Raw genomic sequence first — 71,280 nt, 5'->3', positions numbered from 1 at the left:
TCTCCTTGAAAACAACTGGCTTAGACCACGCAGCTTCTCCCTGCCCAAGTGACTTCACAGAGTTGGCTGGATGCCTGCACAAAATTGCGATTCTTGTAGAATCTGTGCAAGGCGATTTGAGGTTGAATTATCAACAATCTCTTCACCACAAGAAACATTTGGAAGCTGGGCATAATGGCATACACCAGCAACTTGGGAGGCTGAGACTGGAGGATCGCAAGTTCAAGACCAGCCTCGGCAAAATAGCAAGGCCCTAAGCAATCTAATGAGACTCTGTCTCAAAATAAAGAGGGCTGAGAATGTGGCTCAGTGGCAAACAGCCCCTTGGTTAAACCTCCCCAGTACCAAAAGAAAAGGGGGGATATATTTGCATCTGGCTTCTTAATATATACTTTTATTTCATTGTTCATTGATTTTTAAAATTTATTTGAGACAGGATCTCACGATGTTGCCCAGGCTGGCTCCAAACTCCTGGACTCAAAAAAAATCCTCCTGTTTCATTCTCCCTAGTAGCTGGGACTCCAGGCACATGCCATCACCGCCAGCTATCTATATAAATATCTGTTAAATACAAACCAGGATAACTGGGTTGCTGGATGGCAGAACTCCCTGGGCACATTCAAGAAAAGGCTTTATCTTTTTCCCATCACTGTTCTTCAACTCTGTGCAGCCAGCCCTCCTCCCCAGGCCCTGAATGACAGCTGGGGCAGTCGCTTTACATTTCAGTCCCTCTGTGCTGTCACAACGGTGGTAGTATTTCAAGCATGGGAGCACAGCCTTGTTGAAATCAAAATTCAGACTCACGTGAGTGTCTTCCCTCGCCGGCTCAGACCTACCCTGTGGACAGAGGGAGGATGGGTCCACCTGTCCCACTCCCTCCCCACACTCCTCCAAGTTCAGGGTAAGGGAAGAGATTGGTGGAAGGAGACACAACTCAGAGGACAGGCCAAGGGTAATCTTTGCATATATCAGTTCTGTCTTGGCCTCTAGCGTACGTTTTGAAGAGGCCTCCTCCCCACGAGTGTTTCTGCACCCCACGAGCAGTTCCTGGCTGAGAAGGAGGTGCTCATCAGCTAAGTCGTCTTTTGTGACACCCTTTCAGGCCCCCTATGATTTGTTCTCCCCATAGACTTTCCCTAGGGCACCCCTTCCCAGGGCAGGCAGGTCTCTTGGGTGGGGCTTCTTTCAAGTAGCTTAAGCCTGACTTCTGTGGGGTTCATCTGGCTCCTAAGAAACTCTTTGCATTGACCAAGAATGGCAGGGTGGCTTCCAGAACACTGACCCCTGGAGAGAGAGGAAAAGTCAAGGTGTATTTCCTACTCGCATGCCACTCGACACAGAACTTCCAACACGAGATGCGCAGGGGTGTTTCCCTGCATACAGAACAGTTGGTTCCCCAGCTGACCCCAGCTGCTTGTCCTCCAGTGCCATCCTGACCCTTTCCATCTGGAGATGGATCAGATCTCACAAGTTGTGGGTTCCATTCTCAAGACTGCCCCCTTCAGGTGGCAACGTAAATCTGTGCTTTTGACCAACTGCCTACATGTTGGGGCTCCCCCAACACCCCTTTTGGATTCAATTAATTTCCAAGAACAGCTCACAGAATGCTGTACTTCAATTCACTGGTTTACTAATTAAGGACACAGATGAACAGCCAGGTGGAGAGGTGCTTAGAGTGAGGTCTGGAAGGGTCTCACTTGAAGGAGTTTTTGTCCCCTTAATGTTGGGGCATGCCCCCCTACCCAGGATGCAGATGTGCTTACCTACCCTGAACCTTTCTGGACCCTATAGTTCAAGGATTTTTATTGAGGCTTAATGGATTACTAAGTCTCTTCCTGCCCCTCTCCCCTTTCAAGAGAATGGAAGAAGGACTCAAAGGTCCAAGCTTAGCTGGGCTGGTGGCACATGACTGTAATCCCAGTGACTTGGGAGGCTGAGGCAGAAGGATTGCAAGTTCAAAGCCAGCTCAGCAACAGCAAAGTGCTAGGCAACTCAGTGAGATCCTAGCTCTAAATAAAATACAAAATAGGCCTGGAGATGTGACTCAGTGGCCAAGTGTCCCTAAGTTCAATCCCCAGTACCCTCCTAAAAAATGTATGGCTTTGTCTTTCTGATGACTATCTGGGATCCACCCAGGAGTCCACCAAGAATCTCCTCATTCAGTCTTGGTGATCTTTCTTCAAAAGGTGTTTCTAGAACCCCATCAGTTGAAATGACAAGAGTTTTAGGAACTCTGTGCCAGGGTCTTGGGGTAGAGATCATTATGTGTATTTTTTTATGATTTCACACCCTCCTGCCTCCCCTAATATCAGAATCTTCTCCAAGTCAGTGTCCCACCTTGAGAGTTCTCCACAGAGGAAGAGTTTTAGTCTTTTCATAGCTGTGACCAAAAGACTTAACAAGAACAACTAGAGGAGGAAGTTTATTTTGGCTCAAGGTTTCAGAGGTCTCAGTCCATGGATGGCAGACTCTACATAGCTCTGAGCCTGAGGTGAGGTGGAACATCATGGCGGAAGGGTGTGGTGGAGGAAACCAGCTCAGGACATGCCACCAGGAAGCAGAGAGAACTCTGCTCACTGGGGACTAAAATATGCACCTGAAGGCACACTGCCAGTGACCTACTCCTTCCAGCCAACAGTTCACTTCACCTGCTAACAGTTACTACCCAGGGAATCCATATCAGTGGATTAATCCACTAATTAGTTCAAGACTCTTGTGAGTCAATCACTTCACTTCTGAGCATTCTTGCATTCTCACACATGAGCTTTTGGGGGGACACCTCGCATCCAAACCACAACAGGAAGCAAAGCTCATCTCTACTCATCTTTAATCCCAAACTCAGGACCCTTGCCACATCAACCCCCCCAGTTTATTATTGACCAGTCCCTCTGGTGCCCGGTGGGCAAGCACTCAGCTAGGAGAGAGATGCCAGTGTCTCCCTCTAACAGTGCTTTGATTAGGCTGTGAGGGCTCTGCTTTCATGACTGGTTCAGTGTCTTATAGGGGAAATTTACTCCTTTGTCCCTTCTGCCATGTGAGTACTTTTTTTTTTTTTTTGAGACAGAATCTCATTAAGTTGTCCAGACTGGCCTTGCCCCCTATGTCACCTTACATGGCCAGGTATCTGCCATGTCAGGAGGATGCTGGAAGGCACAGCAATAAGACACCATCTTGAAAGCAGAACGTAACCCTCTCCAGGCACCAGACCTGTTGGTGCCCTTGATCCTGCGCTTCCCAGGATCCACACACTGGTGTATGTGTGTGTGTGTTGGTGGTGGGGGGGTCTATTGTTTATAAATAACCAGTATTGGGTATTTTGTTATAGCAGCATGAATGGACTAAGACGACGTAGGTACCCCAAACTCTACAAGCCGTTCCCTTGAAGCCCCTTTGACGGGCATGATGTGAGTCCCTGTCTTGTTCCCCAGGAAGAAAGGGATGAGCAGACAAATGCTATGAATTAACTTCAGTAAACTCTTTAAATTTCCAATCTTCAGTTTGCGCAGCTTGAGGGAAAAAGAAAGTAGAAAATTACAGAAAAAGTTAGCATTCTCTTAAATGACCCACACCTCCAAGCCAAATCTCTTCCCTGGAAATGTATTATGTGTTAATCCAATACTTTTAAATACATGTACACATGTATGTGTATTTAACATATTTGCATATGTAAATACATGTACATACACACATGTAAATGATACAGTGTATATAATTGTAAACAGGCATGTGTATACAGTCATGCATGGCTTAATGACAGTGATACATTCTGACAAATACCTTGTTGGTGACTTTGTTATTGTGTGACTATCACAAAGTAGGCTTACACAAACTAAGATGGCTACAGTGGCACTAGGCCATATAAACTTATGGGACCACTCTAGTATGTACTGTCCTCCATGAATCCTACATTGTTAGGCAGTGCATGAAAATACATATTATTTTAGTGGTTTTGATATTTACATAAAGGATGTTTTCTATGTACATTATTCTGGATCTTGGCTTTCCCACTCAATGTGTTGGGCATCTTTTAGGTCCAGGTATGTCTTCCTTCCTGCCCTGGCATCTGGAGCAGGGGCAAATCTACAAGCCTCAGGGATAAATCCTTTGTGGACCAATTCTTGCTGTCTAGGAGATGGGAGCCAGTATATAAGTATTGCACACCTTCAGGTCTCAGGAACACAGTTCTAGGCAACTTCTACATGATCTCTCTGAAGGTCTCCAATTAAATGATTTGCCTCTGCTATAACTGGCTTTCTCTGCTTCCCTGACTCCTAACTTCTGATCCCCGGAATCACTTCCCAAAATAAACAAGCTGAATACAACCCCTTATCCCGGGTTTTTGGTGGATTCTAAGCTAAAGCACTAAACCTAAGACATTGTTAACAATAATCTACATTGATCAATACCAATATACTTGAGTGGTCCTCCAAGTGATTTGGAACTCAGTCCTTAAGACTGTTTCTGGGGGTCTACAAGGTCAAAACTATTCCCAAAAGCACACAAAGAGGCTATCTGCCTTTTTTATTCTCATTCACTTACAAGTATACAATGCAATTTTTTAACCATCTATTTATTTATTTATTTATTTATATGTGGTGCTGAGGATCAAACCCAGTGCCTCACATGTGCTAGGCAAGCGCTCTACCACTGAGCCACAACCTCAGCCCTACAATGCAGGTTTTTTTTTTTTCTGTTGGTTTGCAATGTTGAGGATTGAACACCCAGGGTTTTACACATGATAGGTGATCACTAAACTACATAGCCAGCTGTTTACTTTATTTTATTTTATTTATTTTAGACAGAGTTTTGTCAGGATGGTCTTGAACTTGGTGATCTTTCTTCAGATTCAGTGGGATTACTAGTATGGGCCACCATACCCAGCCTATCTCTTAATCTGAATGGAAGCCTTAGAGTTCACCTATTAATTGTTAGCATACAACTTGATAGATGTAGAACTTCTTTCCCCATACAAGATATCTCTATATTCCTAAATGCCTAATACCAGTCACCATGCTTGAAGGCATGCAGTAAATTTGAAGCAAGAAAACACTGCATAGAATCTGGGCATGGTAGCACATGCCTGTAATCCCACCAACTCAGTAGGCTGAGGCAGGAGGATTGCACATTTGAGGCCTCAGCAACTTAGTGAGGACCTAAGCAAGTTAGAAAGAGCCTGTCTCAAAATAAAAAATTTAAAAAGGGCTGGGAATTATTCTCAGTGGTAAAGCACCCACGGGTTCAATCTCCAGTATCAAAAAAAGAAAAGAAAATGTGCCTAGACTCTGGGTGAGCAATTGCTCCACCTGCCAAGGACTGTAAAGGTACCAGTCTTTGGCAACGTTGGTAACAACCCTAGTGGAGAACTGAGTGCCTTCTGCTTAGCCAGGGGAGTCCCTGGTGGCAGCAGGTCTCCTCCATCCAGAAGTGGCTTGAGGCCTGGCACACACCTATAATCCCAGCAGCTCAGGAGGCTGAGGTAGGAGGATAGCAAGTTCAAAGCCAGCCTCAAAAAAAAAAAAAAAAACAAGGCTAAGCAACTCAGTGAGACCCTGTCTCTAAATAAAATGCAAAAGAGGGCTGGGATGTGGCTCAGTGGTCGAGTGTCCCTGTGTTCAGTCCCCAGTAACACCCTCCACCCACCAAAAATAAAGTGGCTTCAGAGATGCACTCCGAACAGTAGCAACATCAGGGCCCTTATCCCAGCATCCTGGAGCTTAAAAAATAAAAATAAGAAAAAGGAAGAGCACACCAAGCACACGAGGAAACCATCACCTGCAGGGTCCACCTCTTGGAGACTGCTGTGGTTTCAATGTGGTTTATCCCCAGGGGTTCCTGGGTGGGAGGTTTGGGCCTCAGTATAGTGATGGTGAGAGGCGATGGGCCCAGTCAAGCTGACACCTAAAATCAACCATCACAGCACGTGTGTCTGTCTGTGTGGGGAAAATGGGAGGCAGCAGCTTCACCTAGGAGAGAGGGCTTCTTCTAGGAGAGAGGGCTGTGGAATTCCCTGAGAAGAACGGAAGTTACCGGAAAGGAGGGTGAAGGTGATATGGAGCAGCAGAAGATGAGACTGGCCCAAGCAGGTTCTTGACTCAGGAGGCCGGACTTCCAGGAAGTAAAGGTATCCTGCTCGAGCTGCGCCTGGGCATCCCTGGTGTGGAACCGGACCCTCTTTTTTGGATGGCAGCTAAAGAAAAGCCAGCACACAGGAAGCCCTGGGGACAAACCACAACACACTAATGTGTGTGCAAAAGCTTTGATTTTTCCCTCCTTTCCTTCCTTAAAAAAAAAAAAAAAAAATTATTATTTATGTATTTTTTTATTTTGGTACTGGGCATTGAACTCAGGGGCACTCAGCTCCTGAACCACATCCCCAGCCCTATTTTGTATTTTATTTAGAGACAGGGTCTCCCTGAGTTGCTTAGCGCCTTGCTTTTGCTGAGGCTGTCTTTGAACTCGCGATCCTCCTGCCTGAGCCTCCCCAGCCACTGGGATTGCAGGAATGCACCACCATGCCTGGCTACAATTATTCTTTTTTAAATAACTTTTTTTTTTTTGGTCTGTGGTGCTGAGGATTGAACCCAGTGCCTCACATGGGTGAGGAGAGTGCTCTACCACTGAGCCCCAGCCCAGCCCCTCCCTTCCTTTCTTTCCTTTCTCTCTCTCTTGCCTGACTAATGTTATGTTTTGATGGACGTCGAATAAAAATATAAGGAAGAAATGATTTTATAGAAAGTTCCCCTTCCTCCATTCAACTTCCATCTCTACTAATAAGCTGTTTGGCTCTCAATGTTGAACAAAACAAAACAAAAAAGCCTCGCATTTCTTGTTCAGAGAATTGCAATGTTTTTATTCTTTGTAAAACCAAGGACAATTTGTAACAATTTCTGCATAAAACTCTTTCATGCAGGGTAACCTATGTTTGGGTAGAGGTAGAGCACTTTACTTTATTGTATTTTTTTTTTTTTTTGCAGTGCTCGGGATTGAACCCAGGGCCCACACTGAGCTATATCCCCAGCAGGGAATATGGCACATTAAATAGAGTTTTCCCTTCAAGTCAAGCATCTAGTTATTTCATTAAAGTCCTTGATTGTATGGATTTTATTTCCGTGACCCTGGATGAAGGCCAAGAAACTTGTATTTACACAAGAAAGTGAAGTAAGTCTGATGCTACCGCCCTCCCCCACCACCAAGGTTCCCAGTATGCTCTTCCAGCTTAGAACGGAGAAATGGAGCACAGTCCCACTCACATGTTTGTCTGAACTTGGGAAGCTCCATTTGGGACTGACCCTGACCTTTTAGAAGAAGAGAAAACGTTTTTAAACATTAGCAGGTGCCTAATACAGTGCTTGCTGCCATGAAGTTGCAAGGGGAGGAGAAAGCACCATTTCTATTGGTGCATTTCACAATCAGGTGTAGGGAGGGCTGGGGGTGGGCATTAAGGTTGTTCCCCTTGAGTGCCCCTGGGGGTGAGGGGATAGACCTGTAACATCCGAATTTCCTTTCTCCACCCCCAATACTGGAGATGAAATCGTGGGGTATTCCACCACTGAGCTATGACACCAGCCCTTTTTGAATTTTTTATTTATTTTGAGATAGAGTCTTGCTAAATGGCCTAGGCTGCCCTTGAACTTGCCATCCTCCTGTCTCAGCCTCCCGAGAGCCACTGGGATTACTGGTGTGCCCCATCAGGTTAGCATCTTTATACAACACCATGAATTCTTCATAAAGCATCTGGGGGGACAGGAAAGAGGTGGTACCCACCCATCCTACCCATACTCTCTTCCTCAGAAAATTCATTCTCCCTATCGCCAGGTCTGCGTCCTAGGTAACCATCCCACCTTTCTGCCCACTGTGGTCCAAGGAGCTCCATCTGGTTGGGTGGGTGTGCTGAAGGCTGAACATGGGATGTCGACTGCAGAGGCCGTGGCTGGGTAGAAGGACTTGCAGGCAAAAGCACCTGTAGCCCACACAGCCCTCTCCAGCCTGGGGCACTCCTGTCACCCCCGCCCCCTGACAGGGTCTGGATCCCCACCCCCACTCCTTCCAGCATTGCTGGCCAGTGGGGACTCACTGTAACCATCTTCCTCCCACTCCCAGGGAACACTCAGGCACTTTTTCCTCCTGTTCAGGAAACAAAAGCTCTTGTTACTGCGGCAGGTAATTTCCGGTTCTTTTCAGGGCACAGTTTCTCTTTGCTCTTGATCCTGACGTCCTTTTTTTGCCTGGCTCAGGCAGATTACTCAGAGAGCTGGGCACGGACAATAGCCCAGGGAACAATTCCACTCCTTCCGGACAGGGATCCATTTTCCAATTATTTCTTTATCCCATTTACTTAATGACCAAATCTACCATCATCCCGTATTTTCCAGTCATGAGCAGACCTGTGATGAGAGAAAATGGTTCATGCCGCTGGGCCCACTCCTGCCAGTCCGGAGGAGCCCAAGGAAGCTTCCAGATCTCCCTCTCCCTGCACCTGTACACCAGCCATTGCCTCCAGGGTCAGCTTCCCACTTCCCCTCAGCCCACTCCTGGGCCCTCCCTTCAGAAGCAAACCCCAGTGGAATGGGCCCCAGCCTCACAAAGCTCTTCCTGCCCTCCCCTCCCCACAGTGACAGCAACTGCAGGCTACTGGCACTCCCAGTGGCCAGGCAAAAAGCACGGTGCCATGCAATTTTTCAAGTGTTGCATCCTTGTGTCACAGGCACAGAGGAGTCCATTACTCCACGGTTACACAGAGGCCGCAAGTAAATGAGCTGCAGCCTGAACCCAGCACAACTCTAATCCTTACACCGAGGGTTTGTGCTCTTACACCAGGGACCCGGATGACTCTTCCCTCGGGTCTGCAGAGGCCTGATAGGTAACCAAAAGCAGGATAAAGCCGGACATCTCTGCCTTCATTCTGCATCTGTCCCCTTTGCCTTCGACTTTGGTTCAGTTCTCTTTCAACTCTGCACGTAGGCATGTTAATCATTTAAGGAGTGTTCATCTAGAGCAGGCCATCCACCTGCCTCCGGGCTGAGCCTGCAAGAGCAGCTGAGATATTTTCAGCTTTGCAGGAACCTTCAATTGCCAGCTTTTACAATGTCCTCTTCCAGACTCCTGGAGTGGCACCTGGAAGTCTCCAGATGAAGCAGGATAGAGAAGTTTAAAACAAGGGCTGGGGTTGTGGCTCAGTGGTAGAGCACTTACTTGCCTAGCATGTGGGAGGCACTGGGTTCGATTCTCAGCACTACATATAAATAAATAAAATAAAAAGGTCCGTCAACAACTAATAAAAATTTTATTATTATTATTTTTTTAATATTTATTTTTTACTTTTCAGCGGGCACAACATCTTTGTTTGTATGTGGTGCTGAGGATCGAACCCGGGCCACACGCATGCCAAAAGAGCACGCTACCGCTTGAGCCACATCCCCAGCCCCTAATAAAAATTAAAAAAAAAAATTTAAAAAGAAGTTTAAAAAAAGGTAGAAAGAAGACATAAAGGGAAGGCAAGGAAATATGCACACACATACACGTATGTGTCTCTCTCTATATACACATATATATATGTGTGTGTGTGTATATATGTGTGTGTGTGTATGTAAAATATATATATAGTACTGGGAATTGAACCCAAGGGCACTTTAACTCTAAGCTACATTCTCAGCACTTTTTAAAATATTTTCACTTTTTATTTGGCCACAAGGTCTCACTATGTTGCCGAGGCTGACCTCAAACTTGCTATCCTCCTGCTTCATCCTCTGGAGTCTCTGAGATTATAGACATGCACTACCATACCTGGTGGAAATATAATTTTAGTCCAAAATTCCACAAAAATATCCCAGGTTCATCTCTCCTTAAGCCGGTCTGTCTACCAGGCCTGTCACTCCCAAATCTCTGGGAAATCTGTAAACCATAAAGTCACTCACTGATGAATGTTAATTAGCTCACCAATAAATAGATCAAGCAAAGAGAAATAGGCTATTTTGAAAAACCAATAATTTAGAGGAACTTTCCACCATTATCTACCAATCAGATATCTACCATCAACCTCTAGGCTGAGCCTGCAAGAGCCGCTGAGATATTTTCAGCTTTGCAGGACAATTGCCAGCTTTTACAATGTCCTGTTCCAGACTCCTGAGTGGAACTTAGGCTGATGACCAGACTACAATAAACCATCTTATAATCACCAAACTGATGTCGTCCCTACGTACCTTCCCATACCCAATCCTCACCAATTTTCCTTTCAAAGAAGAGCCAGGAACCCCCAAAACATTGAGACGACCCACCTTCTCCCTTGAATGTGTACCCCTGGCTTTCCTAAATAAATCTCTGGGCCTCTACCGACATGTGCTGAAATTACTTTCTGCCACATACGTCAAGGACCCCACTTATCTTGAGTCAAGAGTCTTCTCTCTCTGGGAACTCCTCAGGACCTTCTTCGGGGGTGAATCTTCTCCAGTGACACAGCCATGGCCCTTCACCTTCCAAGAACAGCACAGCCTTCCAGGCCGATCCCCACACCATGACACTGTCCCCCTAAGCAGGAGCAATCATCTCATGGGAACTGAGTTGTCCCCTTCCGTAAGCCCAGGCCTGATGATAAGCATGCTGTGAAGCACAAGGAGACTGTCCCCTCCAGTGAAAAAAAAAAAAAAAACTTCCCTGGAGCCACCTGCAGGACCGGAACCGAGGTAACAATCAGCCAGACCACAGTCTGACCGAGACTGTTTGACCAGGTGTTCCCCTCACCCTCTACCCCAGTCCTTCCTCTGCATCACCCTAAAGCTCTGTCAGTCTCTGAAGACAGGGCTGAGAGGTTACTCCCACTCCTCTTCTCAAAGTAGCATATTGATTCAACTTCCTTTCCTGTTCTTTGCCATTACTTTTTCCAGTTGGCTTTGGGGTGAGTGGCTGGACCTGATTTTTTGGAACCCTCAGAGTCAGGCCTGTACCCTGGGATTCCAGTAACATTCCCAACTGGTGCCCTAGCTAGCCTCTCAAAGCCACCGGGGCCTCCCCACCAGGCTCCTTGTGGCCCAGGCTTCCTTGACCTCCAAGCAACATCGACTCCCCTAATGGAGACCACATCAGCCAAAGGAATTTAGGCAGATCATCCCTAATGAGCCCTCCCTCCCTGTCTCACAACCGCTGACTCCTGGCTCTCCTGCTCTGTCTCTGTTCCCCTACCTCCGAGTTGAATTTAGGCTGTCCTCTCCCTCCACATTATCCAGTTGACACCTGAGGTTTCTTGTTTTTCCCCCTATACCTGCCAAGTCTGTGTGTCCATCCAGCCCTCCCCAAACTTCTCCTCAGCTTCAGAGATGGGTTTGCAAGATGTGTTTCACCCATTCTCCATACGCTCCGTCCACCAGAAGCAGCATCATGGACCACTGTTCCCCATCCTCCTGCCCACTCAGGCTGCAGGCTCCAAGGTCAACCTTGGCTTCTCCTACCCTGCCAGATTTCCCACTGAGGGACTCAACTACCCACACTTTTCTCTGTGGATTCTCATCCTCACTGAAGCTTAGGAATTCCCTTGCAGGGCATTGGGAATTCATGATGGCCACCCTCCTTGAGAGCCTGATGGACACCAGTCTTGGAGTCCTTCACCTGAGCCCCTGTGCATGGCTATCCAGGCAAGTGGGTACATGCAGGGTGAGCTCTGGTCTCAGCTCTGAAGCCACCTCCACCAGGAAACCACTCTTCCTAGCTGGCACATTCTTCTCTGGACTACCTTAATACTCTGTTGTTCTGGGCCAGCTGATGAGCACCTAGTAAAAATTCATAGTCCCTGCCCTCAAGAAGTTTCTAGAACTATTGGAGGATGCAAATAAATAGTCAGATGTGGAGAAAATGCCCAAAGTGTATCTTAGGTGGGATTTTCATGCAGGGGACAGACATTTGCAAGGAAAAACACCAAAGCAAGATGGGGAAGAGGATAAAGCTAGACAGAAATGTAGCCACAACTAAGACCTCAGCCAACCCCATGAGGTGCTCTGACACTGGATGGCCCTTTAGTGTTGTCCCAAATTGAGGCAAGTGGAATGGCCCCAACCCACTGCCAGAGGTGGGCTGCTCTCAGAGGTGGTATAAACTGCCACAAGTCATCTGCCTTCAGAGAGGGATGCGGCCATCTCTTTATCCGTAGCTAATACCAGAGGCAGCTGGGAAATGTCCAGAAGGAGGTCTGGGTGGCACGCTACAGCATCCACTACAGGGCACATGCAAGGACGCCCAAAGGAGGGACTGGTCAAGTTTCTTGCCTGAATGCTTCCCCAGGGTAAGGCCTGCCCCGAACCTGACAGATGCAGGTTTCTCATCTAGCTTGACAAATGGGGGCTTGCAGCCAGTTTAATTTGTTTTTAAGTATATAAAATAAAGTGACATTCTTTCATTCCCCCAGCAAGAGCTAACCCACTTTCTCCAGTGCTTCTAGAAAGAAGAAGGCATTTTCCTGATATGGGCCCTTTGTACGAATCTCCTTCCTCCCTTGAGACTTTAATCTCAGGGGAAACATACTGGGATTTTCAGCACATCTGCAGCCCAGGTGAGGCCTAACAAGGGCCCAGAACCCAGTGAGTCTGCCACAAATGATATCTATTGCAATCAATCTCCCTTTACGTCAGCTCATAAGACACGGGAGTGTTGTTCATTTTTTAAATTTCTGCATCCCCTGCCTCTCCCTCACTTCACATGTCTCCAGGCCCACATGAGCAGGTGTTCATTAATGATGCATGAAAGATGGATGGACGGATGGACAGGTGGATGGATGGACACACAGGACAGTAAGCCAGTGAAGGGATGCTTGCCTCAGAGTGATCTATTTGGGCCACTGCCATTTCCTGTTGGCTGAGCAATGAGCATGCCACAGGACCAATCAGCTCCAAATGCAAGGAGTACATGGTCAGGGGAAATCTCCTGCCACCCCTCAACAGCCACCACCCCGGGGGCTAACGGAGGCCCCTGAGACTAGCTCTGCCATCAGGAAGGAAAAGGCCTGGCACAATACTTTGTATTCAGAAAATTAACATTTATAACACAGGCAGAGAACTATGAAAAGATCTCTGCAGCCGAGCACAGGGCAATGTCATGCCGATGGGCTTCAATAAGCACCGGCGCACTTCCTCCTGCTCCCACCACCCCTATACCATAGGTGGCCAAGAGGCCTAGGAGGGGCAGGATAAATACACAGGAGGGGCCCAATTTCAGGAATAGGCCTTGGGTGAGTGTGGGGGAGGGGTGGGCCCTGTCTCCTTGAGGGGGGGATAGGGAGGCCCTCCCTGCCTTGTTCTCCTTGGCCTGGGCAGCTGGGCAGCTGGGCAGCTGGGCAGCAGGCCCACATTCAGAGAGTCAGATATTCCAGCCAGGGTTTGGGGTCTACAGTGACACCTAACAGAAAGGCAGGTCAGAAGTCCTGCTGGCTGAAGTAGTGTCACAGACCCTAGCTGCAGAGGCAGCAGGGCACATGGTGGCACCTGATGTCCAGGTCGATGGCCACAGTGCCCTTGCCAGACAGTCCCTGCCCTGTAACCTCATCTGTCTTTCTGACTACCTCGAGCACCTGCATGTTCCCCTAGGTCTCCCTAGATTTTGGGAGGGGCCTGTGAGAGTCCAGGCAGGTCCCCTGTAGGCAGAGCCCTGATGATCATTGAAGGGGCACAGGGAGGGGCACATGATGCTGGCAGAGGCCACCCCCTGTGGCATCTGGGAATTTAAGGCTGCTTTCGGCCCAGTTCCCATCATCTGAAGCTTCCTGGACAGACTTTGCCACACAGCTCTCGGGAACACTTGGGTTCCTGAAATGCACCTCTGCTGTGGCATTTGTCCTCTGGTAGTGGTTACGCGTCTGCCCTCTTGATTTGCTTGTGGGTGTTTGGAGGGCATGCCATATTTCCTCTCTGCATGCCTCTTTCTCCCCATCTTTACAGAGGAGGTTGGGTTGGTTATCTGGAAGGCTGCTTGCACTGTGGCTCTAGGGGCTGGCCCACGCTTTCAGCCTGTCAGTCATGGAGCAGGTAGGGCGAGGCTGTAACAGGGGTTATATAGGTGGAGAAACTGAGGCCCCAGAGAAAAAAAAATCAATCACCCAAGGTCAAAGAGAGAGAACAAGAGGTTAAGGGCAGGAGTGTTCATGTTACTGTAGCTCCAGATTCTACCACAAAAATTGATGTCTATTGTCTAAATGGAACCCATACTTTTTGCATTTCAGCATTTATTTGCAGATCAATATCCATTAATAATTGGAGGAGATGGTCAAAGACTTTAACAAAGGTCCCCAGAGGTCTTCTGAGATGTGTCCAAAATAATGAGGACTCACTCACCAGTGGTGCCCTAAGTCAGCAGAGGTGTTTTGGAAGCCCGCCTCGCCCACTCCCACCCCATCACATCCAGCCACACTCACCGTCCCTCCTAGGACCTAAGCGTTCATCACACAGGGGCCAACTTTGGAGGCTGCTTACCTTCTCTCCCTTTTCCCTGTCATAAAATGTTGAACAAATTAATACATGTATTACAAGAGGGAATCCATTTACCTCTCATTGCTCCACTAAAAGCCCTGGAGGCAGTTTGGCATGAATCTAGGTTTATTCATAGCTGACTCTGAGCCACGTGCAGCCCACACCTATAATCCCAGCAACTCAGGAAGTTGAGGCAGGAGGATCACAAGTTCAAAGCCAGTCTCAGCCACTTAGTGAGAACCTGTCTCAAAAGATTAAAAGGGCTGGGGATGTGGCTCAGAGGTGAAGCACCTCTTTGTTTAATTCCTGGTACCAAAAAAAAAAAAAAGAAAATACTGATTTTGAGGAAGGTAGTAGAAATTTTTCTGTCACAAAGCTTATCTTTGAGTCTTTTTTTTAATATTTTATTTTTTTTAGTTTTCGGCGGACACATCATCTTTGTTTGTATGTGGTGCTGAGGATCAAACCTGAGCCGCACGCATGCCAGGCGAGCGTGCTACCGCTTGAGCCACATCCCCAGCCTATCTTTGAGTCTTTAAGGGACTCAAGGGCACAGAAAGTTTTTATAAGAAAAGAGGAAGCAAGCCCGGTGCAGTGGTGCATGCCTGCAATTCCAGCTACTTCGGAGGCTGAGTCAGGAGAATCCAAGCTTGAGGCCAGCCTGGGAAACCTTAGTAAGACCCTCTCAGGCCAGGAGTGCAGCTCTTCAGCCTCTACCTTCAGGATGAGGAAACACAGATGCAGAAAAACAGTTTTCAGGATGTTGCCTTTAATTTCAAAGAGACTGTTTCAAATGGATCTCAATTTTCCCAGGGGCACTTTGCCACTGACCCACATCCTTTTAACTGTTTATTGTGAGTCAGGTTCTCACTAAGTTGCTGAGGATCTTGCTAAATTGCTGAGGCTGGCCTCCAACTTGTGATCCTTCTGCTTTAGCCTCCCAAGGTCTCTGGTTGAGCCACCACACCTGGCTCAATTTTCATATCTTGAAGTGAGAAGATTGGACTAGAATTAACTAGAGGATTCTTGGAATTCCTTTCAAGTCAGGCAAGTAGCATTCACCTCTAGTCCCACCTGCTAGGGAGGCTGAGGCAAGAGGGTCACTTGATCCTAAAAATTCAAGACCAACCTGGGCAACATAGCAAGACCCAACAAAAAAGAAAAAGAAAGAAAGAAAGACATTCCTCCCAGCTCTGGCATCATCATGTACTGCTAAGTGGTTGTGAAACTGGATTTGGTGAGAGTCTCTGGCCTCACCAATTGTTCGGCACCTTCAGGCTTTTTCCTCAGTCTGATGGTGAAAGATGTGCCCAAGGGCAGGGGTTGCGGTATCTGAGAGTCAATCTGGATGATGTGGTCCTTATGGGACTGTCCCTGGCTGTATTAGATGCCTTGCCCCATCTCACACCCCCTCAACCACCCTCTGAACATAGCCAAGCTGCCTGCAGGCTTTATTTTATTATTTTTATTTTTGGTACTAGAAATTGAGCCCAGGGGTGCTCTATCACTGAGACACATGGCCAACTCTTTTTATTTTTTATTTTAAGTCAAGGCCTCTCTAAGTTGCCCAGGCTGGCCTTGAACTTGTGATCCTCCTGCCTCAGCTTCCCAAGTCTCTGGGATCAGAGGCCTGGGCTGTGCTCAGCTCCTACGGACTTTTCACAGAGCCCGTGCTTTCTGCATGCTTTCACTCCCTATGAGGCCCCAGAATTTTTCTGGTTTTGTGAGGCGTCCCTGGCAGCACGCAGGACAGTCAAGGGTCCCTGTAGCAGCCCTTAATCCAGGTGTGTGGCTGCAGGGTGAGGGGCAAATGCCTACACCCTCCCCAGAAGCTTCTAATGGAGCAGAGATCAGCTCAACAATGCACCTTTGACTTGACTCCTTCTTCATCTCGCTCCCCAACCTTCATTCTTCACGTATGCGCATGCGCACACCTGCCTCTAACTCAATGCGCTGGGGCTGGGGCTGGGGCTGTGGGCTTAGTGGGACTCCCGTGAAGGCATCACTGAGAATTTGGGCTCAGACCAGAGAAGAAAGCTGGATGTACGGCACCAGCTGTGGGCCCCAGCCAAAGGGCCTTGGGGGGGGGGGGGCGCACTGAGTGGGATCCTAGGCTGAAATATGCAAACAAGAGATTCCTCTCAGACAACTTGAAAGGTGTTCCGAGACACCACTGCGGCTCCCAGAACTCACACTCCGTGTTCTACACTCCTAGCGTGGACACTGCCTTTCCCAGTTCCTCCCTCTCAGAGGACAGGGAAGGAACTCAGGACCACAGCTCTAGGAAAGGCTGGCACCTTGGTGCAGAAATGACATGTGGGGCTGGAAGTAACTCCTAGCAGAACATCTCACATCATGGTTTCTAGAAAGAAGCGACCGGATGCCCCGAGTTTAAGGGACTCCTGTGTCATCACATCCTTCTACCTGGCTTTGAGCACCAGCCTCTCATTCTTTACCAGGTAGCCTGAAATTCAAAATCCCTGTCATTTTGAGATGCAGGACAATTCATGTTCCATGTGTCTGGCTCTCTGCCCCAGGTATGGGCTGAGGGCCTGGAGGGGAGTCTGCCTTTTTCAGCTAAATGACTCCTTAGAGGCCTTGTCCCAAAGGAGCAGTTCTACAGTCTCTCTCTAAAGGATCCTGCCATCTGCCTTCCTCCCAGACCCAGGAGCTCAACTTGCCTTTTAGAAAGAAGACTACGTCTGTCCTCATTTCAGAAACATCTACCTGGACCAGTGTAGAGGAGACCGACTGGCCGTTCAGTGGTGAAGAGCACTCTTCTCTGGGAAGAGCAGGACAGTTGGGACAAAAGCTAGGGTTGCTGACCATCATGTAAGTGGCAGCTTGGGCAGGTCTTTGCCCAGATCAGGTGCTGGATTGTGTTAGTTCTGGTGCTGACATCTGAGGGGCTGGAGAAGGCCCAGCAAGGAGGGGCATGGCAGTTGGTATGGTACCCCCTCCTCTGAATCAGGGCTCCACACCTGTGCAGCTCCCACTGAGTCCCCAGAGTACCCAAGGCAAGCCTGCCCGTCCCTCTTCTTCACCCAGACCCTGGCCAGCTCCAGGCAGCCCTGCCGCACACACAGCACTCCAGCCTCTAGTGGCTCATCCCTCTAACTGGGCAGGGTATTTTATTTTAAATTGTGAATTCTTTCTTTTCTTTTTTTTTTTCACGTATTTCTAAGTTACTCTGGGCAGGATATTTTAAAGATTGGAAAGGAAAATGGAAAATGTTAAGGGAGAAGGAAGTCAAGTTCAGGTTGGGACAATTCGAGCATGACCTGGCTAGAAGGTTATTGGCTCCACATTCCCAGTATTTAGATAAGGAGTTTGGAGTAGTGTGGCTAAGTCAAAGTGTAAGGATGGCCTTAGGCCTGAGCCTAAGCAACTCCATTTTAAAAACTCCAGTTTGAAACCTGCAGTTTCACCAAACACACCCACAGAACCCATAGAGCCCATGTGGCCTCAAACAAGTCACTTCCCCTCACCCTGATAAACAGAGTGAAGCCCCTGGCAGGCTGTCCTCGCCTGATAAGAGGGAAAAGCTAGAAGATCAGGGTGGAGACCCCAGAACAGGTGTTTCTGACCCCAGGGTAAATGATGTCACTGAGAAATCCAGTGGTAGCTGATAAGGATTGAAAGGGGGGGTCAAAAGCCCCTTAATTTAGTATAAATAATAGAGCAAACGAACAGGGATTCAGCCAGCCGAAACGATGCACTCTAGCTGGAGAGCCTGATGAGGACCTGACACCCCATCACTTGTCATCGTTTCCTGAGCCTCTGCATGATCCTCACCACTCTCCAACTCTACTGCCTCGTCTGCACCTTGGTGAGAGCCATGACTTCTCCCTATGACCCTCTCCTCAACTGGTTGTCCACTCCACGCCAGGAAAAGCCTGCCTTGGTTCCAGACCTGGTCACTGCGGTCTGAGTGAGTGTGCATCTGCTGGACATATAGCCTAAGGCTTGAGACTTTTGATCTGACATTTGAACTTAGTATGCAGAGGAAATGTCTGTCATTAGCCTGTCATGATTAAGTGTGTTTTTCAGTGCTTAGAATTAATCTAGAATTATTTGCTGTGAATTGATTTTGTCTATTGCAGTGCCTCGCATTAAGGATTGTCATTTTCTTGATTAAGAACCTATAGAGTGAAATTGTATTGAGTAATTTGAGTGAATAAAGCATTGAAAGGGGCAGAAGCACGTGGACATTCTTTATTTCTCCCCTCGACTGCATACGTCACAATTTTGCCCCCTCACGACACAAAGACACCAAGCCCTTTAGGGAATCCTGGATCCCTTCAGGATGCAAAGTGGATACCTCTGACCCTAAGCGATCATTGTGTTAGCTTTTCATGCCAGAAGACCTGGCACATAGAAGAGGAAGTTTATTTTGGCCCACAATTCCTAGGTTTCAGTCCATGGTCCATGGTCAGCTGACTGTGTTGTTCTGGGCCCTAGGTGAGGCAACATATCAGGGTGGAAGGGTTTGGGGGAAGAAAGCTGTTCAGCTCCTGGCCTCCAGGAAGCAGAGAAAGAGAGAGCAAGAGGCATCGGGACAAAATATAAACCCCAAAGGCACAACCCCAGTGACTTACTTCCTCCAGCCATGCCTACCCACCTACAGTTACCACCCAGTAAGTCAATTCAAATTATTAATCCATCAGATGGATTAATCCACTGATTAGGTTACAGCTCCCATAATGTAATCATTTCAGCTCTGAACATTTTTGCAATAACATGAGCTCTGAGGGATTGTTGCATATCCAAACCATAATACACGCCCTAGGGATGCATGTTCAAAGAGAGTGTACAATTGGGGCTGGGGCTGTAGCTCAGTGGCAGAGCACATGCCTAGCATGTGCAAGGCACCAGGTTCGATCCTTAGCACCATGTATAAATAAACAAACAAAATAAAGGTGTTCTGTCCATCTACAACAAGAAAGAAAGAAAGAAAGAAAGAAAGAGAAAGTGTGTAATTAGCCCAGTGGCTAAGGAGGTTGAAGTGTGAGGATCATGAGTTCAAAGCTAGGCTCAGCAAAATCAACTCACAAAGCAACTCGGTGAAACCCTGTCTCTAAATAAAATACAAAATAGGCTGGGGACGTGGCTCAGTGGTTGAGTGCCCCTGAGTTCAATCCTGGGTACAAAAAGAAAGAAAGAAAGAAAATGTGCAATTGGGAAAATTCTCCATCTCTGCTTCTCATCCACCCAGGCTCCAGTGTACACAACCAAAAAGCTAGAACCAACCCAGCACCATAATAACCATGATGCATGTCAAGGTGGCCACAAGCTGGATTTGCAAACTTTGGTAACTATTAGAAAGTGTGACTGATCAAAGCTGGGTGAGGTGGTGCACACCTGTAATCCCAGCTATGCCAGAGGCTGAGGCAAGAGGATCACAAGTTTGAGGCCAGCCTCAGCAATTCAGTGAGACCCTCAGCAACCTAGTGAGACCCTGTATCAAAATAAAAAATTTAAGAAAGGGCTAAGGTTCTAGCTCAGTGGTAAAGTACCCCTGGGTTCCATCCCTAGTATAAAGACAGAAAGAGAAAGATATGGACTGACAAGATTTCCTTTTATTGAAAAGACTAAAGTTTTATAGCTGGGCTAATGGTATATGGTACTCGCATAATCCTAGCTATGCAGGAGGCTGAGGCAAGTTTGAAGCCAGTCTCAAAATTAAAAAATTGAAAAAGGCTGGGGATGTGGCTCAGTGGTAAAGCATCACTGAGTTTGATTCTCAGTACAAGGTAGGGGAAAGTCAGATCATACCACACATCATACGAGTAAATGTGTCTCACAGTGCTTTTTATTTTGCTTATAGGTACAAAACATTTGATTCTGTACATATAGGATCAGGTTGTGCAATCACATGACACAAGCTTGAAAACCATAGTTTTATACCCATTTAATAAACCAATCATCCAACAAAGGCTGTGTGTGTGTGTGTGTGTGTGTGTGTGAGAGAGAGAGAGAGAGAGAGAGAGAGAGAGACCCAGGCCTTCATGTATGCTAGGCAAGCACTGAGCTAAATCCCCATCCTTTTTATTTTATTTTGAGAGAAGGCCTTGCTAAGTTACCCAGGTTGCTTTGAACTTGCAGTCTTCTTGCTTGAGCCTCCCTAGTAGCTGGAATTACAATCATGTGCCACCACGTCCAGCTCTAACTTCCATTTCTTTACTGGTGGCAGTTCATGTTCTGCTACACCATCATTTTTAATTCATTAGACTTTCCTGGCTGTATAGTTTAAACAACTGAAAATCTCCTTAAAACTGTAGCAGCAGGGCTGGAGATGTGGCTCAAGTGGTAGTGTGCCCGCCTGGCATGCGCGGGGCACTGGGTTCGATCCTCAGCACCACATAAAAATAAAATAAAGATATTGTGTCCACCGAAAACTAAAAAATATTTTTTAAAACTTCAAAATTTAAAAAAAAAAAAACTGTAGCAGCAGGTCATAGTTCTAGCAAAGAGGAAAGCGGTGGGATCAAACTATGGATTTTTCTTTCTTGTAGCTTATGACAAGGTATTTTTATATGGTCCTTTAAAAAATATACTGTGTACAACATTCAAAGCATCACTGTTGGGATCAAAACAAAACCCAGCTCATTTCCTGTTTCTGCAAATTAAGGAAACATTCTTAAACCAAAAACCATGGCATGGCACTGATTTGATGGTTCATAAGGAGCCACCCATCACATGGCTTCCTTCCAGTCTCACTGCAGGAGATCAGTATTCACAGCTGCAAAATGGGCATACGGAAGGGAAGGTCCTCCCTTACAAGAGCACAGAGATGTTAGAGATGATGAATGTGCAGCCTCAGCTCACAGGAGTGGCAAAACCCACTGCACACCCACGAGGAGCCCAGGGTCAGTCAGAGGGAGAACGAGAGCCTTCAGCCCCTCACCCAGCATGTTTCCTGCCTCACTCCTGTAGGGCCTCTGTAGTGCTGCAAGAAAGAGCATTTTTGAGGCTGAATGGAGACTGTGGGCCTGTCAGGGGGGAAGCCCTTCTGGTGAGAGGTCAAAAAATGGCTCCCAGGCCTGAGACTCAAGTGGGTCTATGCCAGAGACCCCCAGTCCTCAGGCTCACTGCCCAAACACACTCTTGAGGAAGTCTGTGTAGGGCAGGCTTCTTGTTTTCCTCCCCACTCTCCTTTTCCAAAAGGCAGAGAAGCCCTGGCTGCCTTATGCCGGCTCTGGGGCCACTGGCACCGTGTGAGCCCCCGAGGGGAGGCCCTTGTCCAAGGAAGGTTCGAGGCCTGTGGTTCATCTGCCAGCATTTGCTCGCCTCCTCAGCACTAATGGACCTGGGAAAGGACTGAGCCTTCCCCCTGCTAAGTGCTCAGGCCTCCCCCACCTCTGCCCCGCAGCCCAGAGGGCCACACCGCCAGCAGCTCTGGTTTGCCCTCTGCCAAGGACTGGAGCATCTGCTGTGGGGTTTGGCGTCTTATTTTACTGGTAATTGTACCTGCTCCTTGTCTGATAGCTCCGGGAAGTGAGAGTTACGCCTGTTTCACTAGGGCCCAGTCGAATCCTGAAGTACAGGGGACTGGGAAAGATCCGCAGGGCTCAGAGGTCGGCGGTGGAGGAGCCTGGCTGCGGGGTCTGGAGACCCAACCCACCCTGGGGATCCTAGGTCCCTGGCCACCTTTGGCCATTTCTGCCACCCACACTGTCCTTAGCTGTGTTGTCCCACCACGCTCTGCCTGGCTGGTCCTCGAGACAGAGGGAAGTTGAGGTGTGTGGGTCCCTGAGCCTGTCACCTTGTGATGCCCTAATGAGATCACTCTTGCTTTCGAGGCTGAAATCTCTATAACACAAGCCCTTACCACCACCTACCCAAAAATCCATCCCCTCCCAAGGGACACACGCCCACCCGCCCCACCACTGTGATTTCTGAATATTTCTCAGAAAACGGTCTCCCAGGGCCGAGAGCAGGGAGCCCTCCCCCTGCCTTGCATCTGGCCACTGCAATGATGTCTCCTTGATGTTGATCACATGAGGTGAGTTCTATCCACTGGGGACCACTGATGTCCCCGCTGGCTTTGGAGAGGAAGGAGATGAATCCCTGATTGCAAACCAAGCCCAGCTATGACTTTAAGCAAAACACACTCGAAGCTGTACTTAGCCCAGTCCAGTCCTCTGGGCTCACTCAGACCTCAGCCTGCTTCCCTCAATCTGTGCCTGTGCCCAAGTGGTGACTCCTGGGCCTGAGGACTAAAGGATGTGAGCAGGGAAGGAGGAAGGTGGCAGCTCCATCCCATCAGAGTGTTCAAGCCAAAGCTCTCCAGGCCCCAAGGGACCTCACTCAACAAGTCCCAGGCTCCCCTACCACCACTCCCACACCATTAACTTCTTTGGTAAATGACCGGAATACCCCTTCCCTGTAGCAAGAAAACCCCACCCTAAATACCAGGGTGCATTCTGGCCTGGACCTGGCCAACTTAAGAAAATAGCAACAAAACCAACCCCCCGCCCCACCCCCACACCTTTGATAGGCTTTGTGTACCTTAAAGTCCAGCTTTTGTGCATTAACATTTACAGAGCCAGGCACTAGGGGACCCTGTGCCCAGCTGTATACACACACTCGAATTATTTATTTCCAACGTTTATTTATTTATTTGTTTATGCAGGACTGATGATGGAACCCAGGGCCTCAGGTGTGCTAGGCAAGTGCTCTATCTACCATGGAATGACAAGCCCAGCCCACGTTACTTATGGACCTGGTAGCACAGCAGCGCATGGCGAAGGCTGCTGGACTTGCCACCACAGGAGTTTCTGGAGAGAACCTCGACTCAGGACAAGTGGGGTTCTTGGCGTATGTGACGGAAAAGAATCTCAGCATGAGCCAGGTAGAGACACTGACAGATTTACTTAGGAAAGCAGATACACATTTGAGAGAAAAGGTGGGCTATCTCAAGGGACAGACGGATGTCTTGGGGAGTAACATTCAAGGGAGAATCTTCACTGCAAAGGAGAATGCCAGCCATCTTGAGAGTGAGAAGCTTTGGGTGTAAATCAAGAAAGAAGGGGGCACCTCCAGAGGGAGAGGCAGCAACCCATGGGTGTGGGTGTGTTAATATTTATAGAGGAACAGTTGCAGGGGCTGGACGAGAGGTGGAGTCGGGGCAGACAAATGCAGTTTTCATGCCTGTTTTCCCTGTGCTTGCAAGTTGCCCTCCTCTCACTTTTTGCAGGCAAGGGCATGGGTCAAGGGCATGGGCCAAGGTCACAGGCTAAAGACCTGGGCTAGGGTGCTCAGGAATGCTTATTTGGCATTTCAAAGTTCATGAGCATTTCCCACATTCCAATGGTTCCTGAGCACTTCTCTCAGTTTATGGGGTTTTTTTTGTTTTGTGTTATTTATTTATTTATGGTACTAGGGATTGAACATAGGGGGCACTTACCACTAAACTACATCTCTAAGCCCATTGCTTAGGGCCTTCCTAAATTGTGGAGGCTGGCCTCAAGTTTGTGATCCTCCTGCCTCCACCTCCTGAGTAGCTGAGATTACAGGTGTGAACCATCATGCCCAGCACTTTACGCTTTTTGTCCCCCTCTATCACCAAATTGCTATCTCAGAATCAAAGCCAGGCAGCTGTGGATAGGAGTCCATTTCCTCTGCCTCTGGCTGTGGGTCAGAGAAGTCCCCTACACCTCTCCTAGCCTCACGGGCATCCCTCAAGTCCATGGTGCTTTCTTGCTCTGTGGCACCTGTTCCTAGTTGGTGCTCCATAGCTCCTTGTTGTCCTGCTGAGAAAAGGGACCTTGTGGAAGGAAAGCAGGTGGGCGGGTCCCTGCTGAGTCCTCTGAGGCTTAAGGCAAAGTTGGAAGTGAAAAACAGGAGGGTAGCACCCCACCCGCAACCAGCTGCCATCCCAGGGCACCCAGCCTAAGGCCAGATTCATTTGCATGTGTTTGCATAAATCTGCATACATTCTATATTCCAAGTGCGTCCTGTAGCCAATTATTGTCTTCAGGCAGCTTTTAGTCCCAGGAAACGGGGCATCAGCAGAGAGATGGACCCCTGGGCTTCATGACAGTGGACCCCCAAAACCCTTCCGCTACTCTGAACAAAGTGTCTGTCCTAAACCTGTCCCGTGCTGTCCTAGTGATTATGTGCACTGCCTTTGCTGGCTTCCATTTGGATTGGTGGGTTTTGGCATCTCTAATACTTCAAAAAAATCTTAATTTACCCAGATTAGACTGGGTGTGGAGGGGACTTCAGGGATGTTAAACTCAGGGTGGACTTTTACGGCAAAATCCCTGGTTCTGGATAAGACTGGATAAGGTTCAAGTCCCACCCTTGTCCAATATACTTTCCTCCAAGGGCATCTGCAAAGGCCTCAGGCACCTCAGAATATTTGAGACCCCCCTCATTTATACCTGGGAACATGGAGGGAATTGAGGGTCCAAAGAATCAGAAAATGACCCCAAAGATTACTGTGCTACAATATGCTGAGAGGCAGCGGACATTGCCTCAGCATCAAGGTCCTTCTGACCTTGACTGGAGAAACTCTCGAATTTTCTTCTCTAAGGAAACCTTCTTTCAAAAGAAAAGCAGTGGCTGGGGTGAGGCTTAGCATTTGCCTAGCATGTTCAGGAGGCCCTGGGTTTCATCCTGAGCTCTGCAGATAATACTACTACTACTACTACTAATAATAATAATAAAGCAAGCTTGAAAGCCTGTTCTTTCTAGGTGTCAAAGTAGGCCTGGGGTCTTGAAATTCTAATGCTTAATGCTTAGAACAGGGCCTGGTATGTGGCAAGTGATCCAACAAACGCTTGCCATTATTATCAAAGGCACTCTTAAAATATCCCTGCCAGCATGGTGAAGCCTGGCTTCTCACCAAAGGAACCAAGGCCTCCCCTGGCTCTCCCCTCCCTCCCCAGCCCTGGCTCCTGCTGTGCCTCCCAGGCCCCCAACCTGCGCCCAGGCCAGAGCCTGTTCCCAGCAGCTCTCACAGCAGTGAGGGAGGTTGCAACACCAAGGCCTCAGCTACCTCAAGCTGGCAGGAGTGAGAGGCCCAGCAAGAAGAGAGCCTGGGAGTAGCCAGCCACCCTGCCTGATTCCCACACCAGGGTCCTCGGGTGCTCACCATGGCTGGTGGCCATTTCCTACCAGAGTTCCTTGCCCTGGGCAGGTATCAATGGAGGACAGCAAGTTCCCTAGGCTTCTCCCAGGAAGTCCTCTTCCTGGGGAGGAACTTCCTAGGGGGGCCTTCTGGAAGACATGTTTTCAGGGAACTGACTTTTTCAGCAGTCTTTCCACTGCAAGGGTCTTGATACCAGTCTTAGAAATCAGGATGGGGTCCTGGTTCCCCAGGTGTTGAACACTAAGCACTCAGAAACACCAAGGCAAGCTTACAAGGCAAGTTCTATTTGAGAGACACCCAGATAACTTCTCTAGAGACAAAGGGACCCAGAGCTGGGTATCCCCAGGAGTGGGTGTGTCTCGCCTTTTTTATAGATCCCAGGTGTCCTCTCCCTACCCACCTGCCTATGTCTGGAAGGGCAGGAAAAGAGCAGCCCAGGGATGATCATTAGCATCCCCCTGGGTTGGGAGGAGCAACTCCCAGGAGGTGTGAGCAACCCGTTTCCTTCTCCTTAATAATTAGCCAATTAGCCCTCATCTTTTCAACTTGATCATTTACTATCTAGGCTGACCACCTGTTCTGTGCCCCTGTCTCAGTCTGACTGTTTTTTTTTTTTTTGCTATTGTTGTTGTTCTGAGATGAGGTCTAGCTACATTGTGCAGGCTGGTATTCAAGTCCTTTGGCCCAAGCCATCCTCCTGCCTCAGCCTCCCGAATAGCTGGGACTACAGGCACATACCACCATGCTTGCTTGGTCTAACAGAGTTTTAATAAACACCTACCAAATGTCAGGCACTTTCCTAGTGGTGTTTCACTTAATGTTCACAACCAGCTCCACATGTGTATACGTCCCCAATTTGCAGGGGAGGAAACCATGAGGCTAGTGCAAAGGGTGAATTTGAACCCTGGTTTGTTTGGCTCCAAAGTCCGCACATGTTTTTTTCTTTTCTTTTTTCTTCTCCCCCCCTCCCCTCCCCTCTCCTCTTGTTTTCTTTTCCTTTCTTTGCAGTGCTGGGCATTGAACCCAAGGTCCCTGTATGCTAAGTAAACTCTCTACCACTGAGCTCCATCCCACCTATGGTGAATGCCTCCAGAGGCCAAAGTCTTGCCCCTCCGCTTCCCTGGAGACCCTAAGCCTGGTTTGCTGTGACCCAGGACCCTGGGCACAGATGCAGATCCTGGGTCATCATTTCCTCTCCATCCCCCCACTCACCTCAGAGGGACCAGGCTTCTCCCATGCTGCATTGATACTGGCCTTGGAAATCAGGATTGAGTCCTCATTCCGCCCCACCCCCACCCCCACCCCCACCCAAGAAACACCCAGGCAAGCACAGAAAGCAAGTTTTATTTAAAAGAAGGATCAGAGATAGTGAACTTCTCCAGAGAGAAGCTAGGACCCAGAGCTGGTACTCATGGGAATGGGGGTGTCTTGCTTTTTTATAGACCCCTCCACCTCCTTTCTTTTCCTAGGGGGGGGCCCTCCGGGAGTCATGTCTCTCAAATAGAACTTGCCTTGTTCAAAGGCAGGAAAGAGTAGTTGGAAAGTCTAAGTCCCATCGTTCCCCCTAATGAGGTATTAGCATCCCATCTCCTTTTCTTTGATAATTAGCTCCCATCTTTCCGACCTGACCATTTATTATCTACACTGACTTCCTGTCCTTTGCCCTAGTCTCACAGTCATCAGTAGTGACTAAAGATGGCTCTGAATGATGACCCTCTTGCATGGTATCAAGAAGGCAGCCAGAACACCAGACAGAACCAGACAGACCACAGGTAGATGCGATATGGAGCAGTCACCTTTTAACAGTGGTCCACATCATGGTTTGTATACAGCCCTTGCTGCTCTGCCACTGCAACTTATTTTTTTAAAAGAGCATGTTTCTCTCCCTGCTCCTCCCTAATCTTTTCCCCTCCCTAATCTCAGGGGAAACAGGATTACCTTTCTTCCCATCCTAGGCAGAGTCCTTGAGCACATACCCACCACAGGGAGGAAGTCATCCAGACTTTGGGGATGGCTCCAGAAGATCTCAGAAGTGACTATCTCCCAAATTAACGAGTGAATTACAACTCCAACAGAGAACGCCATGGAATGTAGCCTTTTTGAATCACTTCTTTAAAAACCTCCTGTTGGGGAGAAGAATAAAAGTTTATTGGATTAGACAAAGGGGAATAAACAGAAGGGAGGAGGCATGGGAAAAGGAAAGACAGTGGAATGAATTGGACAGAACTTTCCAATGTTCATATATGAATTCATGACCAGTGTAACTCCACATCATGTACAACCCCAAGAATGGAAAGTTATACTCCATGTGTGTAAAATATGTCAAAATACACTCTACTGTCATATGTACTGAAACAGAACAAATTAAAAAATAAACAAATAAAAGCCTCCTATTCCCCCAGAAGGGCAAAATCAGCCTCTGGGACAGGAGTCCCCTGTGTTTCTCCTTTAAAGCAATAAACCTTCTTTTTCCTTTTTCTCAAAACCACGTCCTTGTTATTAGATTGGCCTCAGGGACAAGGACTGAGATTTTGGTAACAGCCTTGCTAAGAGACTGGGGACAAATGGAGAGATCTCCCTAAGCAGGGGGAGGTGCACTGCAGGGAGTGTTTGGAAGGGAATTATCTCCCTCCGGTCATTCTGCATGCATTACCCTTGCTGGGCCCAAGCCACACTGCCCCCAGGCCTCAAGCTGTCACCAAAGGTGTGCAGGCCACTCCCTGCAGAAGCCACTAGTTGGCTCGTGATTAGACCAAGGTGACCAGTCCAAGTGTAGGGAAGCTGGCCCAGCACCTCCAGGAAGCTGAGCCCAGGAACAGCTGCTTCCTGTCTAAAGTCAACATGGTACTGCCTTTCCAGTTGGGGGAGATTAGGGAAGAGAGTTAGGGAAAGATCTGGGAAGATCAGGGGAACCTGGTCCGAATTCCAGATCTGCCATTTCCTCACTGTGTGACGCTAAGAAGGTAACATCCTCATCTGAAAAATGGAGTCTCTGCCAGATGAGCAAATGTCATTCCCTTCCCTCACGTCCCCTTGGGGGCCAAGACCAGGGGAGCAGAGAACTGGGCAGGTTAATCACAACCCCAACCCTGGAGGGAGGTTTTATCTCTGTCCTTGATCTCAGTGTTTGCAGATGATCCTGAGGCCACTGACCTGCACGCCCCGCCTGCAGAGTCCAGCTGTAATCTGCCTGCCCTTAAGCCTCAGTCCATCCTGGTCTCTACCACCCGAGCTGTGTTGAGTGAGCTCCAGCCACCCAGCCTGGGGTCCTCACACCAGAAGGAGCAGCACTCAGAGACATGGCAGCTGAGATTCCTGGTGACCAGGGCTCCCGCCCTACCATCACTCCTCAGGACTGTGGAAAGTCACCTGATGAGGACAGCACTTCCCACTGCAGACCTGGTGAGCTGGGCTCTGATGGGCCGGGAGGAAGCAGGGAGTGGCATGTAGTCCAGCGGGAGCATCCTGTGCCAATTCCCCCACTAGCTGTTGGGGTTTCTTAACAACTTCTGGCAGATGTCCAAGGAGGCATGCTTCCTCCAACCCCTTCATCCTTTTTCCAGAATTTGGTAGAAGTCATGCCATGACCTCGAAAGGATGACAGTAGTCAAAAGGAAACCGGAAGGGCTGGGGGTTTAGCTCAGTGGGAGAGCATTTGCCGAGCATGCAGGACACCCTGGGCAATCTCCAGCACTGGGAAAAAGAAAAAAAAAAAAGAAAGGGAGAATTTGCCATTGTATTCCACACAACTTTCCTATTTATTTTGTTCCTAATGTTGGCTTGGGATAATTTACAATGGAAAAGCTTAACAATAAGGTGATAGTCAACTAAACATAGAATCATGGATTAGGAAAAAAGAATGTGGAAATTAAATGTGTTTAATATGGATAATCGAGTCGGAAACATGGTTCTGAGTGTCCTAGCCACCATGGTGGAAAGGGAAATAAGATCAGTTATTGGAAAGGAGCCCCGCCAATGGAATGGCTGAGCTGTCTAAGGAACTACGTTCAGGAAAGAGTAAGTGTATTTGTCTTTGTTTTTTTTTTTTCCTTTGAAGTTTTGTGTAACAGGCACGGAGTGCTATGAAGGGTAGATTCATTTGCCTCATATTTATAGAAATTGAGAATCAGATTAAAGGAGGGTCTTTGGCTCCCGAGGACCTTCTGGAAAGCAGAGTATAATGTTGAAGTGCAACCTGGTGAGGGCGAGGGTCGTTCAATTACAGGCTTCTATTGACCCGCCTTGACCCAGGTGTGCAATGAACTGCCAGTTTCCTCAGGTGTACTGTGAACCAGTGCTTTCGATCTTGAATGTGCGTAATGTTCTAGGGGGTCTTGTTAACATGCAAGTCTAATCCAGGAGCTCTGGAGCTGGCCTGACGCTGCAGTTCTAAAACCCTTCCTGGTGTCACGGAATAGAAAGAGCTGAAGCCCAGACTTCTCGAGCTTTCTAGGGGTGCCATTCTAATCTCCCCCGACTGGAATGGCAGTACTATGACTGCTGTAGATACGACGCAGTTGCGCCTGGCCTTAGCAAATGCTTCCTAGAGGTACTGGGCCACCTACACTTGGTTGGTCACCTTGATCTAATCACAAGCCAAGTTTCTTGAGTACTACTAAGTACCAGGGAGATCCCATAGAAAAATGGGATCCTCCCTACGCCACCCAGTCCTTTACCCCCACTCCCGACAGCACCTGCCTGTAGAACCTTCCTCATGCTCTTGCGTCAGCCACCGTTAAATCTCCCTGAGGACTCACAGTCTTATTACCCTGAGCTCAGAAAACTTATCTTCTCTGGAGAGCCTCAGTTTTCAACAGAGGACTGCAAGGAGGGCCACCTTGCACCACAGCAGACTACTGACCTTGGGGTAGATTTGGGATGTGGATGGGGGGTTTCCAATGTCCTGTAAGCCACACCATACAATGCAGTGCAATATACAACACTGGTTCACAATCATGTGCTGTGGAAGATATCTGTGTATTCATATATATATTTTAGTTGTAGTTGGACTCAATATCTTTATTTATGTATTTTTATGTGGTGCTGAGGATCGAACCCAGGACCCTGCATGTGCTAGGTGAGCATTCTACTGCTGAGCCACAACCCCAGCCCATATTCATATATGTTTAAAAGATTTGTTGTCTTCCTTCCTTCCTTCCTTCCTTCCTTCCTTCCTCTTTCTTTCTTTCTACCAGGGATTGAACCCAGGGGCGTGTAACCACTAAGCCACATTCCCAGCCCCAGCCCCACCCCCACCTTTTTTTTTTTAGAGACAAAGTCTCACTGAGTTATTTAGGGGTTCACTAAATTGCTTAGGCTGGACTTAAATTCGCAATCCTCCTACCTCAGCCTTCGAAGCCACTGGGATTACAGGCATATGCCATTGCGCCTGGCCTTGTTTTATTTTGTGGTGCTGGGGATGGAACCCAGGGCTGTGTGCATGTTGGGCAAGCACTCTACCACTGAGCTATATGTTTGGCACCACCACTCATATATGTAAATCCCAGGGCCTAGCACATTTCTGCCGGCTTGCCTCAAGGTCCAGTTGCCTGGCCCTCTCTCAGCTCTGGGTATGGCCAACATGGGTGACACTGGGTCTTCGTGAAGGCAAAGACAATTCTCTCATTTGCCTGTCACCCTCAAGACCCTTCTACCTGAGTACAGCCTCATCCCCTCCCTCACAGAAGGGAATCTCTGGGTGCTCCGTCTACTGGAAGAAGCACACAATTCTGCAAGGAACACTAGCTTCCTTGGGACACAGCCCACCCATCCAGCCAGGCAGGAACAGATCCAGGTGGCCTGGCTCCTGGCCAGGGCTGTCAGAGTACATTGAGGCTCATGGCTTCCTGTGGACATCTCATTTTAATAGTCAATTAGAGGATTTATTTGGTGAAATGGATGTATGCTATCCCAGCCTACAAATGCTGGATCAATCCAAGAAGCTGAGAGTAATCAACATCCCAGTTTCCTCTGGTCCAAGTAGAAGATAAATCTAGATTATCGCCCTAGAGACTCTTGTTTATTTAGTGGTGCTGGGGATTAAATTCAGAGGTTGCTCTACCACTGCGCTACATCCCCAGCCCTTTTAAAATTTACCTTGAGACAGGGTTCCACTAAGTTACCTCGGCTGGCCTTGAACTCCTGCCTCAGCCTCCTGAGTCACTGAGATTACAGGCATGTGCCTGGCTTCATTCTGGATACTCTTGTCCTTATAGCTAAAGGGCTGGTCTCCTCTTCAAGGAAAAGATGATCCTAGGGCCTCTATACATAGAACATTCAGCAACCCCAGGCACAGAGACCCATAAATGCAGGTACAGCATCACATGCTTGTTGAGCATACAAGACAGCAGCGTGGGCAGGAACCTTGGTGGAAACTTCCCGGAGCTGCTGAAGGAGTTGAAAGAGGGCGACAGGAAGTGTGTTCATTTGACAAATATTTACTGAGCACCTACTACATGCCACATGCTACTTTAGCAATGAGTAAAACAGACAAGAATCCCTGCCCTGGAGGGATTCCATTTCCATGGGAGAAAGTTACTACACAATAGACATAAAAACGTATATGCTACAGTGTATTAGAAAATGATAAAGCCTATAGAAAGGAAGGGAGAAAGGAAGGAAGGAAGTCATCCCAGGATCCAGGGTGGGGGAGATGAGGGTAGGCTCCTGAAGGCCACATTTCAGCAAATGAAGGAGGAAGGGAGGGGTGGTGGGGATTTCTGGGTCAGCAGAAGGAACTGCAAGGGTCATGGCCCTGTCTGATCTATTTGAGGAAAAAGAAGGGGGCCAGCTCAGCAGGGTGGAGCTTGAGTAGAAAGGAGGATAGAAGATGGGGTCCAGAGCCATTCATGCAGGACCTTGGAGGCTATTTCAAAAATTTGGCTTTTACTCTGAGTCACCCTTGGGAGCCAAGGGATGGTTTTGAGCAGAGGAGGGACATGATCTGTTATAGGTCTTGCAAGGGTGAATCTGATTGCTCTGCCCTTGGGCTGGTTCAGGACACCAGAGTCTGACCCATAGAAGGTGTTCAACGCACCTCGGTACATCCTGTCAGTACATCCTTGAAGAAGACAGGTGACAGTCCAGGCCAGCTGGGGAGAGGGGGACACTGCAGGCAGGAGGAAGCCCATGGTGGTGAGAAGGCACAAGGTGCTCATTGTGGGTCTCATGAGCTAATGGGAGGACAGAGCCGGAGCCGGGCGGGGGCTCACATCAGCCTTTAGGGCAGAACTCTGCCTCCTTGGTTCTGCTGTACCTTTTGGGGTCCTAGGGCAGGGCCATTCTGGAGGCCTAGCACCCCCACCTCTGGCTCCCCAGAGCTTATCGCTCATGCATTTTGGCTTCCTGGAAAACAGGAGTCTTACACTTCCTAAGAGTAACTTGAAGCTGCTTATCAGGGGCTGGTGGAATATGCGCCCCCTCCTCCCAGGAGTATTCTAGAAAAAGTCCCAGGGGTTAGGAAACCTCCATTCAGCCTTCCAGATATGAGTGAAGTTGGTGTCCTCCCTTTACCATCAGCCCCCATTTCCTCACCTGTAAGGAAGAGGAGGCACTGTCAACAGCTGATGTGGCCTCGCTGAGAAAGGGCTTAAGACAACGCACAAAGGTACCTCCACCTGCGAGCCACCTCCCTGTTGTGCCTGTGGAATGAGGGGTCCGGGCAGCAGTGGGCAGTGTCTGGGGCAAGGGGCTAGGCAAAGGTCCAGCACATCCTGGGGAACTGAGGCTGACCCCCAGCCCCCAGGCATAGGAACCGCAGACTATAAGGAAAAGTCAAAGGTCCACCCTAAAGGCTGACAAGAGACAGAGATTATGAGAGGACCGTAAACGCTTGGATGCGACCTTGTTAGAGGGAGGGGGCGGGGCCTCCTGTCCTCACTTCCATTGGAGGGGAAGAAAGGGGTGTCCACCCAGCCGGCTGGAGGGACCTCTGCCCACCTGTGCATGTTTAACCTCCCACTTGGCCTGCCAGTATGACCTCAGCCATGAAATGGACTTGGATTTGAGCTGGCCCTCAGGTCGGGGCTGGGGACGAGGTCACCTTGTACTCCATGCCCGGAGTTCTGCTCGCTTTAACTGTGTGCCGACAGATAAGCTGCAGGGCTGTTTCCAAACCTCCCGCCGAGGGCACGAGGAGGAGGCTGGTTGGTCGCTTCCTCCGCTGCTGCCGGGGTTGTAGGGCCGGGCAGGGACCGAGTTCTCTGCCACTCCTGATTGCGGCCGGGAGAGAGGTGGCCGAGCCGGATAAGCAGCGGCGGGCTGGCCGGAGGCCACCTCCCGCGCAGCTCCTGCCCCCGCGGGTGGGCGGGGCGCGGGCAGAGGAGGAGCCTGGGAGCGAGCCACCGCCTCCGCCTCGGACCTGCAGCCGCTGCCGCTGCACGGAGCGGCGGGCCGCGGAGGTGAGTGACCTTCCCTGTCGCCGTGCGCTGCGCCGCGTTACCGGGACCCCAGCCCATCTCCCACCCAGTTGCACCCCGAGCCATCGCCACTCGCCTGGCGACCTCCATGCTTTAGGACCGAGCCACGTGCGACCGGTAGTAGAAGAACCCGGTCCTGGTTCCCCACCCGGTGCGCTTCCTCTTCTAGGGACAGAAGCCGCGCGCACCGGGCGGGGTGGGCAGGGCCAGGGACCGAACTGGGGAGAAGCAGGCGATCAGAGTTCGGGGTGCACCTCTAAGCGCCCTTCCTGGCGGCCCCCAGCCGAGAGCCTTCCGCATGCCCTCAGGCTCTGTGCAGCCGGTCCCCGGGGAGGGCGGGCAGCCATGGGCGGGACCTTCCTGGATCTTCCTCTCCTGGCCCTTGGCTCTAGCACAGTCCCAGCAGGGGCGCGGGACCTTGGTCCAGAGGAGGCTGGACTGCCCAGTGCCCGCCCCTGCCCAAAGAGCCCTTGCCTGGGAAGTTCCCCCTCCTATCCAGTTCCCTGAAATTTGGGGGCAGGCTGCCTGGAGAGGTGTGATTGGAACTTTGGTCACTCTGGCTAGATGAAGGAGGGTGCGACTGGCAGTTTTTTCGTGTGGGAGTCAGGAGGCGCAATCTGCAGGGAAAAGGAAAATTCCCACAGGTTCTTTTGAAGCCCTGGCAGAGGGCAGGAGGGTGTTCGGAGCCACTTCTGCGACAGGCTCCAGAAGTGGGGTTCTGGAAATGCCCCAGGGAAGTATTTCTGTCCATCAGAGTGCAGTCATGATATAATTAATAGCAAACATTTATTGCACATTTATGTGTTCCAGGCCTCTTGCTAAGGGCTCTGCACACAGTATCCCAGCTAATCATCACAGCAGGAAGGCATCTTTATTATTTCTTGTTACAGATGGAGATGCTGAGCCTCAGCGAGCCTGGGTATTTTGCAAAGACACTCAGCAAGTTGCACAAGATTTGAACCCTGATTTATCTGACTTGGGAGCCAGGAGGAGCCTACTAGTGGAGAGGGACAGGCTGGGTCCTCAGAGGATCCTGGCAGTCCAAAGAATGCAGTGCTAGAGGCCAGCATGTCCACAAGACCAAAGGGTCTCAATGGGTGTGCCCCCTCAGTCACCTGGAGGCTCTGTTAAAAAATGCCAATCCGGACTGGGGCTGTAGCTCAGTGGAAGTGCACTTACCTAGGATGTGTGAGGCACTGGGTTTCATTCTCAGCACCACATATGAATAAATAAAGGTCCATCGACAACTAAAAAATATTGTTTAAAAAAATGCAAATCCCCGGGTCCCACATTCAGTGGATGGAATCAGTCAGGTGCACCTGGAGGGCCTGGGCCCACCTCTACAGCAGGTTGCAGAGGAGCTGTTGGGAGCAGGTGCTTCAATGTCTGATGGATAAGTGGATATAGTGGGGTAGAAGGTGTCTCTGGGAGAGGAGGAGGAGGAGAAGGCTCTCTGAGAGGCCTTCAGTGGTGCACAGGTGGCCTCAACCAGGCAACCTGGGAGGAAGGTATGGAGTTGACATCAGGTAATGCTGGCCTTAGAGCCCACAGGGAGTTTTTAGGCCAGATCCCTGGTCAGTCACTTGAGAGATGAACAGCCTTAGCCCAAGCCTTTTGAGATCTTGGGGGATCCTGTTAAGGTCTTGGTCAAGCTGTGACCACAGATGTGCCCTGTCCAGCCTAGAGACGTCAAATAGGTGGATTCCTCTCCCATTCATGTTTCCTGTCCTTTGTCCCATAGCCCTTTCCTCCCTGAACTTATCAGAGAGCAGAGTGATAGGCAAATTAAAAAGTGAAAGTTTCTGACAAAGTCCAAAGTGGAACACCTGAGCACCAGGTTGGAGAAGTGGTAGCTGACTGCCTATAGGGCAGAGAGCCTGAATCTCAGCTGTCAGTGAAGTCTTGAACTTGTTTCTTCATCCCATCAAGCAGGGATGATGATGGCTGCCTGTGGGTTCACTGTGTGGAGTGTTGGGTTGTGGAAATGTTATGAGATATCAGGCCCTCTCTCTTCCCCTAGGATATGTGCATTAATCCAATGGGACTTTACAGGCTCATTGCTTTTTTAGTCTGAACCCTGGGTTCCCTGGAAAAGGTAACTGAAGCCCAGAGAGTGACCTCCAAGATTCTCTTTGTGGCAGAGCTGGCTCCAGCTCCAGGGTCCAGAGTTGCCAGCTCGAAATCTTGGCCAGTGCCTCTCAGCCTGGAGGAGAAGTCTGCTTCATTCCTTGTCCACGCTGCAGAGGAGAAGCTCAGTGGGCTAGGGTGGTCTTCAGACAGCTGGGGTGCAGTAGGAAGCAGGCCATTCAGGAACTTGGGTTCCTCTGCCTTTCAGCTACGACTGGATGCACCTCTTCTTGCCCTCTCTACCATGCCTACTTGCCAGGAAGTCCTGGGCTGGGCAGGTGGGAGCTAAGCTAAGCCTGTATGTAACTGGTTTCTAGTTTGGGAATCAGAAATGTCCCCCTTGATTTAAAAGGAGGAAGTCTGCCAATTTCAGTAGTTATTAAAAATCTAAGGCCAAATTGGCTGTATTCTTCCTCCTGGAAGTTAAAGGAGCATGTGCCTCTTCCACACCCCGGCCCCCCAAGCCCCCATCCCATTTCAGGAGACTATGGTGATAATAGAACTTGGAGACAGGAAGGCAGAGGATGGGGCAGGTGCTCTGGGTGGAATGCAAACATTTGACTATAGAAGTTTCACTTCCTCCTGGCTGCCCCCTGCTACCTAGGCCCACCCGCCTATCCAACTCTACCTCTCAAGGTTCCCAAACCTCTTTGCATTTCCTCTGTCAGCCCTTCACACACCCCCAACATCACACCTGAAATGCAGTCCTCACCCTTGCCATTCAGCCTCCCATGTGCCAGGCCCTGGACCAAGCAGAGAACAGGCATGAGCTCATTTGTTCCTCCAAACTCTTAAGAGATGGATAATGCTGTTCTCCCAACCACATAACGCTCTCAAGGACAGATGAGATTCCAGTCTCTTCTTTCAACCCCAGTCCTGAGACTCCTAACCACTTAACTATATGCCTATCCAAATTCTGCTTCATCTTTTATTCATTCAACAAACACTTACTGAGCACTCACTTTGTGCCAGGTACTCTGAGCCCCACTTCTGGCAGGGTGAATGTCACAGCCATCATTTGTCACTCCCAGAGGCTCTTACCATCTACATATTTTTTAATACAAGTAAGGAAACAACCTCAGAGAGGCCCAGGACCCACAGCTGTTGTGAGCCAGGATCCAAAATCAGAGACAGCACCTCCCCACCCCCAAGTTGGAGATATTGACTGCTGTGTTGCTTCCAGGGTCGATGGATGCTAGTGAATCATAAACTGCATGGTTTATCAACCCAGGACAGTGTCTCCCTCCTATTCAAGTGTGGCCAGCTCTCCAGAAACATTGCTCTGAGTTGTCGATGGTTCAGTTGTTTCAGTACCACAGAAACCCTGTCTGTGGAATTCCTCCATACTAAACTCTTCCCAGTCGGTCTGCCCTCGTACATCACATCGTCACCTGCAACAGGTGAGCACAACTTCTTCTGTAATCAGGTGGTAAATTTTTCCTACCTCCATCTTCCACTTCGTGACAGGTAGTTAGATTCTAACCAAGCAGAGCAATTTTGTCTTGGGTATTAGGAATTGAACTCAGGGGTGCTTTGCCATTGAGCTACATCCCCAGCCCCTTTAATGTTTTATTTTGAGGCAGGTTTTTACTAAGTTGCCTGAGACCGGCCTTGAACTTGCAATCCTTCCTCTGCCTCCCAAATTGCTGGGATTACAGACATGCACCACCATGTCTGGCTGCATATTTTAAATAATTTCTTACTGTGCTAGGGATGGAACTCCGGACTTTGAGCATCCTAGGCAAATGCTCTGCCATTCAGTTCACCCCCAATGTCAAACAGCTGGTTTTTAAGCCTTTTTGAGCGGTAAGATTAGGAGATTAAACTGGGGAAAAAAAAGTTACAATACCAAGATTATAACACCAATTAGTGGTATAAATGTAATGGAATGTGGAGGGGCCTGCTAATCTTTTTTTTTTTTTTTTTTTTTTTGGTACCAGCGATTGAACCCAGGGGCACTTAACCACTGAGCCACATCCACAGTCCTTTTTTGTATGTTATTTAGAGACAGGGTCTTACTGAGTTCTTTAGGGACCTGCTAAGTTGCTGAAGCTGACTTTGAACTCACAATCCTCCTGTCTCAGCCTCCCAAGCCCCTGGGATTTTAGGCGTGTGCCACCAGGCCTGGCACTGCTAATCTTATCATGGGGGAGTAGGCTGCCTAGTTCACTTGCAGACAGTAGGGCTCCTAAGGCTGGTGGGCTGGGGTCTGAGACAGGGACCCCTCCTGTTACTATAGGCATTGTGGGATGGCTGTCAGGCTGTGGGGAGGTGGTGGTACCCACAAACGGAAAGGAAAGAAGCAATATGGTCTAGACCTGGCCATCAAGGATTGTGATGCAAGAGTCAGAGGTGGCTGCCATCTAGGAAAGCCCGGCCCTCCCGTTGTCCTAGTTCAGAGAGCTGCAGGGTGGAGACCACATGCTCTGCTGTTGAGAGTTCCAGTGTGGCTGCTTTTTGTTCTTTCTTGCTACAACTCCTGTTGAACATCTGGCAGGGATATCTGGAATACCAACGGGAGAGGGCTTTCAAGACCTGGGAGCTCAGGGTGCAGCAGGGTCTCAGAACTCCAGGAGAGTTCTGACCTGGAGCGCTGAGGGACTTTGGGGTGCTTGCAAGCCCCTTTCCACTCGATTCTGGGGGCTGTGTTTTCTAGGGAAGTATGGCTTCTGCACAGGGTGGCTTCTCCAAGGGAATACAGAGAGCACCCAGCAACTTTGATAGGAACGCAGAGCCCTGAACCTCTCCCCAGTCTACTGAATCAGGGACTCTGGGCTTGGAACTGCCTGCACACCTGCCCCCGAAGCTCTCTAGGCAATCTCAGTGGATTCCAGGGTTCTCGAATGTCTGAAAGCTCTGCTTGAGCTTCATTGACTTAACAGGCATCTGCCATCCTCACAGGGAGCAGAACATGGAGGCTGTGGGGCGGTGTAGACGTGCAGGGGTGAGGGACGTGCAGGTCCCTGCCCTCAGCTGACACAGTGGGGTGATGGTAGTGCACCCACAGCCACAGAGGGGGAGGAGTTCAGAGCCACACGTGGTAGGTGGTAAGTGGTCCCCAAAGAGCAAGGACATGAGCAGGATCATCAGAAGAGAGAGGGAAAGCAACCTGTCCAACATCACAGTAACAGGTGGCTGAATCAGGCCTATCTACTAGATAGTAACCACCAACTAACACAGCTGCCTCTCTGAATTCAGAGTGGGAGAGATTGTTGGGAGGCTCTTAGGGGACTGGCAGGCACCCTATGTGCCCAAGAGCTTGGAACAGATCTTCAAGGAAGGGGGATTGGTATGGGCCAGGAAGTGGAAGTAATTGGCTAAACTGCAGAGGAAGCAGGGGACTGGAAGGAGGGTAGTGCTGGACTCTAGGGAGATTCCAGAATTCACCCCTGTCCTCAGAAGTTTTCCCTACAGTAGGAGAGACAAGACACAGGAGGTCATAGCAGTCAGAATGATGCAGCCTGGCTCTGGTTGGTTGTCATATAGAGTAACCCTGCCTGAACCCCAGGGGGAGGTATTCTGGTTATCAGATGCTCGGGGTTACTCAGATTCCATATTCCAAGATGGCTAGTTTTCAAACAAATTGAAAACAATCAAATATACTTGTCCACAAAACAGGACTGTCCATCCGTCTGCCTTTTTCCTCACCGTCTGTCTGGCAAGTAAAGATAACAATAAGCTTTTGTAAGTGCAAAATGTTGAGAGAATTATCACTAAGCCCATGACAGCCAGGGTGATTGCAATAAATTACCCCTGCAGAAACTGATAAATCACCACATTCGGCAGCCATTATGTTTGGCTTCGGATCTTGGAGAATCTCAACGCCTTCTCTCTTTCTGCGAGGTAGTCTGCCTTGTGCTGGATGACATTTATTCATTTTATGCATCTTGGGTTCTGCTGGCTGTCCCGCCTCAGGTTCCTGTAGCAAAGGCACCAGAGTCTGAGCCACTAATTATCCCCAGCGAGGTTTCCTGCCCCAACAGGAAGTCTCGGGCCAGAACTGCTGTCTCTCAGTGCACTCTCCAACCGAGCAGCAGTCACCACCCCGGGCCCTTCCCTGTGGCCAGCTGGAGTGTAGGCTGAAGGGGAGGCAGCCCTCAGCCCTGGCCACAGGTTGGAGATCCATGGGGAAAAGGGGTGGCCCAGCTTGCCGTGGGGCTGCCAGGAGCTCCAGAGCTCCAGACCCTCTCATCCAGATGTCCCACCTGCCTGTTGTTGGTAAGTCCTGTTAGGGTACCGATCCTGGGGGGAGGTGGCGTGTGGAGGGGTGGGCTCCCTCCTCGCCGGCCAGTCCCCTGGCCTGCTGCACTGTGCCCTTCGCATCTCTAGGGAGTCCAAATAATTGGATTCCTCTTGAAGGACTGGAACTGGCAGCAAAGAGCACAGTCTAATAGGATCCCAAAATAAAGTGGGAGATCATCTTGTGTGCACATCTTTTGAGGGATGGGCGTCTAGATGATTGTCAGGAGCGCTTTCAAAGTAAAGGGTTCAAGTATTTATCGCACAGGGAGCCTGCAGGTAGCGAGAGCAACAGCTCTGTGAGTTCGGGTGTGTTGCTTAAAAAAAAAAAAAGTTAATGTTTACGACGCGTTTCTGTAGAATACAGGCCCATTGGGAATTATAAATTTTACTTCTTGGTATCCATTTGTGTGCTGGTTTATCACAGAATTGCTGCTGCAAGTAATTGAACCGGATTTTTCTAGCATGATTTGAAAATCTCGATGTTTGTAAAAAGCCCTATCAATTATTCATTCACTTTTATTTTGCAAAGTGGTGTGGGGATAAGAAAAAATTCTGTTTTCTCTCAGACTGAAGGTGCACGTATGTGGACATGTGGACTGGCCTGCGTGCCCGCCTGAGCTTTCTGTCTTCTCTCTGGTTGGAACATATCCGCCTTCCTTTTAAAAATATAATGATTTTTTTATGATGTCTAAATAACGATTCCAGGCAGTATTACAAGAAATATAACAGTAAAATGTTTGTAAGAGTCCCTCAGAAAGGGAAAAATGCCCACAGAGAAAATAGAAATGCACTGATTAACTGAATGTTGCTATTGCTGGCTTTTAAACCCCAATTTGAGACTGGCATTTCCTGTCGCCTCTCCCCTCCTGTCAACTGTGGGAGGTTGGGGGTCCTGTGAGGAGAGGGACCTGGAGCACTGGACTCCTAATCCTGAGAAGGTCCAGGAAGGACAGCCTGGGGCCGTGCTGCCGTGGTCCAGGGTCTGGGATAGAGGCCAGCTCCAGGTTTGCAAGTTCGGTCTTGAACGTGAGGCTGAGCGTTTTAAGCAGCTCAGTGAGGGGAAGGGAGAAGGACAGGAAGAGAGCAGACCTGAGCCTCATGCTGACCAGGTGACCCAATGTGACGCCCACTTAAGGACCTGCCACCCTTACCAACACAGAAGCAGCCTGAAGCATCATGGGATGAGGGTGCAGTACGTCCAGGCCAGGCAGGAGCCAACTGGGACCTGGAGGAAGTCCCTTAACCTGTTTGAGCCTCTGTTTTGAGATCTGCAAAGTGGAAGTAATGATAGGTTTCCGCAGGTCACACCCGCAAGCCCACAGTCACCATCCTGATCTTCCCATGGGTGAGTCTGGCCTCGCCCTGTAGCCACTTCTGGCTTTTGACTCCTGGCACTGTGATTGATGTTCCTGTGCCAGGCACTTGCGGGGTGCTGCGATGTGCCTGCCCACTGCCTCTGTGTCTCAGGGGAAATCCTGGGTTACCACACAAGGGCAATCATGTGTCAGAAGCATGCAACTAGGAGACTTCCCTAAGACTTGCTTCTATTTGCATAGCAAGTGCCCTAATTTTTACTTACATTGTATAGACGGTCCCCAACCTACAATGGATGGTTTGATTTAGGATTTCTTGGCTTTACAGTGGGCTGAAAGCAATGCATATTCAGTAGAAATTGCACACTTCATATTTTAGATTCGGATCTTTTCCCAGGCTAGCAGTAAGCAAGTTACAATGTTTTCAATTTTTGATATTTTCAACTTATAATGGGCTTATTGGATGTCACCCCATCATTAAGTCAAGGAACTTGGGTATGTTTCAGTCAATAAAATGAGAGAAACTTTCTAGAAGCTATGATTCATCTTACCTGACTGGGGAAATGTGAATTATTCATATCAAAGGGCATTAGGTCTAATATTCACATTGGCATATGGGAGGGTTGACAGAGATTATGGGGGTAGGGGTAGGGCCCCCCCATCACCTTCTTGGACCGTTAAAGGAAGGTATCTGGCTTTATCCTGTCACCTGTGTGCAGAAAGCCAAGAGGGGGCCAGAGGGGAGATCGATTCTGTCTTAAAGAAGAGTCAGGCCTTCCTGTTGGAACTTGAGCTTCATTAATTGGAGAGAAGGGACTTCGCAGGGAAAAAGAATAAGTCAGAGAAAAAGCAAAGGGTCTAGGTGGACATAAGGCTGTACACCAGACTGGCCCCTGTTGGGAAGGGCCAAGGAGACCGCATATCTGCCATGGCCCCCAAAGCCCTTGGGCCCTAGAACCATTGACCCAGCATCTCTAAAGCCTCCTTCCATGGGTACCCCCAGACCAGGCTGCATCTCAGTGCACCTCAGATCTGTTGTTTGATTTTTTCACTTGGACCAAAGCTGCAGGAGTCTACTCAGGTTCTCATACTTATTGGCAGTATTTAAACTCACCTGTACATAGATAGGCCTCTGTGTTCCTAAGTTTATCAAATAGTGAAACGTTTGGCCATACCTCCAGGCAGCAGTAGAGTTAGAAGCTCCTGATGTTGCTTTATTGGGTGCTAGGAGGCCCCAGCTAGGTTCTGAGAGAAGACCCACAAGCACACCCCGTCCTTAGGCACAGAATCTGGAAGTTTAATCTCTCAAACTGCAAACATTAATTGAGCACCTACTGGGTCACAGATGAGGGGCAAGAGGCACAGAAATGAGAAAGAAGTGGCATCCATCTGGCGTGGTGACCGACAAGAGAACCGGGGCGCATTGTCAATGGTAATGGCACAGAAGAGCAGAAGGAGTCTCAGATTTTGAGGTCCCCTCTGTTCTGGCCTAAGGGGAAGCCAGGGGCTGTTTCTGGGTCTGTCCTTTTGAGCTCCCTGGGACTCTTGGAAAAGTCCGAGGTGGCCCTGACAGGGATAGGGAAGTGGCTGCCTGATGCTCCCCACGCAGAGCACCTGAAGAGAGGAGGCCAAGTTCAGTGTCCCTATGAGCCAAGAAGAAGAGGCTGCCAAGGGTCAGGGGAGGGTCCCCCGAGGCTTACTGGAAAAGGTAGCTCATGACTAGGCAGCCCAGGGGGAGGCGTGCACCTTGGAGCCCAAGACTCAGGCGAAGGGAGGCAGGCTGAGCCTGCTGGCAGATGCCCTGGAGCTGCCTGTGTGTGTCTTGGCCGCCTCTGCCCTTTCTTTGATCCCACATCTATCCTTCTCAACAGCAGGGCCAGAGCTCATTCCTGATTCTGCAAATCCTGCACCATGGGAAGGGGAGGGGTGGGGAGGGACAGCCACAGCCCTGGAAAGCAAGAAACAACCCAACCCCAGACGCTGAGACTGCAGATTCAGCCACCGCTGCTGATGGTCTCTGGCGTGGCTGGATTAACCAGCCCACTGGGAGCTGGCTGCCCCCACATGCCCGTCCCTGGATGGAACGAAGTCCTTCCTCCCTGGATCCCCCAGTGCCTGCAGCATTTTACTTCCTGTTGCACCTTATAGCAGATCTTAAGAAGGCAGACTGTCAGCTGGGTGCGGTGGTGCACACCTGTAATCCCAGCCATTTGGGAGGCTGAGGCAGGAGGATCCTGAGTTCAAAGCCAGACTCAGCAAAAGCAAGCTGTTAAGCAACTCAGTGAGACCCTGTCTCCAAATAAAATACAAAGTAGGGCTGGGGATGTCGCCCAGTGTTGCAGTGCCCCTGAGTTCAATCCTTGGTACCCAAAAGAAAAAGAAGGCAGGCTGTCATCTGGCCACCTGCAGGGCCCCAGTGCCTTGCTCCCTGCTGGGAATATAGGAGGTGCTCAGGCAATCGTGAATCAGGGCATTTCATGGAGAAGCCTTGGAAGGTCTGACCATTTCTTCATAGGCACCGCCCACATGGATTCCAAAGTGAAAGACACCCTTGGGGGTGTCAAGGGGACCCAAGGGCTTGAGCATTCTGTGCTGCCTGGAGCTCCTGGTCTTGGTGCTGAGCACTGGGCCAGCCTCTTCCCCTTCCCACCCGACACTAGCTGCCCTCCTGCCCCTATAGGTAGTAATGGAGGGTTCCAACAGGAGAGTCTTCCATGCTGGTCTGTCTCATTCTAGTTGGGAGGATGTGAAGTGCTCCCAAGTCCCCAGTATCTTTATGATCCCCAGTACCACTCTTCTCCCCCAGCTTACTCTGGGCCTGGTGACCATATGTGGCAGGGGAGGGGGCATAGAATTGGCCGCATTGGCTCACCAGAAAGACCCCTGTCTAAGCAGCCAAGAGGGTGCAGGAATAGGGCCCGTGCACCTGACCCTCAAGACCAAGAGGAACATAGGGAAATATAGGAGTCCGCATGGTCAGGGAGGGTTGATGGAGGTGGTGGGCTGGGAGCTGGGTTTGACTGTAAAGACCCAGGAGCACATCTAGATCTAGAGGGGCTCTTGCATGCAAGTGGTTTCAATAAGTCATCCCCTTCCATGGTCCTTTACTGAGCACTAACTTTAGTAGTTTCCAAGTGTGGTCCCTGGACCAGCAACATCGAGAGCTCCAGGGAAGGAGCCCAGCAGTAGGTTTCAAGCCTCAGGTGATGCTCATGCACCTCAATTTGACCTAACATGTGCCAGCCACCACTTTGAGTGCTGGAGTCACAGAGGTGAGTTTGCTATTTCCTGTCTTTGAGGAGCTTGGAGTCCTAGGAGGAGATGGACAGGAAAGTAGGGACAGAGGTTGCTCTTGAGGGCAGTGGAGGCAGAGGGGCAGCTGGTACAGGCTTGATCAAGAGCTGGAGACTCTGTTGAGGAGAGATGGCCTGGGGACCCCATGGCATGAGGACTGTCCCTGGCAGGGAGCCTATTGCTTCAATGCCAAACCACCCTGGTATCTATCTGCCCATTACGCTGCCTTTCCTCTACTCTACCTCTCTCCCCCTTGTACCCCTCTCCCCTGGGTCTATTGTCCCCCTCTTCTTCCCCAAGTCCCAGATATCTGTGTCTCCTCTCCTCCAGCTGTCATGGGGGGAAATGAGTTTATACCTCCAGGGCATCATCTCAGAGCACATGTTAGAAAGTTTGCAAGTAAATTTTTCCATTTTGCAGAGAACGCTATATTGATTTGGGTGCATCTATTTCTGCTTTATACAGACAAAAGCTTTTTTTAAAAAAAAATCCTAGAGAGAGAGAGGAATAAAAATGAAAATTGAGTGAATTTAACGGTCCCAGAGTGTAGCATTTATCTCCTAGAACCCCCAGTACAACTGAATGAAGTAAGTGCTGTCGCCCCATTGTGTAGATGAGGAGATGCGACGCAGAGTAAAGTGATTTGTCCAGGCCACCTGGCTAGTAAGTGGTCAGGATGGGATATGAATCCAACTGCCTCCGTGCTGTGCCCTTGCTTGCAATTTACTAAAGCGATGGATCCTGAATAATCCAGAATGTTCAAGTGCTTTCCTGAGCTCATGTTCTGATGGCTACATTGCGGGCAGCAATGCGGCCTGGTTGGGCAAGCTCCCAAGGACTGATTGTGACTTGGGGGTGTGATTTGGAGAGTCCCAGGGGCTGGTCTGATCCTCTGCCTAATTAGGGAAGATATGAATTTGGGGAGAAAAGGAGATGTCTTAGTTCATTTTCTGTTGCTATAATAAAATACCTAAGGCGGGGTACTTAATAAGAAAAAGACGTTTATTCTAGCTCACAATTCTGATCTAAGGTTTAGGAGCTGCATCTTATGATGAGTTTCTTGCTGGCAGTGTCCTGAGGGGTTGCAGGGTATCACATGGTGAGTGACTTTTATAGCAAACCCTCTGGAGGTGACCCATTAACCCATACATCTGCTAATCATGTGAGTGGATTAGTCCATTCATGAGGACAGAGCCACAGTTACCTCTCGAGGTTCCCACCTGATCCCACCTTTTAGTGTCTCCTAATGGGGATTACATTTCAACATGAGTTTCAGAGGGGACAAACCATATTTAAACCATAGCAGGGGAAGGAATCCAGACCTATAGCCCAGCAAGCAGATTTGCATCTGTGAGCCGGCCTCCAGTCGCATGCCCTTACATAACCGCCCAGACATCTAGGTGAATAGAGGATGATGCCTCCCACCTCCCACCTAATGGGACACATCCGTCCAGTTCACTGACCATCCTGGGAATGGGTGGGTGGACCTCAGCCCTTAGCACATGTCTCAATCCACACGGCCCTGGAAGAGCTGTCTGCTTGTGTGGGTGGGAGCACAGAGAGGGAGCTGTGAGCCAAAGCCGCAGCGCCCACCAAGGCCAAGAGGTACCCAAGGTACCATCCCTGTCCCTGCAACAACAGCCTGCAGGACCCATGAGCCTCAATTCTAGAGGCACAGGGCTTAGAGACCTCAGCGGTGTGGAAAACAGCTAGAGAACAGCTTTAGAAGCTGCAGAGTCACCAGCACTGATGTTGCAAAATCCATGCATGGAGCTCATGGAGCGTCCCTAGGGGCTCACCCAGTCCTGCTTCCTCTTAGTGTATTACTAAGAACAGTCGGTGACGGCTCAATTTCTTATATATATTTTTTTTTTTTTTCTTTGCAGCACTGGGAACTGAACCCAGGGCCTCTCACATGCTGGCAAAGCATATAAAGCTTTTTTCAGGGTTTGCTATAAAAGTCACTCACCATGTGATACCCTGCAACCCCTCAGGATACTGCCAGCAAGAAACTCATCATGAGATGCAGCTCCTAAACCTTTTTTTTTATGATGACTTTATGGAGTTTTACTGCACATACTATACAATGTATCCATTTATAAAGTCTGCAAGTCAATGGTTTTTAGTCTGTTCAGAACTATGCAGCCATCGCCACCATCAATTTTATAATATTTTCATCACTGCAAAAATAAACCCTAGATGGTGGGCATTTGCTGCCATTTTCTGTGAGCCTCACATTCCCTAGCAACCACCGATCTCCTTTCCGTCTCTGGATTTGCCTACCTTAGACTTTTCATATAAGTATGATCATATAATGTGTGGCCCTTTGCAACTGGTTTCTTTCACTGAGCATAATACTTTCAAGGTTCATGCATGTTGGAGCAGGTATTAACACTTAGTTCCCTTTTATGGTTAAATGTTATTCCGTTATATGGATAGGCCATTTTGTTTCACCATTCATTCATTTGTTGATGAACATTTGGGTGATTTATACTTTCTGGGTATTACAAATAATGCTACTATGAACATTGGTGAACACTTTTTCTTTTTTCTTTTTTAGTGGTACTAGAAATTAAACCCAGGAGGATATTCTATGATGGAACTACTCCCCTAGCTCTCTTTAAAAATTACTTCCTATTTTGAGACAGTATCTTGGCCCTGCCTAGGCTGACCTCAAATTTGAGATCCTCCTGCCTCAGCCTCCCAAGTAGCTGGGATTAGAGGTACATACCCCCCAATGCCCAACTCACTCCTTTTTTTTCTTTTTTGGTACTGGGGAATGAACCCATGAGCCCTTTACCACTGAGGTACATACCCAGCCCATTTTATTTATTTTGAGACAGGGTATGGCTAGATTGCTAAGGGTCTTGCTAAGTGGCTGAGCTCGAGGCTGGCCTCCAATTTGTGATCCTCCTGTCTCTGCCTCCTGAGTGGCTGGGATTGCAGGTGTACATCCCTGCACCTGGCTCATCTTCACTTTTTTTCATGGTCTGCTCTGGGTATTTCTTGTCTGTAGCAAGTTGGAGGTCCTGGGGGTGGGGGTGAGGGGAAGGTTTGCAGAGTCAGACAGGCAGCTTTGGCAAAGTTCTGACAGTGAGAAAGGAGGTGGAGAACCTACAAAAATGTTTTCTGAAACCATTAGGGACGAGGGGTGTTACTCAGGGGTAGAGCGTGAGCTTAGTACGCACAAAGCCCTGGATCCATCCCCGGCACCAAGAAAGGAAAAACAAAAAGATTAGTCAGGTACAGTGGTGCACTGTAACCCCAGTGGCTCAAGAGGCTGAGGCAGAAGGATCACAAGTTCAAAGCCAGCCTCAGCAACTTAGTGAGGCCCTGAGCAACTTAGTGAGACTGTGTCTCAAAATAAACTATAAAAAGGGCTGGGGATGTGGCTCAGTGGTTAAGGGCCCCTGGGTTAAATCCTTGGTTTAAAAAAAAAAAAAGGATAAAAAAAGATCAAGGGGAAGCCCAGCAGCCTGGGAAGATTGCTGGGTTCTGGGTGAGGGCTTGGCTGCCTGCTCTTAAAGTGCATGATGCATTTTGGAAGGAGTTCTGCTCTGGCGCGGGTCTGAAGGGCCCCGTGTGCTATCATTACGACAGTCAGTAGCCTGCCCAAGAGCACGGGGAGCTGACAGGCAGCCTCTGGGCCAGGTGAGTCTCCCAGCCACAATCACAGCCCAGGTTTTGGCCCTGCTAGGAAGTGAGAGGGGACAGGCAAGTCTAGGCAGAGACCAAGGTATCAGGACATCCAACCTCTATGTCCTTTCCACAGATCAGGGCTGTGTGGGCCTCAGGCCTCCACCCAGCAGCTGCAATTTGATCCCCTCTCTGCTCTCTCACTGGACCTATAAATAGAACCTCAGAGAGCCTGGGCCCAGACCAGTTGATCCACCCTCACGCTCAGGCCACAGGCACAAGCAAGAGCCGGTAGACACCACTGCTGGGCCTTTGGAGCCTCCAGGACTTGTATCACCTAGCCTGTCCCCACCCCCACTGGTCTTCAGACCTGCAGCAGGCTTCATGCTGGGCACCAGGAGGGCAGAACTTGATGTAACCACTGCCCATGAGGAACTTGGAGGACAACACAAGTCCATGTGTGTGTGCGCCACACACACACAGAACTCTGAGCTCCTCCACACATTAGCCCCTTTGTCCTTGCACAACCCTTAAGGAAGTAAACCAGTGTCCCTGCCTTGAAATAGAGGGAACTAAGGCACAGGGAGGCTGCATAACTTGCCCAAAGGTGTCCAGCTAGCTAGTGACCTTGTGACCATGACTTGACCCCTGCAGCCTGGCCCAGACCCTCAGCCACCCACCTAATAACTCCCTTGACTCCAGTGGCTTTGTCTTTGCCTTGGGAATGCAGAGGAAGGAGCTGCCCCAGGGCAGGGAGGTCTCACAGAGACCTCACAGTCCACCCAGCATTTTCCTGTCCCAAGGACTGATGTCCTGGCAAGAAGTGCTTTAGAGGTGTGTCATGTTTGTGTAGGCGAGAGGGGAGTGGTAATAGGGATGGAACCCTGGGGTGCTTTTACCTCTACACCCCAACCGTTTTTATTTTTTATTTTGAGACAGGGTCTCTGTAAATTGCTGAGGCTTTCGCTAAGTTGTTGAGGCTGGCCTCGAGCCTGCAATCCTCCTACCTCAGCCTCTGGAGTAGCTGAGATTCCAGGTCCATGCCCAGCTGTCAGGGACTTTTAAGTGGATTGCTAGACTGCCAGGACTGGGAGGGACTTGGAGAGGATCTAGTTCAGTGGCTCGTGTCAGAGAAGCCTCTCAGATAAATTTGGTGATACTCCAATGTCCCAGTACCAGTTGGGCACAGAGATGGGCTCAGCCCCAGGTTCCTGGCCTCCACCCCTGACATCCCTTTGCTGTGGCTGCCCTTCAACTCCCTAAAAGGAAGCAGATACCAAATTTGCTCCAAAATTTATTGGAGCCATGACCTTGAGGGCGATCCATACCATCCCTTCCCACCTGTGATGCTGGGTCTGGGGTACAGCATAGGTAAGACTCAAGGTCTGAGTCTGAGAGCCTTCCCTAACTTTGGGTTGGCTCCATTTGTTTTTAGGCAGTAAGCCAATCCGGGCTTCTTCAAGCACCATCAGGTGGCACATTCTTGTGTGTGTAGCCTTCCTTGGCTTCCCCTTGGGAGGTGGTGTCGGTCCCCTGGACAAGAGCCCCAGCCAGGCCTGCACCCCTCCGAGCTACCCAGCACCCGTGTCCAGTGCTTGATGAATGGTCTTATCCGAGCCCCCCTCCCCCACATGCACAGATGAGATGGGCACCAGCCAAGAGTGGCCCCTGTGTCTTGCCCATCTTTATACTTCTCTGAGCATTCCGCACACTAGGAGACAGGAGGAAGTGAGCAAAGACAAGTACAGGCTACTGTCCAGGAGGGGATCTGCTTGGGATCCACATGCTAGCAAGTGTGGGAACACCGTCTGGAAGCCTCTGTGTGCTCCCCTCCCTCCCTCTCAGGGCAGAACTGCCCCCTGGCTATGCGCAACTGGGATGCCCGTTCCAGCCTTGCCTGACCACAGGGGAAGCCTCGACCCTCCCAACCACAGGGACCCTGGATTCTCTGGGAGGGTCCCTGATGTTGGTCTGTGGAGCCGCTGCCCCAGCTCCCCTCCCACCAGCTCTCATCCTCTTCCTGGGGCCAGCAGGGTTCTGGAGGGGTCTTCACCTCCTCCTCCTCCACCTCCTGCCTGCTGCTGGTGCAGAGCTCGGCTTCTGCTGGCGACCAGTATGTGCTTAGTAATCACTTGCCCTTTACCAAGTGCTTAACACGTGCCCAGTGCTGTTCTGAGCTCTCTGTCTCCCTTTTACAGCTGGGGAAATTGAGTCACAGACAGGCGCTAGGTCACTCCGTAGGCACTAGAGTCAATCAGAACACAGCAGTCTGGCTTTTTTTTTGTACCAGGGATTGAACTCAGGGGCACTCGGCCACTGAGCCACATCCCCAGCCCTATTTTGTATTTTATTTAGGGACAGGGTCTCACTGAGCTGCTCAGCTCCTCGTCATTGCTAAGGCTGGCTTTGAACTCGTGATCCTCCTGCCTCAGCCTCCCATGCCCGGCTGTCTGGCTCCTTCTAGAGCACAGCCCTTCCTGTCATGGTGTGTGACTCCAAGTCTGCAAGGTGGGGTGGGTCCGGAAGCCCATGGGCACTTAACAAAGGGTAGCTCATCTCCCTCACTGGGGAACGTCCGAGAACCAGGCAGAAAGTCTCCTTTCCCATTTTGCAGGAGGTCGAGTCTGGTGAGATGGGGTGCGGGAAGTGCCTGGTACCGTGTGTCCTGTGTGGGCGTGGCCCCTCCATCTGGAGTCAGGAAGCAGGCATGGTTGCCACAAAACCACCCACAGGGGCTTAGCTTGGCCAGTCCCTGCTGTCCTATAAGAGACAAGGGTGATGTTTTAAAACCACTTGAAAGAGTGAGAGGTTAAAGGGGCAGAGGCAGGATGGGAACTGTGTCCTGTAACTCTCAAGGGACAGTCACTGCCTGGAACCAGGTTCTCAATCCTTCTGAGCCTCAGTTTCTCCAGTTTAAACTGGGACACGTCTGTAATCCCAGTAACTTCAGAGGCTGAAGGCAGGAGGATTGCAAGTTCAAGGCCAACCTGAGCAACTTTGTGAGTCCCTGACTCAAAATAAAAAGTGCCAGGGATATAGCTCAGTGGTAAAGCATGTGTGGATTCAGTCCCCAGTACCACGAAAGAGATGCATTTTAGTAATATGCATGCTTATTTATGTGCATGCATGTAGTATGCATTCACATAAGGAACAAGAGCCAGTAGCAGACTTAATATCTACCTTAATGTGTGTGTGTTGTGGGGGGGTTCTGCAGATTGAATCCCCACTCTACTGTAATTTGAAATTAAAGGTAAGTTTAACTAGTACTCAGAGAACTCTTTGACAATTGAATTTGTGATTTGACATCGATCAGTCCTGGTGACACACAGGTCCTGCCAATACTCTGTGGTTCGTTGCTTCATACGTGAAGGAAAGAGCCAATTTCAATTAGAAGTTGGTAGCAATTAAAATGTCATTTTCCCACCTGCTTTAGTCGTCAGCTTTTTCACTGCTGTGACTAAATGACCCGGCCAGCACCACTGTAGGGGAGGAAGATTTTATTTGAGGGCTCAGGATTTTAGAGGTCACGGTCCCTAGACAGCTGGCTCCATTTCCTTGGGGCTGGAGGTGAGGCCCGACATCATGGTGGAGGAGTAGCAGAGAGCATCAGCTCACATCATGATCAGAAAGCAGAGAGTGTCTCCACTTGACAGATACAAAATATATACCCCAGAGCCAGGTCCCCAGTGAACCACTTCCTCCGGCCACAGCCCACCTGCCTCCGGTTACCACTCAGTGAATCTCATCAGGGGGGTCAATTCACGTGATTAGGTTAAGGCTATAACCCAATCACTTCTCCAAACCTTCTTGCATCATCTCATGAGCTTTTGGGGGACACCACTCTAAACCATAATACCATCACAGGGCACCCACCGTATCTCAGGGTCCAATTCATTCCCATGTCTCCCCAGACCCTCAGAGGAGGGTTTTGGTGTTCACCCATTCATTCAGCAAACATTGAGCACCAGGTCTGTGCCAGACCCAGTGACAAACAGTGACGCCCAGAGTCATAAGAGGAGGCCCTGCCCAGGAACATGTTAACCCTGCCAGTGACCATAGACAACAACACACACCCATGACGAGGCTGGGTTGAGTGGCCACTCCTGGCTGGTGACACTGTCCAGAGCATAATCCTTTGCAAAAGAAGTATGTGACTGCGCAGCATTGGCTGTGTAAGCGCCATGTCCTCCTTCCCAGGATTCCCACCCTGCCAATTTGTCCCCAGGAGGTAATTCTGCAGGAGAGGCAAAGGGTGGGGGACAGGAGTCCATCACCTTCCTCTTCCTGAGCCTGTGCCCTCCTCAGGGCAGGAGCTGGTTTTGCTCAGCATGTCCCCGATGCTAGCACATGGTAGCACTCAGAGAGCACCTGCTAAGTGAGTGTGTGACCCTCCACAGTGGACAAAAGGGGGCATCAGGGGCAGGAGGGAACAATCAGTGATGGAGTTCCTGCTTTCTTACAGCCACCAAAATGTCAGGAGAGATGGACAAGCCACTGATCAGCCGCTGCGTGGTGGACAGTGACGGCAGCCTCGCGGAGGCCCCCAGCAAGGCCCCCAAAGTGGGCATTCTGGGCAGTGGGGACTTTGCCCGCTCCCTGGCCACACGCCTTATAGGCTCTGGCTTCAGCGTGGTGGTGGGAAGCCGTAATCCCAAGCGCACAGCCGGGCTGTTCCCCTCCTCAGCCCAGGTGACTCTGAGGGAGGAGGCCGTGAGCTCCCCAGAAGTCATCTTCCTGGCTGTGTTCCGGGAGCACTACTCCTCGCTGTGTGATCTCAGTGACCAGTTAGTCGGCAAGATCCTGGTGGACGTGAGCAATCCCACGGAGCAGGAGCACCTCCAGCATCGTGAGTCCAACGCCGAATACCTGGCCTCTCTCTTCCCCACCTGCACGGTGGTCAAGGCCTTCAACGTCATCTCCGCCTGGACCCTGCAGGCTGGCCCGAGGGATGGGAACAGGCAGGTATGTTCAGGGAGAATAACAACCATCATCACAATAAATATAAATGGCTCATTTTCTTTGAGGGCTATCAGCATGCCAAGCTTTATATGCACCTTGTCTTAGCCAGTCTTGCACATCACTGCCAAATTCCATTGTCCAGCCAGGAAACTGAGGCTTAGAGATGCTGATGATCTTATTTCAAAGCATATAGCTGATGAAGGATTTGAATCCTAGTCATATGGGTCTGAAACCTATTGTGTTGCTCAGCCTTTTGTCACTGTGACAAAATACCTGAGATAAATCAGCTTAAAAGAGGAAAGATGTATTTTGGCTGATGGTGTCAGAAGTTTCAGTTCACAATCAACTGGCTCCATTGCTCTGGGCCAATGGTAAGTCAGGATATGTTGGCCAGGAAGGCATGGTAGAGAAAAGCTGCTCACTTCATGGTGACTAGTCAAAAAGAGACAGAAAGGCTGGAACAAAATATACCCTTCAGGGATACACTGTCAGCTATTTACTCCCTCCTAGAGTTTCTGCCACCTCCCAACAGTGCCACCAGCTGGGGACCAAGCCTTCAACAGGCCTTTGGAGGAGTTTTTTGTTTTTTAAAGAGAGAGAGAGAGAGAATTTTAATATTTATTTTTTAATTTTTTCAGCGGACACAACATCTTTGTTGTGGTGCTGAGGATCGAACCCGGGCCACATGCATGCCAGGCGAGTGCGCTACCGCTTGAGCCACATCCCCAGCCCTGAAGGAGTTCTAGATCCAAATCAGAGCACCCATGTTCTTTCTCTTATGGTGACTGGTTTCCTAGGGGATGAGGAGAAAAGGGTGGTGACTTTTTAGTATTTGGAGCCAAACAGGAGAGACTTTGCCTGCAGAACTGGAGTCAGGAAGAAAAAAAAGAACACATTTCCATACCAGGCCCTGAGAAGACAGGCGGGTCCCACACTTTATCAGGTTTATGCCAAGGACTTCTAAGAACTGAGAAAGTTTCTTAGGACAATCAGCAGCAGGTTTGGTGAGGGGAAATAGATCTCTGGAGAATAGTCAGAGCTGTGTGCATCTCTTGGCAGGAGGAGCTCCTACCCAGACAAGGTGGGTTTTAATGCCAAAAAGGTCACCTGCACCTTCATGGGGGAGAGGGCCAGACTCCACACCTGTGGGAGAATACCCACCACTGAGTCCAGCCGGGTGCCAGGCTCTGTGAGACAGTCCAGAGAAACTGGCCAGCCTGACTGTAGGTCTGAGTACACTCTGCATGGCAGAACTCCTGCAGTGGGTGAGAGTGGGGTGCAGGGTCTGGAGGGACCGGAGCAAGCGAGCTAGCTGGAGAAGACTGAAGTGGGCTTTGACCTGGACCTGCCTCATATTAGCAGAGAGGGCTTTTGAGGCTGAGGGGCCAACCTGAAAAGTCAAAAAGGCAAGGAAAAAAAAATGCTCTCGGGCCTCAGTATCTTCGTCTGAAAAATGGGGACAGTTGTACCTACCTGCAGGCTTGTGGCAAGGCCGAGGATCATGTGAATAAAGGCAGCACAGACTAAGTGCTCAGTTAGTGAACCACAGTGACCCCAGGAGTGCCTGGAGATCCAAGGACACTAGGGTGCATTCAGTGGACGCTCATAAGAAACAGCTGGGCCAGGGGCAGAGAAGGGAGGCAGGGCTGGCATGGGAAAGGCCTCATGGGTGGGCTGAGGTCCCTGTGGAACCAAGGGACATCATCAAAGGGCACACTTCCATACTGAGGGATGGAGCTTGCAGCCAGGGGTACACATTCAGGCCCGTGTCTGGACCTTGTCACTGAGTAACTCCAAGGCAGGCTGCAGTCATGAAAGCCATTCTTCCTGGGGACCAGGGAAGCTACCTAGGTGGGCATTTGGCCTGTGGCTATTGATATCCCTGAGCTGGGCAGGACGCTCACTTGCAGTTTCCCTCCTTGAGTGGTGGACCTTGCTGTGCATGCTGGGCTTGAGCCCGGGAGGCCACAGGGGGCCCTGAGAAGACCCCTGGCCTGGGAGTCAGCCACCTTATGCTGACTGTTGATTGACCACTCATTTGGACGAGCCCTCTGTGCCTTATTTTTCTCAGCTGACAGGAGTTTGGCCCAGGTGGTCACTGAGATCCTGCCCACTCCTATAGCCTGTGACCACATATAATTGTCTTCTTTCCTCCTCACAGGTGCCCATCTGTAGTGACCAGCCAGAAGCCAAACGTACCATCTCAGAGATGGTGCACGCCATGGGCTTCATGCCTGTGGACATGGGATCCCTGGCATCAGCCCGGGAGGTAGAGGCCATGCCCTTGCGCCTCCTCCCAAGCTGGAAGGTGCCCACCCTCCTGGCCCTGGGGCTCTTTGTCTGCTTCTATGCCTACAACTTCGTCCGCGACGTGCTGCACCCCTATGTGCAAAAGGGCAAGAACAAGTTCTACAAGCTGCCCGTGTCTGTGGTCAACACCACGCTGCCCTGTGTGGCCTACGTGCTCTTGTCCCTGGTCTACCTGCCTGGCGTGCTGGCAGCCGCTCTGCAGCTGCGACGAGGCACCAAATACCGCCGCTTCCCCGACTGGTTGGACCACTGGCTGCAGCACCGCAAGCAGATTGGGCTGCTCAGCTTCTACTGCGCGGCTCTGCACGCCGTCTACAGCTTCTGCCTGCCTCTGCTGCGCTCCTCCCGCTACGAGCTGGTCAACCTGGCTGTCGAGCAGGTATCAGCCCCACACCCTCCCTTTCCCGCCCCTTGGCCTGCACTGTCTGTCCAGCACTGTCTGTGTACCTGGTGCTGCTGGGCCAGTGGCTGCCTGCAGATCCTGCTCCTTGGGTGGTGCCCACGTCCAGCTGCCCATGACTTTGAGTGTCAGGGTGCATTCAGTGGAAGCTCACAAGAAACATGTCCCTCAGGCATGCTTGAGGGACAGCTGAGAGGCCTGGGAGGCTGGAGCCAGGGGCCAGGTGGTGCGCAGGCCTGAAAGATGGAAGCCAGATCCCAGGGCCTTGAAGGTCAAGGAAGGGCTTGGCCCTTGGAGCTTGAGAGGAGCAGGGAGCCAGTGCAGGGTCCAGTGACTCAGTCTTGCTGGTGATCTGCCTGATGCTTCACTGCTAGAAGTGGAGGTGGTGGCAGCAGGATGGAGCGGCACAGGGCCAGGAAGGGACCGGAGGCGGATTGGGAAGCAGGAGCGCACAGAATCGCAGATGGAATGGGCTTGGGGTCGCCGGCTACAGGGCAAGGATGTCTCGGGGGATTTTGGTCTGAGCACCTGGAAGGATTCAGCTGCCATCAGCTAAGTTGCGGTGGCCTTCTGGAGTAAGTGTTTCTGGTTTGTGGCTTTTTTTAATTTTGGGGGGCTGGGATTTTTATTCATTTGGAAAAGCCATATGGTGTTCCTTTGCCAGCAGCAGCCCTGGGAAAGGGGGGGCCTTTGGGCCGAGCCAGGTGGAACAGAGGCGGTGTCAGCTGGCAGCCGGACTCCCAGAAACAGGCCCGTGGCGCTCAAGCCCCACTCTGTCGACTCCAGCTCCTGAACCCCACCTCCAGGCCCCCCACCCCTGGGCCGGCTGGTTCGAGGGTCCCTCCCACTCCAGGATGGGTCTCGCGGCAGGGCTGGCCCAGGTGCTGTGAGACGCTTCTCCTCCACCCCTGGTCCAGCCTGGGTGGGCCTGCAGCTCCTGACCCCGCTCTGGATGCCGTGACCCTCCCCAGACACGCCCAGCACATGGCCTCAAAGGATGGGGACCCAGGGGACAGGCAAGAGAGGCTGGCACCTGCCAAGGAACCACAGACCTCAGCCCCTGCTCCTCTCGGGGCTCCTGCTCTCTTGCTGGCAGCCTCTCAGGGGCCCTTGTCTTCCCCACCCACAGACACCTGGCACCATCGCCTCTGTGGGCTCAGTCTCTCCTAAGGGACAGGAAGAACCCCAGACTTCAGGCAGAGAAGCGCGAGGCCTGCTAGAAATGAGAGGCAAGGAAAAAAAAAATAATAGTCACGAACCCTTAAAAAAGAGCTTGTTGTGTTCCGGGTACCATTCTAAGAGTGTTACAGACATACCCACTGTGAATTCATTTAATCCCTGTCTTATCTCTGTAAGGCAAGTACTGTACTAACCTTATTTTATAGATGAGGAAAACTCAAGCACAGAGAGGTTGAGTAACTGGACTAAAGTCACAAAGCCAATAAGGAGCAAAGCTAAGATTCAGACTTAGCCATTCTACTCCAGATCAACGCTGTACCCATGGTGCTTTTTCCTGGGAAAACAGCCAAATTAGCAGTAGAGTATATGATCTCAGAACTGGGTCATTCATTCCTCCACTCATTCACTGAGCACCTACTCTGCTAGGCCCTGGGGAGGAGGGGGCTACAGAAAAAAGTAAGATTGACCTTAGCAGGTGTCGCGTGCAGGCCTGAAGGCCAAGCCCTGGATTCTTACCCTCCAGTGTCTTGACTTTGAGCAAATCCCAGGCCCTCTTTTGCCCTGTGTGGTGGTGTGTAGATCAAGGTCTCTCCTACTCTAATGTTGATGCTCTTAGATTTTTTTTCCCCTTGATACTGGGGATTGAACCCCAGGGGTGTTCTACCACTCAGCTACAGCCCCAGTCCTTTTTATTTTGTATGTTGAGACAGGGTCTCTAAGTGGCCCAGTCTGGCCTTGAACTTGCTGCTTCAGCCATCCGCGTAGCTGGGATTACAGGTGTGAGCCATGGCACCAGCGGGCAGATACTTTCTTACTTCTAAAGAGCTGTTCCTCTCCACAGGAGGTTCTGTGGGGCTCTTGGGAGGACTGTGCTGCCCAGGACGGGGCAGACCCTGAGAGTGGAAGAACCTGAGCCCTGTGTTTGGGGAACGGGAAGCCCTCTCCTCTGAGTAGCAGGTGTTTCAGGCCTTTCTCTAAATTCCTCTTTTTTTTTTTCTCCCCAGTACCACCACCACCCCTTTTTAAAAATTTTGATACAGGGCCTTGACAAGGCTGGCCTTGAACTTGCAATCCCCCTGCCTCCCCCTCCTAAATTGGGATTACTGTTGTGACCACAGTGCCCTATGCCTTTCTCTAAATGCTCTACCTGGCCAAGGCTCTCCTTGATGTCATGTTAACCAATTTTGCTTTGATGCCAATACCAGGGCACAGAGGGGCACAGACAAGGTAATTTTCCCGATATTCCAAAGCCATCTAGGGCTGCAGGCTCTGTGGAGGTTGCCAGGCAACCATCACTCTGCAGGATGGGATGGCATCAAAGGCTGGCCATGCAAAGGGGCTTCAACTTGTTCCACAAAGTTCTCAAGGTAGAACCGGACTAAGGGGCTATGTCTGGGGGCGTGGTCAGAGGGCAGCTGTGTCTGGGGGCGTGGTCAGAGGGCAGCTGTGTCTGGGGGCATGGTCAGAAGGCTGCTGGGGTTGACATGAAGCAGCCCAGAGCAGGGAGTCGCTTAACCTGGAGGTGCTTAATTAAACCTGTTGAATGCTCCAGGTCCTGCACGTGGGCACCTGAGCCTGTTATGCATCCAGTCCCCCAGAGCAGGCCTCCCTGGTGGCACGTGCCTCAAGTGTAGCTTCCCCTGCCTGCCATTGGCCGCCTCCCCATAGCACCTCACTAGTGCTGCTCTGCACCCCAGGGCCCACTGTGCTCTTTAGGTGAAGGAACACATTAGCCTGGGCGCGAGAAACTCCTTCTGGGTTTCCTGGAAGCCCCTGAGTCTGCAGATTTGGAAGCACAGATCCCAGGTGTCGAGCAGACCTTTGAGACCATGTGTGTTGACCATATTATGAGCAGCATCGACTAATATTTGAAGAGTGCTTTCTGACTTGCTTGTGCTGTTCTCTAGAGATACATTTCAAAATCAAAATAAAAAATCAAGATCAGTGTTCAACCCGCCCACTGTTTCCCTAGGCCCCTTGCTCCAAATCTGATCTTCATATGAGTATCAGAGAACAGTCTAAACCTCTCCTCTGGCCACATCACTGCTGCAAGGTGACTCCCCATGTCTTTGGGATAAGGGTAGACTGTTCACAGTGGAGCCACACCCCCCCCTCCAGCCTCCTCTACCCCGCTTCTGTGACACATCACACTTGGGCCCTGTATTGTCCTCTAAATGGGCAGAACTCATCTCCCTTGACCTAGAATACCTGCCCTGGGACACCTTCACAGTGTGGCAAACTCCTATTCCTCCTTCAAAACCCTACCTCTTTTAAGCTCTGCCAGCTTTTCCCCCTGTTTCCCCATACCCACCTGCTGTGTTTGGTACATTCTTCTGTTATTTTGTTATTTTTCTAAAACAATTCATCATACAGTTCATCACCTTCCACACCTGGAGGGCCAAGATTCCTAACAGAGTCCCCATGCACATTCACTGAGTGACCCTGAAAATGAAAATGGCCACAAAGCCAATGCCAGCCATCTCCTAAGAGGAGCACGTAGAGCTCAGACAGAATTCTTTTTTTTTTTGGTACTGGGGATTGAACCCAGGGTGCTAACCACTGAGCAACATCCCCAGCCTTTTTTTCTTTTTTTTTTTGTATTTTATTTAGAGACAGAATCTTGCTAAGTTGCTGAGTCTGGCTTTGAACTCTTGATCCTCCCTCCCGCCTGAGCCTCCAGATCTGCTGGGATTACAGGTGTGTGTCACCGCGCCTGGCTAAGTGCTCATTTAATTGCTCAACTGCCACTAAAGAACCAGAGCCCCAGCCATTTGTTATATCCAGCATCTCCTACGTACCAGTCACATGCTACTCATTTCACACACACCATCCACTTAGTCCTTGGGTGACAGCCAGAGACACAGTGGTGCTCCTAGCAAGGAAGGCACTGCCCACGGTCTCATGACTGTCCCCAAGACAGAGTTGGCATCTGAGTCCAGATCTATGGAGCTGTGATGCTTCGACTCCACTGCCCTGGCTGCCCCTTTCCCTCCCTACTCCTCCTCTGATGTGGAGCCTCCTCCGGCCGTGGGCATCACCCTCTCCCCACCACCGCCCACCACGGGGCCTTGGAGAAGGGACACCGCTGCAGCCTCACTGGGCCTCCTGGCCCTGCATCCTACAGCATCCAATCCACACCCAGAAGAGAAAGAAAATCCCACGACTGAGTCCCTCTCTGGCTGGTGACCGCTCTCCTTGGTACCCTCAGAGTAACCATAGCAGTAAAAATACCCCTCTGTAGTCGCCTCTTCTGACTACCAAGAGCCCACACGGAGGTCCCAGTTGCAGGACTATAGTCCTTTGTAGGAGGATTCCTAGGGGAGCAGAGAGCCATCAGGCCTGGGCAGCACTGGGACCTTGGAGGTCACATATGTATTTCACAGGCTGTCAGGGTGACCAAGACGCAGGTCCTTGGCCGTCCACTGCTCCCTTGCCCCACCTCTCCCTTGCCAGCATCGCCACAGAATGGAAACATCCAAAGGAAAATAACAAGACATTTTGCAAGCCGGCGTGGTATATGTGTGCAGTCCTCCAAACCCTGACTTATGACATTAACTGCTAGGTCTTACCAAGACACAGGAAGGAGTGACTAATGAAGTGGAGTTGACGAACAAGCAGCTTGCCACGTGGAGATGACTTATTTGGGAGCATGGTTAACACTGCCAGGAGTGACTCAGTCCCCTTGGGCACTGCTGTGGAGGGGACCTGTGCCCTTCGTGTGGTCCTAGCTGCAACCTACTAGCTAATGCTGCCCTAGCGGTTTCTGACACATGAGGAAATCCATAGTTTCAGACATGACCTCATCCGTGTCTCTCAGGTAGAGAAATTGAGGCCCAAGGCACTTTTCCAGAGTCACGACTAGTGGTCAGGACAAGAAGCAGGGTCTCCAGGTCCTTTCATGGCTTAAAGACATGGGGGTGCAGCTCAGTGGTGGAGTGCTTGCCTAGCATGTGCGAAGCCCTGGGTTCCATCCCAACAGCATGGGGGGGTGGGGGAAGAAGAAGCAGAAAGCAACAAAAAGCAATACCTCCAACATGAGCCATCTCCCCCTAATATCCTTAAATAACATAGAGCCCATAATTTTTTTTTCTCAGTTTCTTTAAACTTCCCCTCAATAAGCCTTTCAGCTGTTTTAACTGAGCCCCTGGATTCATTTTTAATATTTTATCTGGTAACTAGGCTTACATTATTTTTTCTTTCTTTTTTTTTCGTAGTTGAAGTAGTTTCTCAAAAAATAAACCTATGTGAGTCATTCTGTTTTAAGAGGCAGGGACCAGCCTACTGAAGAAGAGTCACATTTTCTGTCACACTTACTGCTGCTTGTTCTGCTGGGAGATAAAAGTAACGAGCATCTCTTGGGGCTTCTCAGAAAACACACTGACTTCCAGGAACTCGGCTACCTGGGCGGGCTGGGAGATGATGATCCCTAATGGAAGGACCTTGACACAAGGTCTTCCTCTTGAGTATGCTCTGCCTCTGGTTGTCACCAGGCTAGGAGTGGGCTCATCTGCAGGGGTGGTCCACGTGGGCAGAGGAGGGGGAATCTTCAGGTTTGCAGAGAGTCTCCCGTGTATGAATCCCTGGAGCTTAGTAAGGATCATAGAGCTCTGTGAAAGCAGGTATCCCTGCTGTCTGCAGCCCAGGGCTCAGCACATAGTAGGTACTTCCTAAGTGGTTGCTAAATGGTTTGGCAAATGGATTTCAGTCTCTGTTGCCTGGCAACAGTTGGACCAAAGTTATGTGCCTCAGGCAGAAATGAACGAGTAGGTGGGAAGATGGGGACTTGAGTCAGGAAATGTTGGGGGGTCAATAACTCTGTGTGTCTGTGTGTCCTGAGGGGTGAGCCAGAGGCAGACTGTGGGGACCAGGGAGAACAAGGGTCCAGCGGGAGATGGGCTGAGAGAGGAGGCAGCCTGCAGAGGTGCCAGCCCACCTGGCTGGGGGGATGCTGGAAGAGCCCCTCTTGCTGTCCTGTGATGTAGGGATTGAAAATCCGTGTGATACAGTTTTGCTCAAAGTGTCTTTCTTGTTGATCTCTCTGGCTCCTTGCTCTTGGCTGGTTGGCTGCTCCCAGACAGATATGTGTAAGACTCTGGGAACCCGTGACCTGGGGAAAGTGACTTGACCTCTGTGCCTCCATCTGTAGAATGGGTTAATAGTGATCTCCATCTCAGGGCATGATTGTGCGAATGCCTGAGAAGCACTTAGAACACAATCGGGCACTTGGTGGGTGTCAGGTGGGGGTAGGGGCGGTAGCAGCTCCTGTTCTTTAGCACACGCTCCCACACTTCCCAGAGCACCAGCCTTTGCCTCTGTGTTCATGGTTTTCCTTCCGTCCATGTCAGGTAGCCAACAAGAGCCACCTCTGGGTGGAGGAGGAAGTCTGGCGAATGGAGATATACGTCTCCCTGGGAGTGCTGGCCCTCGGCACGCTGTCCCTGCTGGCCGTCACCTCTCTGCCGTCCATCGCAAACTCGCTCAACTGGAGGGAGTTCAGCTTTGTACAGGTAAAGTAGTGATTTCTCTACCAGGGAGCCTCAGCGGCCCTGCCCACCTGTCCCCAGCAAGAACCTTCCTTCCACCCAGTCAGATGCCAGGGCCTTCCTACCCTGGGGACCCTCCTGGCCTCCTGACAATAGGACTGCCAAAGACAAGCTCACCTTTAGACATCAGGGGAAGCCAAGCAGAGGAATGCAAAAAAATTTTGAGAACAGCACACAGAATCCCAGATCGAGCATTCTCAGCTTCTGCAGTTCTTGAACTGTCCAAACAAAAATTCTGTGCCCTATAGTCATGGGACATTTTGCAGGTCTAGATGTGAATCACTGAAGCCAGCCTACCACACCGCCCCCATGCCCCAACCTGGCACTCTGGTTCCTTTTAAGCCTTGGATGCATGCAGGGCAGGTGGGGAGGTGAGCTTTGGGGTCACTGTACGTAAGGGATGAGTCACGGCATCTCCAAAGGACACCATTCCTGGGAAAATCCAGAGAAAAGGAGGTCTTAGGGGTGGGGTATTGCTCAGTGGTAGCGTGCTTGCCTCGCACACATACCCCCAGCACCACCAGAAAAAGAAAAAAAGAAGAAGAAGATCTGTCATCCAATAAATTTGAGAAATGCTTCCCCCTAAGAGACTCATAGCACTCTTTGGCACATCAAAGATTCCAACAATGTGTACCATATACAACCTGTTAACTAGACTGATGTGACGTTTAGCGCCACCCCTGCCCTGTTTTTCAGGTGACAGCTCTCAAAGCTATCAGCCCCCTTCAGAACATGCTCTGGGAAATGCTGCCAGAGGCAGAAGGGTTTTTGTACATGGACTGAGCACTTGCTGTATGCAGGACATCACGCTAGGATGAGGTAGGGAGCAGGCAGGCAGAGCCTGGTTCCAATGATAATGGAGACAACTGAGATGGGGACCCTTCTGACATTCCTCGGGCATCTCCCACCATTCCCCACACAGAGCACATGGTCAGTGTTGGTGGATTAGCCTATCCCCTCCATGGATGGGCGCTGACTAATGCTGGATCCTGCCTTTGTATTGTATCAGGGCAGAGAACAGCAATGTTATCCACCCCCACTGTCAGCAAAAAAGTCTGTTGAGTATCTTCCCTGAGCAGTGAGGACTCAGGGACAGTGACAGTGTGTTGCTTTTATGTAATTGCGATTAATTATTTGTGACTGGGGATCCTTAGAGTACCTTAGAACAAAACGGTTGTGGTTGTTTTGTAAAGCGTTGTCTGTGAATCTCCAGGGCTCTGCTCGTCTCACAAGTCCTGGAGGAGTGCTCAGGCTGACACATGCTAGCCAAGAGGGCGGAGGGAAGGGAATTTGACTGATCTGCCACTAATCCCCGTGTGTCTCACACTCAAATCTAGGATTTGCCTGTTCCCGCCTAGAGTATCCTGGGTACATGGCTTGTCCACAATTAAAACAGACCACAGGTTGCTCCTCTCACCAGAAAGTGGCTCCCTTAAGCAGCCACAGATTACATGCCCTGGCTCTGGCTGCCAGAGAAAGCCTATGGATTTGATTTTGTTAGCAAAAGCTGACTGAGACCCCAATAGCTGCACCCTGCTTTACATATTGAAGAGTCAAAATAAAAATATGAAAGTCCTTCTGCCACTGCAGGAGCTGGGGATGGGGGTCATATGGGTAGGAAGGCAGGATTTTGTTTGTGGAAACAAAATATCCTCACTCTGTCCACAAAACCCAGGCGCTGTGTCTCCCAAGAAAGCTGACATGCAAGATGCCCTGGACCCAGGAAGCCTGGCTTCCAGCTCCACCGCCTGTATCCCCACTCTGAGCAGATCATGTCCCACCACCTGAGCCCCTGAGCTAGGACTACAGTCGTGCACCACTATGATGGCTCCTGACCATCCACTTCTGATTGGAGGTTGCAAGAGAGAGGCCAAGAGGCTTCAACCCTGGGTATCCAAGCAGTTCAAGTCGGAGTTTGCCAACCATGGTAGACATTTTGAGTGGGTCATGCAATCCATTCAGTGGGTTGCCCCCTGCATTTTCTAAATGAAATAGAATAAAATGACAAAGGAAACATTGAGGGCTTGCATGGTGTAAGGATAGATGTTTTCAGCTATATTGACTCAGGAACTACATACATGTTGTCTCCTGTGCAGTGATGTAAAATGCCTTTCTTACTGGCAAGCCACCATTAGAAAGGTTTGAAGACACAGAGCACTCCTGGAGAATAGAGATGCCCAAACTTGCCCCTGACCTGTGAACTCATACTGAGGGATGACTTGGAAGTCTGGGTGACCCCTAGGTGCATGTGCTGCAGTGTGTGGCGCCCCCTGGTGGTTGGAACACAGGAGGCGGAAACACTGATCTGGGGTCAGTGCCAAGACCCTCCCCTGCCCTGCACCATCAGACAAGTTTCTCAGACTCTTGGAGATTCTGCTCCCTGGTGTGGTGCCTGAGTTCACTCATGTGGTCATTGGGAATATGTGAGCCCAGTACATGTCAACTAAGGACCCATGCACTCCATAATAACTGGATGATTTTTTTGGAGGGTTACTGGAATTTGAACCCAGGGACACTCTACCACTGGGCTACACCCCCAGCTCTTTTTATTTTATATTTTGAGGCAGAGTTGCTAAGTTGCCTAGACTGACCTTCAATTTGTGATCTTCCTGCCTCAGTTTCCTGAGTTGCTAGGATTATAGGCATGCACCGCCATGTGTGGCTGGCTAAATGAATGATTTTTTTTTTTAGCAAAGTTGCAAACCAAATCTTGTCAAGTTAGTGTGGCCAGTGAGGTGCTACCCAGATTCTATTTCCCCCACTCCCATGCACCTTCACACAGCTGCCAGGGCTTCAAAACCACCTGTGGTCTCAATGGGCTGACCCCTGGGTCTATAATATTGTGTTTATCTAAAAGCCATTGGGATAGTGCAACTCATATTTTCATTTGTCCTTTTGTTTCCAAGGCTGTTTTCAAAGTTTTAATTTGGGGCTGTGTTTCTTTGGGCGGTTTCGTTATTTTGGTGTGGGTTTCGGCTGCATTAAAGGATTCCAATTCAGTCAGCTAAACATCATTAGACTGCAAAATTCCCAGGTTGGAGCAGCTCACCTGCATAGAAAAACTAGGGTTCAGCTCTTAGCACCTCAGTTCTGCCCCAGAGTTTGAGGAGCTTCCTGTGACCTTGTTCACTCCAGCCACTCGCCTGAAATAATGACAGAGAACAGCCTGACCCCCGCTTGATGAGCGATTGTCCAGAGCCCCTTCATGCTGCAGTAATTGAGCACCAGCAGGAGCCACCGAGGACCTGGCTGTTTCTTTTTTACTAACAAGCTTCCACAAAATAAAAATGGCCCTGGCTTGGGGGGTTATTAATTGCCCTGTGACAATCCCTCCCCTTTGTTGGGTTTCCTTTGGCCATTCTGGGATTATTAAATTGCTCCCAAGGAGAGAAAGTTTTAGGGACAGAAACTCGCTGGAATCATCTGGGCTTTCCACCAGGATTGGGAAGTCAAGTGGCCCTTGGTTATTGGCTGACCTTTGGCTCTTGTCCCTTGCTCTGAACTCTTTGCCCGAGGCTAGTGCTTCCTGGTACCTGCATCCTGGGACTTGGGATGACACACCATGAGAATGTATGAACAGGAGGAGCTGGCTGCCTCTGGTGGGCTTGGGGGCTGCTGTCCCAGTGCAAGACCTCATCCCTCCCTCTCCAGATTAGAGATTGGGGATGGTGGCCCATATGTGTCAGGCTCTGGAGTATAGGGTATGTCACCCAAGGGAGATGCTAATGCTAGGCCTGGGCAGCTTCTTGTTGCTGCCCCATCTAGAGGAAAGCACAACACAGCACACAGGCACTGAAAGGCCCTCAGGGGGGTCTTTGTCTAAGGAACAGATAGGTCCAAGTCCTCCCCTGTCAGACTTTCTGGGCACAGGGACCCATGTGGACTTTTCAACCTCAAGTTAGAAAGATGTGGGTGATGTGAGTTTCCAGAATTAGTGCTTTAGTCCTGGCTGCACGTTAGCATCATCTGCTGAACTCTGGAAAACAACAGATGCCTGAGCCTTGCCCCAAACCAATTTAATCTAAATTCCCGGCGGGGGGGGCGCACGGAGCTCGGGCACTAATGTCCCCCCCACCTCACCCCCAAATCTCCAGGTGATTTTAATGTGCAGCGGAAGTTTGAAACCAGTTTCAGACTGGTCAGCTCAGGGATAAAAGACACTTTCCAGCCATCTCTGCAACTCTGGTGCCTCCACAGAAAACAGGGGCAGGAAGGACCTCCCATTGGAACTGGGTCAGTGTCTGTGGGAACTAGCACCTGGGAAGAATCTGCACCTTCCCTGTGTGGTCCAGGGAATGCTGGCATGCAAAAGAGGCCGAAGTTATAGGAATCAGCCCTTCCTGGGCATGTGTTGCACCTGGCAGTGACCCACAAAAGCCCACCTGTGGCTCAAGGGGTGGAGCCCTGATATAAGAAGGCCATTTCCAATTGGAGCTGGAATGGTCTTACCTCCCTGTGGTAAGACCATTTTGGTGTGGGTTTCGGCTGCATTAAAGGATTCCAACTCAGTCAGCTAAACATCATTACACTGCAAAATTCCCAAATTGGAGCAGCTCACCTGCATAGAAAAACTAGGGTTCAGCTCTTGGCAGGCCAAGGGAAAGGTTAGGGGGTTCCACCTGGGGTGCTGATAACTCAGCATGGCAGGAGGTGAAAGACCAGCCTGCACTGAGTGCATCTGTCTGGTGTTTGAGGCTTTCTGTATAGTGCCAGGTCACCTTCAGACCACAGGTCCCTAGGAACCCCCTTAACTGTTGGTGCCACATCCACATACCATCTATAAATTATTTACTTTGTGTTTCTCTTTAAGCCAACTCAAAATCAATTTCATTTTTTTATCCAGCCTTAACTTAAGCCAACTAGTTGTGAAATTATGATTTCAGTATGCTGGCGGACACTTATTACTCTTCATTAAAATATACACAAAACTACTAAAATGTTTTTCAGTTCCTTTGAACATAATTCCATCTAAAATTGTCTGGCAGCTGTCAGAAGCACAGGTAACAGTTGGGGGGGGGGGAATCATTGTTATCTTATTGAATCTGCATTAATCAACCCTTATATCCCTTCAACACAGAAGTCTTATTTTTCTGCTAGTGACATGTCAGAGAGTTTAGATGTGCTGAGTGGTTGGGCTGGGACTGGAAACCACAGCCTTGAGTTCTACAGCCCCTCCCCGGGGACCAGGCACAGGGTCCTCCAAAGGCCCTCATTCCTGCCTTTTGCTCCCGCAGTCCACGCTGGGCTTCGTGGCCCTGGTGCTGACCACGCTGCACACACTCACCTACGGCTGGACCCGCGCCTTCGAGGAGAACCGCTACAAGTTCTACCTGCCGCCCACCTTCACACTCACGCTGCTGGTCCCCTGCGTCATCATCCTGGCCAAAGGCCTCTTCCTCCTCCCCTGTTTCAGCCGAAGACTTGCCAAGATCCGCAGGGGCTGGGAGAAGGATGGCGCCATCAAGTTTGTGCTACCCACAGACCACATCCTGGTGGAGAAGACGAGCCACGTGTGAGGTGCCTGCTTCAGCTCCAGAGGTGCGGGCGGGTCGGCAGCCTGAGCCCTGTTCGGGTTTTCTTTTCTGGATGGAGCAATGTGGAGTGTCCACGCACAAAGCGGTGGTTTGAGGTTGGAATTCCTGGGACGCAACTGTGTGCAGTAATATTCAGAATGACACACGTGTGCGCGTCATAGATGTACGTGTATTTTACATATCTAACAGGACTTCCCATTATATTTACTTAGCTTAAAAAAAAAAATTGGGTCCCTGAGATTTCAACTTGTAGCTAAAAGCAAGTGCCAGATGTTAAATAGCAAGATCATGCTATTGTGACCTTTGCGGAGATATACCCACTTTTTGTACAGAAGAGGCTTTGGCCTTGGTGAGTACCGGCCTTTATCCTCTACCCTAGTCCCCCTTCAGCTCTCCCAAGGCTCATGCGGAGCTGAGACTCATAAGCGGCAGGGAGACAACAGCTCTACCTGCAACCTAAGGGCACCTGGAGATGAGGAGATGTCAGTGGGCAGGGGTTGTGGTCCCTTCTCTTCTCCCCTGGTCAGTGGTGGGAAGGGTGGGAGCCAAATTAAGGTCCACCCATTTGGCGTAGGGTGGGGGTTGCTTTGGGGCTGAAGCTGCTGCACCTGGTTCTCACTGAGCCAGGGAGATTTTTTTCCCCCTTGAAAGTTGGGAGTCACCAGGAGCCTGCAAATGGATCCTCCTGTGAGGGTGTGAAGGCACTTCTTTGTGGAGCCATTAATGAACTGTCTTCCGAGCAACTGTAATTGCTTTCTCTCCATTAAGTAGGTGGTGACCGTTCTTTAAACCACTGTGCCTTCTCACCTTTTCATTGTTACTCTGAATGTCTCCCTGGAAGGCTTAGAGTAGACCCTTTACAGATCAGTCGGTAGGAAGGGGACACACACCTGCTTACTGAGTATCATGGCTGAGCCTCTTCTTGGACCTGCCTTCAAGGCTGAAGGACTGTCTTCATTAAGTTGGCTCTGTGGAAAAATAATGGGGCACCTTCACACGTCCTCCATTGAGAGGCAGAGAAACTGCCTTCCTTCCCAGCACCCTGAAAATCACAGTGGCTCCTGGTTCCCCCTCATGGGGTACAGTAGTCTCCTCTTATCCACGGTTTCATGGTCCTTATTTTCAGTTCTCCATGGTTAACTGCAGTCTGAAAATATGAATACTTGTCTTGACTTTTAATAGAGAGACCACACATTTTTTTACAGTATGTTTTTATTTCTGTCCATCTCTTCCTGTGCCTAATTTATTAATTAAACCTTATCACAGGAATGTATGCATATGAAAGAATGTTCATATAGAGTCCATACCATCCGAGGTTTCAGGCATCCACTGGGGGTTGGGATGTCCTATAAGTATCCCTGAGGATAAGAGGGGACTACTGTATCATGTTTCAGAACAGCTAAGAGGGACTTTTCCATTAAAGTTACCACTCTAAAACACTGCTGCCCCAAAGCACAAGAGGCCAGACCACAGCCGGGGTCACAGAACATCTGTCCCCTAGTCCCATGCCACCCATCACTGATTCAGTCTAAAACTGGTTTGCTCTCTATTGATAAACAGCTGTTTTCTGTTGAGTCTCCCCTACGGCCCTGCCTCCCCCGGTTAGAATGATCAGCCACCAAAAAGTCATCTCTGAACCCAAAGATCACAGAGGGCTCCCGGACCAGGAGGCATGTTTTGACGAAGCCAAGAGAGTAGGGCCTTCAGAGGCCAACAGAGTGTGTGAGATGCCCCTGCCAGCCCCCAGAGGCTTCACGTACTAATGTCTACAGACTGCATTAGGGTCCTTAAGTGATAAGGAATAAAAACTCAGTGTAGGAGCCTCTCATTAGGCCTGTGGCTGCTGGAGGAGGGCTGTGTGTGTGTGTGGGGGGGGGGGGGTCTGTTTTCTAAGGTGCTTCCCCAGGCTGGAGGCAGAAGCGTGTCACATAAATTGGTCCTGATAGAGTGCCAGCAACGGCCTATGAGAGGTTCACCTGAAGGCGGATGAGCAGAGATTGGCATTTGCTTGGCACAGGGAGGGCCTGTGGTCTCCCTGCTAATAAGAAACAGGGAAAACACTGGCACATGAACCTCCCACGATCCCAGCCCCAGTGGGTGTCAGCCGTTCCTTCTCCATCGCTCCCTGGCTGGGGTGCTTCCTTACACCAAAGAGGATGACACCAAACAAAGTCCTTCAGAGCAGAAATGGTCCCAAGGTGGGTGACAGGAGGAAACAGGCGTCCTTGTCATCTGCCAACCAGACAATCAGCTAGTGAAGGGGCCCTGGGCTTGGCCCTGACCCGTATCTACTGCTGTTCCTCCCTACCTCACTAGGCAAGAGAGCCGGTCACTCCCTGCGGCCTGGGAAAGTCTATGTGCCTCGGTACAAAAGTGCCTCCACCCACGTGCTCTGGAAATCCTAAATGCTGTGGTCCGAGGTGGATGTTTAATGATTATGCCATTCAGCCTCTGTGTTTTGTTTTTACTGTATAGAGCTTGTCTTAAGCAACATAAATAAATATCTAACCTTCCAAGAATTTCAGGCTTTACTTTCTGGTGTGTGGACCATGTGTGAGCTGGTCCAGTCATGGACTTAACGAGCCTTCTGAATGGAGCTGGCTATCAGTCAGACAGTGCCCAAGGGCTGGGGGCTATCGGGATGAACACAGAATGTTAGAGCCAGCCACTGAGGAAGGGCAGACAGAGAGACCCACAGGGATGGACCGGTGGGAAATGGATTAAGATCTAGGTGACAAAGTCTGAGTTAGGCCAGCTGGACAGCAAAGGGAGGGCTCTGGGAGT

At 50.1% G+C, this 71,280-nt stretch overlaps 1 protein-coding gene across 1 annotated transcript; it reads left to right on the top strand.

Moving 5' to 3' along the window:
• The first annotated feature begins 33,811 nt into the window (after positions 1-33,811).
• Positions 33,812-71,015, top strand: Steap3 (STEAP3 metalloreductase). Its single transcript, XM_046456869.2, is given in 6 exon segments — positions 33,812-33,941; positions 53,034-53,533; positions 55,692-56,219; positions 62,765-62,926; positions 68,197-68,445; positions 68,447-71,015. Coding segments are annotated over 5 exon segments (1,575 nt in total). The 5' UTR covers positions 33,812-33,941; positions 53,034-53,041; the 3' UTR covers positions 68,591-71,015.
• The last annotated feature ends 265 nt before the right edge of the window (positions 71,016-71,280 follow it).

This window comes from Marmota monax, unplaced genomic scaffold (genome assembly GCF_021218885.2).
Source record: "Marmota monax isolate L192 unplaced genomic scaffold, Marmota_monax_Labrador192_F-V1.1 WCK01_AAM20220418_F8-fsc00121, whole genome shotgun sequence".
Taxonomy (NCBI): Eukaryota; Metazoa; Chordata; class Mammalia; order Rodentia; family Sciuridae; genus Marmota; species Marmota monax.
Note: the sequence above shows the minus strand (reverse complement) of the source record. Positions and strands in the feature narration are given on the sequence as shown.